The sequence below is a fragment of the Phascolarctos cinereus genome, unplaced genomic scaffold, assembly GCF_003287225.1.
Source record: "Phascolarctos cinereus isolate Bilbo 61053 unplaced genomic scaffold, phaCin_HiC Scaffold_726;HRSCAF=1367, whole genome shotgun sequence".
In the NCBI taxonomy this organism is placed as follows: domain Eukaryota; kingdom Metazoa; phylum Chordata; class Mammalia; order Diprotodontia; family Phascolarctidae; genus Phascolarctos; species Phascolarctos cinereus.
In genome coordinates, this window is record NW_027556098.1 from 343989621 (window position 1) to 344053706 (window position 64086).

The following is a 64086-nucleotide window of genomic DNA, read 5'->3' on the forward strand; positions in this document are numbered from 1 at the left end:
ATTTGCTGTCCTGGATCTCAGCTTTTGCATATGGAAAATGAGGGTGTTGGGCTAACTGTTCTCAAAGGTCCCTTTCAACTCCAAATACCTCTGACCTCTGACCCATTGTTTATTCATCATAGCTGTTGGCATGAGGCTCTTTTCAGGCCTGTGATTGGTAAAAATGTTTATAGTTTCAGCCTTATGTGGCTGTCATTATTGTATCAATTTGGGAATCTACTATTTAACACGACTTTCTGACTGGCCACTCACTCCAGCACCTTGCCTCAAAGGAAGAGGAAATAGAAGCAAAACATTTGTCTAGTACTACCTTCTTACCATTGTCTATTATCACTAAGCCATATACTCAGAATAGCAAAACCCATTTCTTTGATCTTCCTTTTGCCCCTCAAAAAGCTTTTATTTTTTTAAATCACAATTTTTCCATTGTCTTAGTATTTGCAACTAATTTTAAATTATTCTGAACTTTAATATTCCTACCACAACTTTGACAGAACTCTGCTATTCTTTTGTATTTTTCCTTGGCTATATGCCTGTACTATGATCTGTACAAATATTTAAAAATATTAGTTGATGAAATCACTAAGAAGCCACTTACTCTCTTTAGACAAGTCCTGCGTTCCCTCCTCTTCAGAACCACTTCTGAACCATACCCTTGATCTGATCATGATCAGTAAGTACTCACTACCCTTTTTTGAGAACAGCTTCAAATCCTTTCATCTGTCCCTGTGTCTCACTCGCTTCTCTTAAACCTGTTCTTCACGTTCATTTTAACTTCTGGTCACTCTATCCCTCCCTACTCTGCTACCCCATTGCTTTACTTTTTCTCTTACAAGGTCATAATCTTGACTTCATAGTTGACCAGTTCAACTCTTGAAACCCTTGTCTCTTTTGTCCTATCTTCATTTATGCCTGGCCAAACCCCAACCCTGTGTTACTCCCTCCATCTACCTTCTCAATTCCTATGTACTTGCTGCTGAACAATACTGGAGTATATCAGAAAACGTGCTTCACACATCTGCTACAAATTTCTGTGTAGCTTTCCGTGACTCCAACCACACAAGGCACCAGAAAGGGATGGCAGGTTTGAGGTACTGTTAGTCAGCACCCATTGAAAGCCACTTATCAGTCCTCACTGATGTATTTATTTCTATTGAACCAACCAGAAAGGACACGTCACTTCGAAATAAAAGGCATTTTTCCAAACAGCATAGCAAGTTAAATGACAAGAAAAGATTGCCCCCATGCCCATACTGAGAACATTCTCCCCAGCTGTCATACTATCAGTAAAATATACAGCAAATATGTGATCGAGGACCATGCATAGAGGGACATATAAAAGATCCTGGGCTCAGAGAATCATAGATTTAGAGCTGGAAGGGACCTTAGATATTATTAACTCAAACTTCATTTTACAGGTGAGGAAACTGAGGCTGAGAGAAATTCATGATTTATCCATATCACACACTATGCAGGAAGATTCAAATCCAGGTCTCCTTGATTCCAAGTCCAGAACGCTACCCATGCCACCAAGTAGCCAGGGAGCAAGGGTGTAGAAGCACACACACAGGGATAAATGTGGCCACAGACACGTCATATGAACGGGAGGTGCAACTCACCCCTGAGATACTGCATTGCTCCTTATATCCTCTGGCAATGTCACTTGTTCTGATAATCACATAGCACATGTTGCTTTTGGAAATGTAGACTGTGGTCTCTAATAGGCATTCCATTATTTTCTGAGCACTGAGTTGCCATCTGCTTAGAGCCTTAAAGACCTGAGTTCAAATCTCACATTCTGAATTCTGAGACTTACAAGTTATGTGACCTTGGGCAAATTACTTATTGATATCAGTTTCTTGATCTGTAAAATGGGAATAATAATAGTGGCTACCTCACACATTCTTGTGAGGATCACATCAAATACACACACACACACACACACACACACACACACACATACATGAAAAGTATTTTACACAGCTTAATGTTAGCTAGTAGTGACTCCCTAAGTTCCTTTTAAATCCCAACTAAAATCTCTTCTTTTACTAGAAATCTTTCCCATCCCCTCTTAATTCTAGTGCCTTCCCTTTGTTAATTATTTTCTATTTGCCCTGTATATAGTTTACTTTGTATTCGTATGCATGTTCTCTCTCCCATTAGATTGTGAGCTCCTTTATGGCAGAGATTAGTAATAGTGGCAGTGGTGGTGGTGGTATGTAGTTTACTATCAGGGATTAGTAACAGTGGCAGTGGTGATGGTGGTGGTAGTAGTGGTAGTAGTAGTAGTAGTAGTAGTAGTAGTAGTAGTAGTAGTAGTAGTAGTAGTAGTAGTAACCAAGTTGCCCTTTCTTCTGTTGGTCTTAGTTCTTCAGCTTTTTCAGTAAGATGTTGCATTCTAACACCACCCTCTTGTATGTAGCTACCGGTAAGCCCCTCCTTTGCTAGAGATATCAAGGGAACTTTAATGCAAAAAAAATGGGCATGATAAAAGACAAAAATGGTAAGGACTTAACAGAAGCAGAAGACATGAAGAAGAGGTGGCAAGAATACACAAAATGACTATATAAGAAATATCTTAACATCACCGATAACCGCAATGGTATGGTTACTGATCTAGAGAAAGACATGCTGGAGAATGAAGTCAAGTGGGCCTCAGGAAGCATTGTTAACAATAAGTTAGTGATGGAATGGAAGTGATGGAATTCCAGCTGAGTTATTTAAAATCCTAAAAGATGGTGTTAAAGAGCCACACTCAATATGCCAGCAAATTTGGAAAACACTACAGGGGCTGTTGGATTGAAACAGTCAGTTTATGTAACCAACCCAAAGAAGGGCAATGGTAAGGAATGTTCAATAGGTGAACCAAGAATTACCAGAAGATCAGGTTGGTTTTCAAAGAAGCAGAGGGACTAGAGACCAAATTGCCAATATTTGCTGGACTATGGAGTAAGCAAGGAAGTTCCAGAAAAAAAAAAATTGACTTCTGCTGCACTGATTACATTGACTGTGTGGATCACAACAAAATGTGGCAAGTCCCCAAAGAGATGGGAGTACCTGATTATCTTACTTAGTTCTTGGGGAGCCTGTACAATGTTCAAGAAGCAATAGTTAGAACTGACCATTGAACAACTTACTGGCTTAAGGTTGGAAAAGAAGTACGACAAAGCTGTATGTTGTCACCTTATTTATTTAACTTATATCCAGAGTACATTATGTAAAATGCCAGGCTGGGTGAAACAAAAGCCAGGATTAAAGTTGCTGGGAAAAATATAAACAATCTCAGATATGCATACAATACCACTCTCATAGCAGAAAGTAAAGAAGAATTAAGAAGCCTCTTGATGAGAGTGAAAGAGGAAAGTGTAAAAGCTGGGTTGAAGCTTAACATTAAAACACACACACACACACACACACACACACACAATCTTGGCAACTGAGCCCATAACTTCTTGGCAAATAGAAAGAGAAAAAATGGAAACAGCATCAGATTTTATATTCCTGGGCTAGAAGGCCACTGCTGATGGTGACTGCAGCCATGAAATTAAAAGATGCTTGTTCCTTGGAAGGAAAGCTATGGCAAATCTGTATGGCATACCAAAAAGCAGAGACATCACCTTGCCAACAAAGATCTATATAGTCAAAGCTATGGTTTTCCAGCAGCAACTGTATGGCTGTGAAAGCTGAGCACTGAAGAATCAACACTTTCAAATTGTGGTATTGAAGAAGACTTTTGAGAGTCCCTTGGACAGTAAGTAGATGAAATGAGTCAGTACTTAAAGAACTTAAGAGTTGTTCAGTTGTTTCAGTGGTGTCTGACTCTTTGTGACACCATTTGGGGTTTTATTGGCAAAGAGACTGAAGTGGTTTGCCATTTTCTTCCCCAGCTCATTTAATAGATGAGGAAACTAAGGCAAATACAGCTAAGTGATTTGCCCGGGATCACACAGCTAGTAAGTGTCTAAGGCCAGATGTGAACTCCAGAAGAGGAGTCTTCCTGACTCTATGTACCACTTACCTGCCCCAACGATTTCAGGGACCTACCCTGAAATCTCAAAGCAATTGCATGGAGTTGGTAGCCCCCTAAAGCTTCTAGTTGCTGTACAAATCAATGTGGGGAAAAGAATCAAGAGAAATTGATACATAGATCTAAGTAGCCTACAGATCCTTTTTTGTAAATCCCTGACTTCATTGTGAACATCTGTCAGCCACAAAATCTCTGGTCTAATATCAACGTTCTTCTCAGTAACAAACCTTGGTAAGAGGCCAACATATGTAATCTCAATTTGGCCCTCACAGCTGCACAGCAATCCTTTTATTCTTCCCTCTACAGAGGATACAGAGAACAAAGCATTAATTCTGCTGGAAGGATGAGGCAGCCCTGTAGTCCAGCCTCAGGGTTTTCTGCCCACCAGATAAGGCAGGGAAGAAAAGTTGCAAAGGTGGGGAGTGAAAGGGGAGTGAAGGAAAAATGTAGACACACCAAAAATAATGAGAAAAAGAAGCCTCATTAAAAGCTCAGTACAAGAACAAAACAAAACAAAAACAGATAATACAACAAAAAGGATCTTAAAAACAGAAAGGAGTAAAACCATGATAAGCAAAGAAAACTTAGTAAATATATAAAGTAAAAATATAAAAATACATTAGTAAATATTAGTAAAAATATGAAGGATATGTGAACCAGTAGTTCCTGATAAAAGACAGCAATGCTGTGGACTTCTCAGAAATGAAGGAACAATAAGAAACTTCAGAATGGTTCAAAAAGAATATATATTTTATGAAATAAGAAATTAGGGATGAATTTAGGTAAAAAATTAAAGCTCTCAATAAACCAATTTAAAAAAATTAAGGTACTCTGTGATCCAGTGACATCAGCCTGCATTCTATTTCTTGCATAAGAACTTTCATCTCCCAAATCTGTGCATTTTAACTGGCTCTCCTCCATACCTAGAATTCTCTCCCTCCTTATCACCATCCAGCTTCTTTCAAGTCCCAGCTAAAATCCACCTTTGACAAGAAGTATTTCTTTATTCCCTTTAATGTTAGAGCCTTTTCTCTGTTAATTATTTCAAATTTATTATGCATTTGTATATACATACATACACATAGATACATACATATATGCACACCCACATGTATGTGTAATATAGTTTGTGAGGTATATGGGGTGTTCAGGGAGGGCTAGTATCCCTGGTATGATGGCTTTTCATCCACCTTTGGTGTCCACCTGGCATTCAAGTCTCACCTGTGGCTCCAAGAAGCTGTAGCATATGCGGTGACTGCACCCTGCTAAAACCATCTTAGCAGATCAGATAAACCAGGCCAAGGATAACTGATGGGGCTCAAACCTATCAGTGAGGTAGGGGGGTGTCTACCCCAAGCATGTGAAGACTTCCTTGGCAGAACAGGCGGTTGTGAACAATTTGTTTCAATGGGTCATGAAGACAGCAGAAGCAGGTGCTATGGAGTGCTTAGAACTTGGTCACGCATCAGATGCCAAGCTCATGCACTACATCTCAAGCCATCCCCAGCTGTCTTGATTTTGGTCTTACCACTGGACTCTGACAACCCTGGAAAAGAGAATGAGGCTGACAGCTTCATACAAACTCTGCCTTATTTAAATCCAATTTATGCTCAAGTCAAAAGATATCACCCATGCCATTTTCCTATGTTGCTACTTCATTATTTACCATTTTACTATTCAACTATTTTGCTATTTTATTATGTTACTATTTTATCTACCTTGAAATTGGCTAGCAACAAAGCAGCAAATATAGATACACTGGGAACTGTAGTCACAACACTGAACACAGGCGGCCCAGGGCACAGGGTCATCTTATCACTGGATTGAAGCAGAAGTGGGATTCGGCAGCCCCCTGCGTGTCTGAGTAGCCTTTTTAAGTACCACACTGCTCATCTCCTGGCATGAGGAAGGGGCTAGAAAAGGTCCCCTAAAATTGTCAGTTTTACCTAACTCTGGCCTGCTTACTGTAGCAGGCAGGGATCCCACCCTGTAGTAGAAACAAACAAAAAAAGTACAAAAAATTTTCAGATGATTCCACTAACCACTGATACAAGGAACGTATGCACGCTTACGAACAACAAGAAATCCAGAAGAACTGAAAGACGAACAGCTCTTGTTGCAGGTATCACATCCAAATAGCAGCTTTCAGTGAAATAGGGCTGGCAAATGAAGGCCAGATTACCAAAGTCAGAGCTGGACACACATTTTTCTGGAGTAACCACCATGATGAGGAGCACCCTGAAGCTGGTGTAAGATTCGCAATCAAATCTAATCTAGTCAATATGCCTGTATGCCTCCCAAAAGGAGTGAATAACAGACTGATGATAATGTGATTGCCACTTGCAAGAAAGCGCCACTCCACCATATCAGTGCACATGCTTCCAACATAACAAACCCTGATGAGGCCAAAGAAAAATGTTGTGAAGACCTGGAGACCCTCATTATCAACTTGGCAAAAGAGGACAAGCTTGTAATTCTGGATTACTTTAATGGCAGAGGAGGCACACACTATCAGACACGGCAGAGTCCTTGTGAGGAATGGAGTCAGAAACAGCAACAGCAATGGTCTCTTACTACTGAAGACTTGCGCATCTCATGACCTTCTTATCACCAACACTACCTAATCACAATAAAACTTCACGGATGCACCCTCACAGTAAACATTGGCATTTAATAGACGATGTCATTGTAAGGAGAATAGACTAAGTGAGAGTGACTAAGGGGATGTGTGGCACAGAATGCTGGACCGACTACAGACTTATCCCAGCTGAGCTAAATATTCATATTCAACAAATGGGACAGCCTCAAGGCAAGACAGCTATTAGAAGATTCAATGTCAAAAGATGAGAGTGCTTCTCCGTGCAGAATGTTTGTTGCTGACTTGGAGGGAAAGCTGAGCCATGGGCTGGCAACAGTGGAGCAGAAGAGGAGCGGGCAACTGTCAGAGATGTGGTGTATGGCACCACATTTACTCATCCGGGCCAGAGCACTCACAAACATCAGGATTGGTTTGATGAAAATGACAGGGAAATTAGAAGCTACTAAACGAATAACAAGAATGCCAGTGTTGAGCAGCAAAATAGTTAATCTATCTCTAAGAAGGTAGTGTTTAACTCCTTCAAAAGTAAAGTACAAGGAAAGACTAGAGAGATGCAGGATTTTTGACTCAGTGGGAAGGTAGTTGAGATTCAGTTTCATGCTGTGAGCAACAGTCCAAAGTCTATAGTCTATAGTCTATCATCTAAAGTGTTGCAAAGTAGCCTCTAAGGCTACTGCTGGGCCAAAAACCTGTGGTGAACCTCAACTCCTCAGCACTGATAGAACCATACTGATCAGTGATAAAGACGTGTTGCTGGAGAGATGGGCTGAACACTTCCATAGTGTTCTCAACAGACCATCATCAATCAATGCTGAAGCCACTGACTGTACACTCAGGTTGAAGTCAACCCTCCTCTGGCTGAACTTCCAGCTGAAGAAGAGGTTTGGAATGCCATTAGGCTTCTCTCGTGTGGCAAAGCATCTGCTGCTGATTCCATTTCAGCAGACATTTACGAGGCAGGGCGTCCACTGCTCATACGAACACTGACTGAAATCTTCTGGGTTATTTGACAAAAGGAGATATCCCCCAGGAGATCAAGGATGCCTCCACTGTCCATCTCTATAAAGTAAAAGGAAATAGGTTATCCTGTGACAATCACAGGGGGATCTCTCTCTTAGTCATTGCTGGCAAGATTCTTGCTAGAGTCTTCCATAATAGGCTGATCCTTCAGCTGAAAGATCATCATCTGTCTGAGAGCCAGTGTGGCTTCAGAAAGAGATGAGGAAAGGTTGACATGGTGTTTGTTGACCGACAACTCCAGGAGAAATGCCAGGAGCAGGAGAGAGGTCTGTCCACATTTGTTGATCTAACCAAGGCCTTTGACACTGTCAGTCGTGAGGGATTGTGGAAGATTATGGCAAAATTTGGTTGCCAAGAGAAGTTCATCAGTGTTGTATGCCAGTTCCACCATGGCTTGTCTGCAAGGGTTCTGGATATTTATGATTCTCTGGCCTTTTCCAGATACCAATGGAGTAAAACAAGGCTGTGTGCCTGCTTGCTCCCCTGCTTTTTAGCATGATGTTTTCAGAGACGTTATAAGATGCCTTCAGCAAGGACAAAAACGGCATCAAGGTCAGCTGCTGCACTGATGGTAAAGTTGTTAACTTGAAAAGGTTACAAGCCAAGGTTAAAGTGGAGGGAAAGTTGTTGCTTGACCTTTTTGTTCACCAATGATTGTGTACTAAATGCAGTCTCTGAGGCTGAGATGCATTAGAGTATAGATCTATGCTACTTGTGCTTATTTTGGCCAACAAAGGTTCTCCATCAGCAAGTACCACACCATCCATGTGTGGAACCACTGGTTACAGCAAATGGAGAAATTTCGAATGCTATGGATAAGTTCACTGACCTTGGCAGTGTACTTTCCAGGGATGTACACATAGGTGATGAGGTTGGTGTATACATAGGAACTAATTCAGTATTTGGGAGATCTGAAGGAAAATGTGGGAGAGATTTAGGCTACCTACCAAACTGAAGGTCTACAGAGCTGTTGTGTTGACCTCATTGTTGTATGCCTGTGAAACCTGGCAAGTGCCATGCCAGAAAACTGAACTGCTTCCATTTGAATCATCTTAGGAAAATTCTGAGATCACCTGGAAAGATAAGGTACCATACACTGAGGTCCTTTCTTGAGCTGAACTGCCAGGCATTATAACTCCAATGGGCTGGCCATGCTGTTCAAATACCAAACATATGATTGTCTAAAGGACTACTTTACCCAGAACTCCCACAAGGCACGCAGTCTCATGGAGGTCAGAAGAAGTGATATAAGTATACTCTCAAGGTCTCTGTAAAGAACTTCAGAATTGTGAGACATGAGAGACATCGGAAGAGGACTGCCCAGCATGGTGCGCCTGCATCAAAGAAGGTACTGTGCTCTATGAATGAAGCAGAATTGCAATAGCTCAAGAGAAACATGGGATGTGCCAATTTTGAGACATCTCTATTCCAAATGTTCATACACACTATTTGTGCCTGACTTATGGTTGAACCTTCTGAGCTTGTATTGGTCTGATCAGTCATAGACACATTGTACATCAACCCTGACAGTGATGCCATTTTGGTCCTCTTCAAGTATGAAGGACTACTACATTCCACGGCTATCTTTGGTCATTTTCCTCTCTCATTTTCTTCATTCTTTTTCTAAACTTTTCCACATACTGTTTTTCTATATGTTCATATTTTACAGGAAGGATAACAATGATATAATAGTTTATAAATAGTTATTTGCATTTTGCATTTCGTCTTCTCCATTTGACTGGGAGCTTCTTTGAGAACAGAGGCTATTTTTTGCTTTTGCATCCCCAGCACTCAGCACAGTGGCTAATGCATGATAGGTATTGAATAAATGATTGTTGATTTGAATTAGCAGAGTAGGAAATTTTTGACTCCATGATGTCAAATATTGTCAAAGCTGTGATTAACAGATTCGGAACACGAAAATCCTGAAGTGAAGGACATCCTGGCAGAAGAGAAGCAAAAGGTAACATTAAAAGAACACAGGAATTCTATGCAAACCAAAGAGGCTGACCTCGATAAAGGCAACAGCAACACCACACTCAGAAACAAAATCGACTCTTCAATTGTAAACAGCTACTATGAGAAGGAAGCCAGGGAGCGACATAAACAGACTGATGTTGCTTCACAGGTTGCTCAGTGACAAGCTTACCTTTTAAAAGGATATACCCAACAAATGAAAATGAGGGCAGGTGAATGCCTAAGAGAGAGAATTTTGTGAGAACAGAATCAAGAAGACAGTTGCAGGGCTTCAGAGTGAGAAAATAACTTGGAGCAAGGGAATCCAGAAATGCACCCCTCTGGCGAGAGCCAACTTCCCCAGGGCTGCTTTTCCAGATTTATAATGCTACTCTGCAATTGACAACTCTTTCTTCTCTGCTCCTCCCTCCCCCAGCAACACTTTATACATACCTAGAAGGAGACAGAAGGAGAAAGCACTTAATTAGCCTCTGTCATTTATCATTTGGTTCCACTTTATTCAATGCTAAGAGTATCATCTAAGATTTTACTTCCAATTTTACATTATTTGTTTTTATTGACAGTTATCGAATGCATAGTAAAAAGAAAGAAGAAAATGTGTTTATATTCTAAATTAATGTTGTCCTTGGCTCCCATCTGATTTGGTAAAATCAATTGTTTGCTTTCTGAAGCAGTCTCTTTTTTGCCCTCCTCATGGCTGCTTTACCTCTGTTAAATCTTAGTAGAAAATAGTGACTATTTTTGCCTTTTTCCAGTTTCCCATTTTTGGTACTGATGGTTTATTGGAATAGATCAGCTTAAAGTTGTATTCATCTTCCGCTCTTCAATATCTTGTATTCTAATGTGATATTGACTTTAACCTTTGTCCTAATTCAGTGGATTCCACTTAGTTAGTGTTTTGTGAATCCCTTGGGGATTCATGACTATGGTCCAAAAGGCTCATACTAAAAATTCTTTAAGGTACCTTAAGCAATAACCACCCAATTATGTTACAGATCTATTTTTCCTCTGTGAGAACAAGTATGTGCATGTCTGAAACATTACAGGGTTTTTTTCCTGCAATTTTAAAACCATCATGATCATGTGCACAATTTTTGGTGTTCATGCACTGTTTCTATCAAACTCTGACTGCTTTTGACCAAGTGCAACACATTACTGAAATTTCTTAACCTGTCATCAAATTGTTTCCAAACCTTCAAAAGGGTTCAACATTCAAAAGCAAATCTATTCCATATGGATGACCAGGTGCATATGCTCATTATCACGTGCATTCTGTACATTGCACCAAAGCAGTCCTTTCATCCCATTACCTTGTAATCCTGTCTCAGCAGCTATATAATCACATCATCAAGATGTTAACAGATGTTTGCATTCTTGAAGTACAAATGTCAGGCTATTTGAAAGCCATGATTGCTAGGTAGGAGCATTAGAAGTCATCTTAAAACTCTCACGGTTCACCATAAATGTTCTAAGGAAACAAACCTTATATTGCTTCTCATTACAGCATTAAGGCTGTTTTCTAATTTAAACTTATGCCCCACTTATATTACTATTTTTCTATCTGGCAGATTTTCAAATGAATGAGGCAACATTGGTCAGTCATTCAGTAGGGTTACTGTGAGAGGGTAGCTGGTATGTCTAGTGGTAGACATCAATCTAAAGTACAAAGATTAGTTTATATATAAAATTTATTAGAAATGAAGCAACATATGCAACTGATTTTTAAATATGCTTATCATTTAATAATGTACTTTTCATTAGCCAGTAGAAAAATATTTTTAAAATCACATTTAGCTACTCATTTTCACCAATTGGTTAGGAGGCTAAATTATTTTTAAATGAATTTCCATCTCTCAGATGAGATTGTATTCTGCAAGACGGAAAAAAAAAATTTAAAAATTGTAAATTTCTCCTACCATTCTCCACCATAAATTTGTGTGAGCATATTTACTTTATTGAAACAGGTAAGACTGTTCTTTTGGTGGTTAGCCAAATATTGCAAAACTTTTTCAAATATAATTCCAACACTGAAATTAAATTCGTACTTGATTATTAAACACCTTCCAAGTTGTAACTTATTCCACCAAAAATGTCACATTGAATAAAATTTGTGAAATAAATTTAATGTGAAATCTTGCTGGATTACTTCAATTCTTAAAGAATGTCCCAGACAAAAGCATTTGTAATTTTAAAAATAATTATAATTTCATAATTTTATATTCTTTTTGTAATTATGGGCAAAATAACAGTGTATAATTATATAATTTAAATGGGAACTTTTGGAGGACAAAAATAATTATTGTAGTTATTGTAAGCAGCTAATGAATAAATCTAAAAGAATATTGAGTAGCATATTAAAATACCTTGGGGATTCACAACACATCTCGTTGTTGCTGAAAGGGACTGAAGAATAAATGATGTTGGAATCAGTGCTCTAACTTTTCATTGTCTGCACAAACCACTTAATTCTAGCATAATTCCCATGAGTGGTCATTTCCTGCCTATTAAGATACAACTTCATATTTTGTGATTTTATTTGGTGCTCACCGATGTATTCATTCATTAACAAGCATGCATCTAGTACTGACTACACACAAATTGGAAGAGATAGTGCAGTGTGATGGCTAGAAAGCAGGTCTCAGAGTCAGGAAACCCTGTGTTCATCGCTATCGCTATACGTTGTTATACCAAACTTACAACAGCAAGGTGTACTAACACATCTGCCTAATGCCAAGATTTCAGCCTCTGGCCAACAGACTAAATTATGGAAGGCATTATCTTTGTTTTAACTAAGAGATCTAATGGGAAAATGCCTTCCAATCATCCTTTAAACACGCTAAATCAACTGAAATAATGATTTTCACTGTTAGACTGAGAAAAAGGGGGAAAATTAAAAGTACGTTTTAATGGGACCGTAACATTTTAATTTTTAATGTACCTAAGTTGCTTTTTATCTTGAACAGAACTCCACTGCCCTCTTCTGTTTTTGAACAGGAAGCACACTGATATCTTATTTTGGCAATTCTAATCATTAATCTTTAAAAACAATTAGGTAGTAATTTTCTCCAGTTTGCTTATCAACTATCAATACACTATACAAGAGAACAATAAAATAAAAACACAGAAGCCTGCTCATGTTACTAAGTTATCTCTGATGAATCCAAGAAAGCAAAAAAAATGAGTGCCATTATATTTAATGTTGATTATTTAGAGTTTCTATCTGTTTTGCTTAACTTCAGGAAGGCCTAACATTTATATTTATCTAGTCATTCACTCTCTGAAGATAAAATGTAAAATAATATGCCTGCCAAAACACTGATTAAAAAAAGTTTTATTAGCAAGTTATCTGCAGAAATCTGGTTTACAATATCAAATGTGAAAACTACAAAATGAGTAGTTAACCAATCCCCCCCCCGTGACAAAAGCCCAAACTAACCCCTCCAAAATCAATCAACAAGCATTGATCTGTATATAGATTTCAAAATGAGGTAACTGGCATTTATTATTTCATTTGATCCTCAACAACCCTGTGAAAGAAATAATAAAGCATTCTTATCACCCCCATTTTACAGATAACGATACTGAGGCTGAGAGAGAGGGGCTCTATTTTGATGAAAGCAATAAAAATACTCAGAAATTATTAGATAGCAAGACATGGCATTAATGTTATCTATTCATGTACTAACAATATCTTTGTGTTTGCATAGGTGCACATGTGCTTTAAAACTTTTCAAAGTGCTTTTATTATCTACATGGTATCATTTGGCCCAGACAACATTCTTCCAAAGTAGGAGGGCAGATATTACTTCTTCCCTTCCAGCTTGACAGCCATAATCCTATGACTCATTTGACAGAGGAGGAAAAGATGTGAAGAAGTAACTTGCTCAAAGTCACAAAAGCTAGTTAAAATGATAATCAGGACTAAATTTAGATATCCAAAATCCTGAATTCTTCCACTAGGTCTTGTGTTTATATAAAGTTCTAATTTGCCCATGGCACTAAAGAATAACATGACTCACAAAAATAACCCATACTTTTACTCTCTCAAAAATCATGTATCTGTACTACAATAACGGAGCCAATTTACGGGTTATTAACCCTGGCCAAGACAATTTCCTAAGATAATCTAGGAATAATTTACTAAAATTTATATAGGGTTTTAAGGTTTACAAAACACTTTATTCACAACAACCCTGTGAGGTAGGTAGTACAAGTATCATTATTTCCATTTTCTTTTATGAGGAAATTGAGGCTGAGTAAGGGTAAGTGAATTGCTCATAGCCATACTACTACTGTGAGTCTGTGCCTTTAGTCACATGGTTAGTATGTCACCATGGGTTCAGCTAGTCAAGAGTCCACACTCAATTTCAGCCTTCTAACTCCAACATTCTTGTCATCATACAATGCTGCCTCCCATATATAGAAAAGGAATCGGCAAAATTGTGGGAAAGCTGCAATTTCAAAATCATTAAGCTAACTACCAGGTTAGTCTGGTAGCTAGAAGTTATACAGCACCACTTCCTACTTACTGATATTGTTTCTAGGTAATCAAGGAAGCTACATTAAATTTAACTATCCCAGTAGCACCCAGGATACCCTTAAGCTGATTGGAAATAAAACCAACCCTTACGTGATTTTATGCCAGATTGTTATACAGAAGGAAAAAAATCACCTGTGCACAAAGATGATTGTGGTGACAGTGGGGCTGATGACTATCCAAAGTTCAACTACCAAAGTTATAAGGTAATTATAAAGAGAGTTGTTGTACCAAGTCCTAAATAACAGAAATGAGCTTCCAAATCATCTAGTTCCTGGCTTTGTACAAATTAAATTCCAAAGAATATACCAAAATAAAGTACAGTCAAAGCAAAAACACAACATGCTGACTCATAAACTCTTAACTCCAGATTACTAGAGTTGCATGGATAACCACAAAATCATCTGTATTTGCCTTTCAAACACATTATGTGATTTCTGCAGAGACACTTCACTTAGTAATTTTATTTTACTTAGGCCAACATTGAAATGAACCAGAATTATGAAAAACTAACACAGGTCTCAGAGGGTGGCTGGCTGGGGTATCTGCTGACTTGTGAGGGAAAACACGCTAAGAGTAAACATGTGCTATAACTAATTCAGGTACATAATACTATCAAGTGATGTAGGGAGTACATGATAATAACAGGAAAAGGTAGTTAGCCAAGAAATATGCCAACGTAAGCATCAAGTACTGGAATAGAAAAGAACAAACTGAAAATTGGTTATAATTAAGCTGGTATATCACATGAAAGAATGGTACAGGAACAGAAACATAGAAAGAGAAAAAACATTGATCTCAGCACCTCAACATTTTTGGCAAACACCAGCATGTTAATTCTCCCAATACCTCCCTGAGGTAGATGTATTAATTCTTTTTTACCTTCTATGTTTACTAAGGGAACAGGCTTAAGAAGCAAAAGCTCACAACGTTTTATTTTTTAAATCTTTTGTGGTAAAGTGCATAGGTACTACTATATTATTAAATTAAAAGAATTAAACGATATGCTTCAAAGCCATAGAAACAAAATGAGTTCAATGGCATGCTTCTGATGTCCTAAAATCCATGTCTGCTGCCTAACAATCTCACTTGCCATTCACTATATGGATCATAACAGTTTGAGACTTGCAGACTGTTTCTGGAAAAGCATTAAAAAATATCCTTCAAGTCTTGTATCTATAACATTACTCCCCACCCCAAAGGCAACCTTCCATGGGAAAGTTACTTGGTTCAATATCAAAATGATGTACCTTTTATTCCAATTCTTTGGAATCACATTTTCTCTCTTAAATTGCCCTTTAATCTAAAACAAAAGAAGCTAAGATGTGATGGTACCAACAAAATATCTGGATTCAATGATTATTAATTAAAAAAAAAACAGCTTCCTGAAGCGTTTTTTAAAAAGAATATACCAGAACACTAAATTCTTACATGAGTATTTAGTCATTAGTGAGAAAATCACAAAAGCTTTCCACTGAAATATCTGTAATGGTCATGCATTGGGAAAAGTAAATTTATGAATATCTAAGTGAAGGAAGATAGTTATTTATTTTAATGGGACATATTTCTGAACCTGTTCTGCCCCAAGTTCTGCCACATAGATCGCTCCAGTCTTCCTATCAACGTCCACAAGATGGGGTGACACTTGGCTGGCTAGCTGGACTGTGCTTACCACAACACAGTCTCCAATGTTCCCTATAGGCGGTGCAGATAATAGAATGAGTCTGTTGATATTCAACTGGGCAACAATGAGGTATTTCTCATCAGGAGTAAACCTACAAAAGAACAATACAAGAAATGTATCCTAAATGTATGTGAAATGTTCTAAATGTGACAACCATTTTAACAAGACTGTAACTTCAGAACAAAGGTTATTTACACATTGGTACCCCCAACAGCACTCAGCCCAGTGACAAGTACACACCAGACACATCCATGAAGATACACAGGTTAATTTACTATTTAAAGGAAGAGAATGAAAAGCTAATTTGGCAACACTCAATAGACAAAGTCTTAGAATTAGTCCTTTACAAGTGAGTGAAACTGGAGGTGTCAGTCAGTGGTCCAAACATCTCAGCCTACAGATCCTGCCTCCAGAGACCTAGAAGAAAGCTGACGAGGCATCTCTTCTCACACCAGTGTTTACTGGCTGCACATTTAGGAGCCTGATGCTTGTCTTTGCCTTGGGTTTGATATGCCATGCCATGGCTAGTCCTCTGACTGTTCTTTTCTCTCTCATCCTTCATAATCTTCATTTTTTCTGCTTTTTTTCTTTGCTTGCAAATTTTAACATTAAACAGATTCTTAACAGTGTACACAGCTCTTCCAGAGGAATGGCACTACAAATCTAATAGCTTTAAAAATCTCTCTTTGAATATTACCTGACAGAATAAGGACTATCTTCTTTGAAACAATCACTCCATGATCCCAACCACTCCCCTGTATTTTTATCAAATACTTGGATTCTTTTGTTTCCTCTGTCAGCAACCCATACCTAGGAATCAATTAAATGGTTATTAGTAAGGATCTACATTGAAAACATTTTTTTCAAACACATGGTTTATTGTATACAACTGAACTACTATATAATAACATAAAACATTAAGTATTTCACTAAAAAAAAGTAGCTCATTTTTCTACTAAAAGGTCAGTTAGAAAAAAAAAGTCAATGAGACAAGTAGCCCCACATTGGACCCATTATTTCACAGATAACTCTATATGCTTGGCAGCTAAATCATTTTGATTATAATTTGTGACAATCCGCCAGCTGGTACAGTCCAGTCTCTATAAAGAATAAATGTCAGAGACTCAGAAGAAAGTTACTTTAATTGCAGCACTGTGATAATATACTGTGGTTGACTCATTTGCTTGGAAAACCCATATTTATTCAATGTCAACAGATATTTAAAAAAAAACACATGGTGAGCATAAGTAGGCACAGAATATTACCAACTCCAAAGTGTGCTTATAAAGTGACATAAAAGGCAGCAACAAAGACTTACAACTGGGAAGTGGGGGAGCAAGCTAACATGCATAAAAACAAAACAAAACACAATGCTATATTACACTGACCTCCATAGCCTCCATGGGTATTTATTTGTAGAAGATGAAAAGGAATTTTTCAGAGAATAGGTAGCCATGGATGGGCTGGGACTCATTCTGGTGGTGAGAATGGCCAGATGGCTGAGCTCACCTATCTAGTATTAGAGTGAATCCCTGACAATTCCTATGTCAAGAGATTCAGCTTGGCCAGTCAAGTGAGCTTCCAGGGCTGGATGAGTGACCACCATTACCAATCTTGTCTAGAACGAGTAACAAAACTGCACACTACAGAAGAGAGGATATTAAGGCTCAGGCTTGAAATCTCTCAATCTCCTTTAATCATGAGGGATTCTAAATTGAGAACACATTTTCTTCAAGTCTATCTGTGACAAAGATCATAATCACTTACAGACCTAAAGCTTAATAGCACTTTTCAGTTTGCCAAGTGCTTTACAAAACACATCTCATTTGAGCCTCGAAATGATCCTGAGGTAGTGATTAGTGACACTATACAGAAGAGGACACTGAGGTTCACAAAGAGGAAACTGATTTGTCCATGGTGGCACACCTAGTATTAGAGAGGTATTCAAAGCCAAGTCTCACATGACTTCAAAACCAGCATTTTTTTCTGCTACAAAAATGAATTAATCTTTGAATTGTTGAAAAGTTTTTCAACTACATTTTAGAATACTTAAAGTATGGGTAATATGATTTTTTAAAACAATGAAGTATTTTCTTATCTCTTAAGTCCTTACATATTTAACGTTTCAAGTAAATGTGTACTTAGATATAGGCAGAAAAATGTTTTTACCCGACCAGTTGAATCAACTGTTATACTATGTGGAATGTTGAATTGACCTGGACCTGTTCCATTTTCCCCACGAATCCACTGCATCACAAAATCTAGATAAAAGAAAATATTAGATCACATATAGTCAAATTTATAGAACAACGAAAGAAGTATCCCTTCAAATAATCACAACACAGAATCTCTCATGTAAAAGGTCTATGGTTACACAGTTGAGTCAAAAAATATCATACGAAAGGCATATGGCTATATAGTTAAGAGTCAAAAAAACTACATCAAAGCCTCAAGTCTGAAGGAATTATTTATTATACTCTTTCTTTTCCTAAATCATCTGCTCTCCCATACCCCCCCCCAAGCTGACTTAATTTTCCATCCTCCTTCTTATACTTCCTCTTTCATTAAGCACCAATTATCAGCACAGGGAATAAAAAACACAAACAAAACAACTGCCCTCCTCAAGGAGGGCATACTGGTGGCATAAGAGATAAGGAGACACAAAATGTTCCCTAGAAAACTGAGGTAACCTATCAGGGAAAACTTAACAGATCAAGGGACACCTGCCATGGGGAAGGAGTTCATTCCAAGAACGGGATATAACTTATATAAAACACACAATGATGGGAGTGGTAAGTTTGAAGAATCACTAGCCCAGTTTGGCTCAAAAGCAGAGTTCGTGAAACATGGCTATAAACGTAGGTGGGAGCCAGATACCAAAAGGCCTTAATGCCAGACTAATGCCTATACGAAACATCACCAATAGCATCACTCTTCTAGTCTGCCCTGCTAGCTTTGAAATCACCTGTAACACTCTTCTCTCCTTGAGCTCTCATATTTGATTTGTCTTCATATTTTGTTATGGATTAAATGATCTCCTCTTCGACAGATCTCCAAGCCTCTCCCCTGTGTTTCACTCCTACTTTACCAACTCCCTATAGGACATTTCAAAAACTTTCCCCCCAAACAATCCCTCTTCCTAATTTTCCACAATCTGCTGGTCACTGAGATGGACGACCTTAGAGTGATCCTCAAATGTTTACTCTCCTTCACTAAACAACTAGTCAAGTCCTCCCTTCTACTAACCACCTATCCAAACCCTCCCCACTTTTTCAAGGCTCAGTTCCAGTCCCGCTTTCTTTATGAAGTCTTCCTTACTGAGCCTGCCTACACTTAATCTAATCTTTCCCTTCTTTACTCTCCTACACAGAGTAATCCCAAAGTCTTAGTGGAGTTTTAAGCGCTAAGATTTTGGAATACCCTGCATTATTTAAGTCGGTACCATAGTTTAGTACTTAAATAGTTCTCCAATTGTTTGAGTATTAGCCATACCTTCCCACCTGCATTATAATTGTTTACTCCTATTAGAATCAAATAAATGATTAATTCTTAGACTCAAATTTAAGCCTCTTTATCCTTATTTTTTTTTCTTATGGTCACCCAGTCACTTTTTCAGCTCCCTAAACTCACTGTGACTCCTATACAAACTTCACTTTACTGACCTACTCTTCTGAGGTTAAGGAATGACTCATTAACAAAATCATACCATATGCCAGCATTTTCCATACAATATATCCAAATGCCATGTGCATAGCCTCCTAGAATAGTGGTCTCCTAACTTTTTTGATCATATAGACCTTTATCAGTAAAGTTTTTTTGACCATGCACCCCAATATATGAATATTTACTTATTTTCGTGTGTGAGAGAGTGAGAGAGAGAGAGAGAGAGAGAGAGAGAGAAGAGAGAGAGAGAAGGAGGAGGAGGAGGAGGAGAGAGAGAGAGAGAGGGGGGGGGGAGGGAGATTAGCTGTGCTAAGGCAAAGATGAACTACTTCTCTCTAACGTCAACAGGGAGCCACTGGAGACACGGTCAGGAATATCAATGTGGCAGCTGTATATGGGTGTAGTACAGGCAAGAGGAGATGAGGGCCCAAATGAATATGATAGCTATGAGTGAAGAGGAGTGGATATATTTGAGATGCTGAGATGATCGCCTGTAAGGAGTGTAGGAAGGTAAGGAATAGAAGATGACCCATTAAGTTGAGAACTTGAGTGAATGAATAGAAACAGAGAAGTTCCAAAAAGGGGTAGATTTTTTGGGGAAAATAATGCAACAAGATGTGTGATGTGGATCACAGTCCAGCCACTCCTAGCCATCCTATGCACAATGCACTCTGTCCCACTAATACCACCACTAGAAATGGTAAGACAGGATTCATCAGCCTCTGAGCACGCTTTGTCACAGTTCCAAGAAGACTGAGGTGGGCTGGGGTACTGAACATGTAAGTCCAGAAGGGTCAATTCCACCTGTGCAGTTGCCGGTACAGTGGTCCCAGGTAGGTTATGTGTCCTGAAGAGTATGTGCCCTGAGCAGAAGGGTAGAGTTTGGGAATCCGTATAATCACTGGAGTGTGTATGGCGGACAAGGGGAAATACTGCAGTGTTAGAAACAAGTCACCTGGCCAGCACAGCAAGTATTTTCTGTGATCCATCTTCCCGTAAACTAATTGGTCACCTTTGGATCACACCATGGCTCCCTATGGTTATAAGCCTTAACTTAAGACCACTCTTCTAGATGACTCTAACACCAAAATGAGGTGTTATACCTTGGGTCAATTTAAGCAGCCTGTTATTCAGTCCTCCATCTCCATCCACAAGGTAAATTTCTCCAGTGTCTTCCACATATATCTCTGCTGGGTTATCAAACTGGATTGGATTTATACTACTCCCTTTTTTGCCTGGGGTACCCAGAACTTGAATGAGGTCACCAAAGGAGTTGTATTTTTTCACTGTATGTCCGTAGGATCCTGCATTTAAAATAAGTACTTTTCACAAATAAAACTCTTAGACAAATGTTTAAATAGATTGTGCATTAAATTAAAAAAAAAAACTGAGGAAAAAAATCACAAAAGACTGGGAAGGGATGGATAATGAGGTACTGTATTCTGATATGCACTATTATCTAAATTGTTACTATATAAAATCTCAATTGTTTGAGGTTGATTTGGACTCTCCGATTTTTTAAAATGACATTTCTTTCTATACTGGACCTTCTAGACTGACTTGATTAATGTTGATTATTTTAGAATAGAGATTTTCTGTTAGTAATGCTACTAAATTACTGGAACCAAATAAATGTGATCTTTTGGACCTATTCTGACATCACATAACCATTTATAATTAAGGGATTTAAGTACTGATGGAGGGATAACTTTGGAAAGACCATTAGTTTGTAACTTCAACTTCTTTTTAATATCCAAGTTTTTGTAGGCCCCTAGAGGGCTATAATTTCTATAATACAAATATACTATTTTTTCTTTTAGTACTCATAATTCAACTCTTTTTAAAGCAAGAATAAATGTTCTAAAATTACCAGTGTCTTAACTTTTTATTTAGACAGTTGTTTCCATGTAAGATTTTCTTGAAAGCAAAGGCATGAAACTTATCTCTTTTGAAGAATTATCCTAGAGAAAACTAATGGAAAGCAATATGGAGGTTCAAAACTAACTAAATTTATAATATGAAATGTCACAAAAGTAACAAATTACATAACATGAATTTAAAGTAACCTGAATCAATGTCTAGGTGTCTTCTAAAAAATAACTAAAAGTTAAGCACAGTATGGTAGAGTGGAAAGGGCATGGTTCTCTTGGACTCAAGTCAGTCCAAATCCTGCCTTGGACACTAAAAGGGCATGTGGCTTTTGGGCAAGTCACTCATCATCCTGTGGTTTCAGCTTCCTAATCTGTAAAACGGGGAGGCTGGACCAGTTGGGCTCTAAAAGTCAGTCCCTTCAACCTCCAGATGCTATTGTTTGGAGTCTTGATTAGTGAGAATAATTCCAAAGGCTGAACCACAAGATGTTTGGACAGGGCAAGAAGAATTACTATAAAGTACTGAGTACATTATTATAAAGAAATACAAAAAGGGAAAGAATCTCATTTTAAAAAATAAAATAATGCTGATTAATAGCCAGCTTTCTGACTACTGCACTGATTTTCTTTCAGGTTGAGGAAACTAGGAAAAACTTTAACACATCTGTGGTTAGGGAAAAAAAAACACAATGAAAGAAGAAAGAAAATTTGTCTTGTTTCCATATGTGGGATTTAGTGGAATGTTATAAAACAGAATCAGAGGATGAACCGTGTTGAAAGTACAAGTTCTTTATCAATGAGAGCTTGAAGAAGAGGGACAGGTCAAATCTCCCTACAATTAACTCAGAGACAGTATTGGTTTTACAACTGTCCTAGGGTGCCCTCATAGCAAACGGTCAAAAAAAAAAAAAAGAGTCCTCAATTGAAACTTTGAGATCTTCTGGTGCAACAATATTTACTGTATGTAGGACTTGTTTTTAAGGTTTTATCAATTCTAAAATTATTAGGTCTAAAAAAAAAATCCCAAAACCTTTAATAAGTGACATTTTCATTAAAGGACACAGAAACTAGATATCTCATTAAAGAGACAAGTAGGTAATAAAGTTAAGAGGCTGAACCTGAAAGTTGGGAAGGTCTGAGTCCAAACCTAGCATCAGATACTTACTGGCCATGTATGACCCCAGGCAATCCTTAACCTCTACCTCAGTTTCCTTAACTGTAAAATGGGGATAACAGTATCTGCCTCTAAGGGTTGTTGTGAAGACTGAATGAGTTAATATTTGTAAAGTGCTTCTCACAGTGCCTGGCTCATGGTAGATCCCTAAATGCTATCATTACTAATGGTGTTGTTACTGTTATTAAGATCCAGTCAAGCAGAGAGCAGAATATGATTCAAATTATATACTAACAAGTATTATGCTACAAGGTTTTTACTCTACTAGTATAAAATAAAATCTAGATTTACAAATCAGATAAGTTAGGGGAGAATTCATTTTTAAAAAGGAAACTTTCCTCAGTTTTCCTAAGGCATTTAACATTTTACTTGATAAATAACTCTTTAATTCAAAATTCAAATTAAAACTTAAAAATTGTGCAAGTATACACAAGTCATAAATCAGGTAAATGTCACCACCTAAAATAGGAGAATTTTTAATTTGTTATGTTTAAAAATGTCAAATAAATTCAATGGAATGTGATATGTACAAACAAGCTAAAATCATAACTCATTCTACAAGAATGAATTTGGAAGATGGATTTGGAAAAAGGGGCATATCTGATACAATACTGACTAGAAATTGTCACTTTCATTTTAATTTAAACTGAGGAAACTAGTTTATGAATTTCTGGACCACAGAAACTATGCATCTCTCAAATATATATCTCCTTTGTAAAGTTTTTAATAAATTCAAGGCCACTGCTATTCCCCAAGTCCTGGGTCACCAATTCAAATGTCTTTTTCCCCCTCCGTATCTGAATCTGAACATGTTGCTGATAAACCTAGTTTTCCCATTTTGTTGGTATACTTGGTAGAAACAAATGTATAGAATCACTAACGATGCCACTGGGGTTACAGAAATTTTTACACCAATTATTATATTACATCTCCTTTTTTGAGTAAGCATGTTAACAAAAAAAATTTAATTTTGCTAGTGGTAGTCTTAGTACAAACTGTCTTGAAAAAATAGCTATTTGGGGTCAATTAGAGAAGAGAGAAAACCACATTCCACTTGTGTTTCCTGTTCTTTCTTAATAAAGGGGCCCAGATTTCTGCAGTGTATGTGTATATACCTAGATAGATAGATATAATCTATATCTGTCTATATTTTTTCCCAACACAGAAAAACAAATTACAATTTAAAAATTCATGCACACATTTAGTAACCAGAATTGTCTTTTAAAACAATAACATTCTAGCATTAAATGCAAAAGAATGATATCATAGGCTGAAAAAAACTGAAGCAAGTTGGGAACACAAAATGTAACCAAACTAGGTTATCTTTTCCCTCTCTGGCTCATTTTAAAGAATTCTTTGTCGTATTAATAGCAAGCTTGGGAATCACACTAGTAATTACAATTACTCAATCTGCACATGCTGTAGTATAACCAAATATGTTTCACTGCCTCTTCCTGTAGGCAAATGACAGGGACAAGCCCAAAGTTCAAATACCCTACAAAGAAGAAAACTAGGCCTTCTACCATAAATAGATCTCCTCCATGGTACTGACCAAAATGGAGACAGATTCAGTCTATCTGGGCTACTCAGTCATCAAAGCCAAAGTTATCCTGACCCAGCCCAGTTCAGTGATTCTCTGTGCTGGGCCACCAAGGACGATGGGTAATTGCTGGCTTCAGTATGTTAAGAGTGACCAATAAGCCTACAGATGTTGCCATTGCTTATATCCTGTACTGGATTTTGAAGACGGAAAGAAATTTCTAAGTTTTCTTAGACTTGAAAAATCGACCATTTGAGGAAATCAGCTTTCAAAAAATGAAGCACAACAAAGAAAATAATGGGAGAAGACATTAAGTTCTTCCATCATAATTTATTAGATGTTACTACACATACCACTTCCTACATCCGTGATCCAGACTGATTGTTCATATTGGGTACTGGCTGCAAAGATACCATGAGGTGTGTCAACAGTGTCATTCCAGGCTCGTAGGAAATATCCATCCTCTGTGAACACTAATACCTTTGGTATGTTATCCCCTCTCTAAAGGTATACAAAAACATCTGCTTAGACAAGACCAGGTTTAAGCAAATACAATCCTTACTGTGGTAGAGTAAAATAAAATGTAAGCTTAACTGGGAAACCTACAAAAAGCTTAAACAAAACACCACCCCCAAACCTAACATAGTTGTTAACCTGTAAACTCACACCCAAAATAAAATCTTTGGCACTTTCATACTGGTTTAATGCTATGTAATTAAAGCAATATACAATTTAAACTCCAATAAGATCTTAAAGAAACATTATAAATATATCATAAGTGTTACTGGTTAAGAACTGTAGAGAGAAAACATGGCATTGTAGTCAGAGGAACAGATAGTCTTAGAAGTAGAAAACAGTTCCAGTCCAGCCACTGATATATACTGGCTGTGTAACCAAGGGAATATCACTTAACATCTCAGTTCTTCCAGTCAACCCTTTCCATCATCATATCTTACTCCCTGCCACATATTGTTTGATCCAGGGATATTAGTCTTCTTACTATTCCAAACAATCAACATTTATTAAGCACTTATGTGTTAGGTACTGTTCCACAAACAAGACATGCTCTCAGATCTGAGCATTTTCTCTTGCTATTTCCCAGGCCCCGAATGCTCTTCCTCATCTCCACTTCCTGGCTTCCCTCAAGTTCCAACTAAAATCCCACCTACTATAGGAACTTTTCCAACCCCTGTTAATTCCAATATCTTCCCCGTTAGCTATTTTCTAATTATCTTGTGTGCAGTTTATTTGCACATATTTGTTTGCTTATTGCCTCCCCCACTTAATCATGACCTTCTCAAGGGCAATAGCTGTCTTTAGCTTCTTTTTGTATTCGCAGCTCTTAATATAGCGCCTGATACATAGCAGCCACTTAGATGCCTATAGACTGACAATAAAGAATCCCAAAACTCAAAGATTTATAAAGATGTTATCAGTTTTCAAAGATAAAGAAAATTTCCTCATCGTATGTTCTCTACACTGCTGAAAACATAAATTTAAAAAACAAAACAAAACACTGACAGTTAAAAAAATCATATTATTCCCTATGGAGGGAAAAAGTCCCATTTTTTACTTACCTGTGCTACATAAACCAATCCGTGAAGGGAGTCTACTGCAACACAAAATGTTGTACCAGTGAAGTACTCTGGATACTTAGGCCAGCCTACATCTAAACGGTAAAGAGGTTTCTCTGTTCTCCAGGAAACAACAAAAGCAAAGCTTCCTAAGCCCTTAAACAAAAACATGAAAAACAGAATTAATTCCATTCTAAAGTAAAAGAAGTTGTTTTAAGAATAACTAGATTCTCCAAGGTTTTAGCGAGCTTCATTTTTCTCCATAGGCATTCATACAGAATAGCAGTCAGTAAATTATAAGGAATCACTTCATCAGGTTAAAGTAGTTGTTCTTAACCTGGAGACTGCGGAACAGGACATCTTATTTTATTTTTAAATTATTTTTAGTTATCAATATTCACTTCCTTAAGATTTTGAGTTTTAGAAATACAGGAAATGGGGTACAGAAGTCTATCCTCTACAGGAAAACAGAAGGGGAAGGGATTAAGAGAAGGGAGGGGGGAGAGATAGAAGAGAAGGCAGAACAGGGGAAGGGGTATTCAGAATGCATGCCATCTTGGGGTGGGGGGAGGGGTGAGAAATTTGGAACTCAAAAACTTGTGGAAGTGAATATTGAAAACTAAAAATAAATAAATTTATATTAAAAAAAAAGATTTTGAGTTTTAAATTTTCTCCCCCTACTACCTCTTCCCCTTCCTCCTCTTCAAGGCGGCATGCAATTTGATATAGGCTCTACATATACATTCACATTAAACATATTTTCACATTAGTCATGGTGTAAAGAATTAGAAGTCAGCCTGTTCATCATTTCTTACAGCACAATAGTATTCCATTACATTCATATGCCACAACTTGTTCAGTTATTCCCCAATTGATGGGCATCCTCTTAATTTCCACTTCTTTGCCACCACAAAAAGAGCTGCTATGAATATTTTTGTACATGTGGGTCCTTTTCCCATCTGTATGATCTCTTTGGGATATAGCCCTAGAAGTGCTATTGCTGGGTCAAAGGGTATGCACATTTTTATGGCCCTTTGGGCATAGTTCCAAATTGCTCTCCAAAATGGTTGGATCATTTCACAACTCCAACAATGCATTAGTGTTCCAATTTTCCCACATCTTCTCTGACATTTATCATTTTCCTGTTTTGTAGCGTTGGCCAATCTGATAGGTGTGATGCGGTACCTCAGAGTTGTTTTGATTTGTATTTCTCTAATCCACAGTGATTTAAAGTATTTTTTCATATGACTATAGATGGCTTTAATTTCATTTGAGAACTGCCTGTTCATATCCTTTGACCATTTATCAATCGGGGAATGATTTATGTTCTTATAAATTTGGCTTAATTCTCTAAATATTTTAGAAATAAGGCCCTTATTGGACAGCCTGGTTGTAAAAATTCTTTCCCAATTTTCTACTTTCCTTCTAATCTTGGTTACATTGGCTTTGTTTGTGCAAAAACTTTTCAATTTCATGTAATCAAAGTTATCCATTTTGCATTTTGTAATGTTCTCTATCTCCTGTTTGGTCATGAATTCTTCTGTTCTCCACAAATCTGATAGGTAACTATTCCTTGCTCTCCCAATCTGCTTACAGTATCAGCCTTTATATCTAAATTATAAACCCATTTTGACTTTACTTTGTTGTATGGTGTGAGATTTTGATCTATGCCTAGTTTCTGCCATACTCTTTTCCAGTTTTCCCAGCAGTTTTTTTCAAAGAGTGAGTTCTTATCCCAGAAGCTGGAGTCTTTGGGTTTATCAAATAATAGATTACTATAGTCACTGACTACTGTGTCTTGCATACTTAATCTATTCCACTGATCCACCATTCTATTTCTTAGCCAGTACCAAGCAGCTTTGATGATTGCTGCTTTATTACATAATTTAAGTTCTGGAATAGCTAGGCCACCTTCCCCTGCATTTCTTTTCATTAGTTCCCTTGATATTCTAGACCCTTTGTTACTCCAAATGAATCTTGTTAATATTTTTTCTAACTCTATAAAACAAGTTTTTGGTAGTTTGATTGGTATGGCACTTAATAGAATTGTCATTGTTATTATATTAGCTTGGCCTACCCATGAGCAACTGATGTTTTTCCACCTGTTTAGATCTGACTTTATTTGTGTGAAAAGTGTTTTGTAATTGTGTTCGTATAGTTCCTGGCTTTGTTGGTAATACATAGGAATGCCCATGATTTATGTGGGTTTATTTTATATCCTGCAACTAGCCTAAAGTTGTTTATTATTTCAAGTAGTTTTTTACTTGATTCTCTAAGTACACCATCACATCATCTGCAAAGAATGACAGTTTTATTTCTTCTTTGCTCATTCTAATTCCTTCAATTTCTTTTTCTTCTCTTACTGCTAAAGTTAACATTTCTAGTACAATATTGAATTAACAGTGGTGATAATGGATCTTACTGGAAATGCTTCTAGCTTGTCCCCATTACATATAAAGCTTGCTGAAGGTTTTAGGTAGATGCTACTTATCATTTTAAGGAAGACTCCATTTACACCTATGCTTTCTAGTATTTTTAATAGGAATGGGTGATGTATTTTTTCAAAAGCTTCTCCTGCATCTATTGAGATAATCAGATTATTTGTTAGTTTTGTTTTTGATATGGTCAATTACGCTGACAGTTTTCCTAATACTGAACCAGAAATGCATTCCCAGGGAACCTTAAATAGATTTTAGAGGCTTTGTAAATTTGGATGGGGGGGGAGGGTACAAAGTTCTACCTTTACTTTCACTAGCCTGTAACTGAAGTTTATTTCAATTATTCATTTATTAGTGTAGGCAATAAACCACAGTAGCATTAGTGGTCATTTTAGCAGTTGTTCATTATTCAGTCATTTCAGTCACATCCTACACTTTGTGACCCCATTTCGGGTTTTCTTGGCAAAGACACCTGAGTGCTTTGCCATTTCCTTCTCCAACTCATTTTATAGATGAGGGAGCTGGGAAAAATAGGGTTAAGTGACTTGCGCAGAGTGCCTAGGGCCAAATCTGAATTCTGGAAGATGTCTTTCTGACTCCAGGCCCAGCACTCTATTCACTGCACCATCGAGAAATAAGTGATTTTCTCATTCTAGTATTGCAGGTAAGTAAAAATACGGTAAATTTTCACTACCGTTTTGAAATAGCTGTACCACACATTATTCTCTAATAGTCTGATAACTGTATTTGTAATTCTGTGTATTTGTCTATGCATTTAAAAACCTTACTGTAGGACTTCCAGAGAGGTCCACGACACAAATATGATTACAAACTCCCAAGTTAAAGAACAAGAATCCAGAACTTGGGGAGCAGTACAGCTATGCTTACTTTATTTGACCTGAGGAGCACAAAAGGACCTTTATTGGCTTCATGTGTAAAACGGAGCTTATTTTGGGGGAGGGGGTGCTGTGGTGTTCTGAAGGACCTAATCCCCGCTGGTTCCTATTAGGTGCCAGCCACCCATTCACATACCTCCCTAAAGGTGAATCCTCCCTCCCCACCAGACTCACCGGCGACCTGCAGAAGCGGGAATGGAAAACCAGAAAGGCCAGGAAAAAGGTGGCGGTCCCCACGCAGATCCAGAGCCTGGCCATGAGCGCAGCTCGGTGGGGGAAGGAACAGGAACGCGGTTACGATAACGGGTAGTCGCAACGGATGACAACTGAGTGGGAGGCGGCTCCAAAGGACTTCAGCGGGTCAAGAAAGAGAGGCTCCTCGCACCCCCGTGACAGGAAGGGAAGGAAGCGGAGGAAACTTTTGAGCCGCAAGGAGGCAGAGAACACCTCACCATCAGCCTCTCCACTTAACCACGGCTCCAAACTGCCTTCCAAACAAGCAAGTCACGCGACCCAGCAGGTGGTGGGATCAGGTGACTATCCGGCTCCACCCCTTCTTGCTGTTCCGAGCAGGGGCTTTCCCGGGTCCTCGCTGGGGGTGCCCTGGATTCTGCCTTCACTGCGCTCTCCTTCTATACTGCTCAGCTTGTAGTGGAAAATCAGGCAGATCACTAGCAAATCTGGACGATAAAGCGGGCAACGCCTAGAATTCACGTAGGCAGACGCAAGGGAAAAATTAAAATCCCGACCTAATTCTTTGTGAATTCTGGCATTCTTAGAAGACAGCCCAGCCCAGCTTAGGGCCCCACGAAAGGGGAGTGGGGGGGCGGCTGTGTTTTGTTCCTCGCGTGTAGGAGACGCGGAGAGTTGAGTTTCTTGGCCGCGACGCACGGCTTTGAAGGTCCCTCCCCCCATCCTCCCCCAGAGGTGGGGCTTCGGCCTCCGATCCCCGGCTGCTTCGCGCGGCCTCGCTGCTCGGTGCTCGCGATCCCCCCTGCCCTAGAAGGTTTCCCCCTCCATCCGGCTCTCCGGGCGCTCGGCAGCCTTGCCCGCTCCCGGAAGCCGCGGGTTCTGGTAACAAAGAGAGCCCCAGCGCTGCCGCCGTCGCGGTCCGGAGCGTGGGGAGCCGAGGGCGCCGGCCGGGAGGGGACGAGAGCGAGCGAGCGCGGAGGGTGCGCGGCCGGCCATGGGGCCGGGCTGGCGGTGACGGGCGCACGGACCGGCGGCGGCGGAGGCGGGGACAGGTGCAGGGCGCCTCGCCTCCTCTCGGGCTGCAGCCCTGGCGCAGGTGCTGCCGCCGCTGCTGCCGCCCCCCTCCCCCTCCGGGCTCGACTTCTCTTCTACCCCGGGCCCCGAGCGCCCCTCTCCACCGAATGAGTCCCGCTCTCTGCTCGTCACTCACCGGGTACCGCCGCGTCCACTTCGTGTCTGCACGTCACTGGAACTGGGGGAAACTTTGCAGGGAATTGTCGTTTTGTTTTCCTTCTCCCAAGTTTCTGCTTTTTAAGGCAGCTTTTATTTTTTAAAGGCTTCTTTGACTGATCCTCTAGTTCCGTCTTACCTTCGGGGTCATTTACCGATACCTCAACCCTAGCTACTTTATAAAACAAAACGGAGCGGCGCGAGGACGAATGCTTTTGTTGCAAACCTGACCGCGTCTAGACCCCAGTCAAGATGGATAAAAAGTCCTTTGAAACGGTGCTGGATGAAATCAGAAAGGTAAAAAGCGTTCTTCCTTGGTGATCTGAAGTCGTGCATTGAATAGCCACTTTTTTTTTTTTGATTGATTGTCCTTTGAAGCAGTCGGGAAAGGGGTTGGATCCAGCTGGAGGGAGATAGGACGCTCGGGTACCAAGCATTTGGGACTGCTGAATCAGGGAGGTGGGGCAGGGGTTCCAGGGTTCTTCTGATGTGTTTCAGTTCTTTAAAAGAAAAAGTGTGTGTGTGTGTGTTCATGTGTATACATTGCATCCATGTGTGTACACAAGCTTACATATATACATATGCACTTGTACGCAGACTTGCATATATACACAGTATATGTTATTGATATGTTCTGATTTTACGTCACCAGTATCCCTCCCCCACTCCGAGAACCATCCCATTTAACAAATATCTCAAGAGCTTACAGACATCTAAAGTTTAATAGTACTTTTCAGTTTGAAAGGAAAGGAAGTGGAGTAGGAGTCCGACTTATCTCCTTTCCAATGAGGCTCTCAAACTTTGGGGAGACAGTGTCTCCAAAACTAATAGTTACCTAGTGTCAGGGAGTTCTTAAATGTAATTATCTAACAAAGTGTGATGCCCAAAGTCCTCGTGCAACGAAACTATTTAATACCATTTGTCATCCAGGCAGCTTTCTTCCCATTTCCAAGATTAAGCCAAGTTTGCTTATTAAACCAGAAAAAAAAAAGCCAACAAATTGTTTCTTGTTTAATGGGAAAAGTTAGTATCCCAGGTTAGCTTATTGGAACAATGCATATTTCAGCAGTATGTTTACTTTTGCTTACTGAAACATTGGAATAATGATTATAAATTCCAGAAATTTACTTCTCTAGGGCATTTTACCTGACAATTTGTCACAAACCGGAAGGAACTACGATTTTTTTTGTACGACAAAACATTGAAAGATATAATTTTAAAACATAATACAGTACTTCCTTAGGAAAAAAATAGGTGAATTAATTGAAATTATCCCAATTTGTTACAAAAAGAACTTCTATAATATTTTCCGTAGCTGGTACAAGGTAAATTTGCTGAAATTGACTGTTTAGAATTATGCCTAACTTTAGTGAGGTGTTATTATTGTCCTCATTTTACAGATGAGGAAACTAAGGCTTGCAGAGTTCCAGTGACTTGCCTGGGGATAACCCGGCTACTAAGTGCTAGAGGGAGAATTTGACCAGGGCTTCTTGCCTCCAGAGGTCCAGCTATGCTCCAGCTAGCTGCCTCCTTAGAGTAGCTTATGAGACATTTGGGCCTGAAAGATTTAAAGTGAAGAGAGCTTAATTGGTAAGTATGATTTTGGCTTTAAATTCCTTGACCACTATAAAGTGCTAACTTTATGATGATCCTTTGATCTGCCTTCTGTTTTCATGTTCATTTCAAACTAATTTGTACTTAAAATATAGTTCTTATGCAAGTCTGTCACACTGAATTTGCAGAGTAGATTATTTTATGAGATAAAATTTTTGTTTGAAACCAATTAAAATAAGTTTACAGTAAAAAGGTTATTGACTTCAATTCCACCTAATGTGGAATCCATGATAATTTTGATGTTGATTAGACCTAAGGTTGCCTCTTTCTCAGTGTCCATGAAAAAAGAATTTGTAATTCAAATAAGTTGGTTAAGTAAATGTTTAGCTAGAACTCACTGTCTTAAGAAGTTCTTTGGAAGTACTCCTTTATGAACAATTGATATGCTAATTGCCAATCAGTTTTGTTCTTTGAAGCATGGATGTTTGGACTACCTTTAAGTTTATGTATTGGAAAGTTCCGATTTTTTTTAAAGAAAGAATTGTATGTATTTTAAGTGTTCTATAATCAAAATATTTTTGGGTGCCTGAGGTTTTGGGGGGTTAGAAAATATTATTGGGTAGAGGGTCCCCAAAGAGTTTAACCTGACTGGAGAGGAGTGACTTTGCACAAATGCATAGTTTAAGTAACACAAGAGTTTAAAATATGAGCAGGCATCTGGTGGGTAGATTTGATATCTTGAGACTAAGTGACTTGCCCATGGTCACACAAGTCCTGTCTGTTTTTTTTATCTGTAAAATAGGAATAATAACTTCACAGGAGAGATGTGAGAAGCTCTTAGCAAATCCTAAAGCATTGTACGCGTTTGTTGTTTTACAAATAATTCGTTTATGTTAAGGTTTCATTCTTATCTATCCTTATTCTTCCTCCCCTCTTCGTTGCTGAAGCTCCTAACTGTTGCTGAAGTAGGATCTGTGAGGAAAAATCTTGGGTTTTTAGATAGAATCGTGAGTTTTCAAAGTAGAAGTATTATTCAACAAATTCAATGCAAGAGACACTTATATACCTACTATCTTTAAGACCAGTGTAGGTGCTGAAACCTAAAAAAATGATAGACCTTGTCCTTAAGGTGCTTAAGCTCTTACAAGGGATAGGATTTGTGGTAAAGGCAGTGAAAAATTGGAGCTATCAGCTTGAACCACTCTGGCAAATGAAAGCAAGCAACAGGCTATCAGATAATCAAACTATATTCATTTAGATTTTACAGCTGATTTTTGCTAAGGATTTCAAGGGAATCTAAAGAAAATGGGAGTTTTGTTTGCGGTATTTGGTTTGAAAAGCACTTTGGGGGAATCAGGCTGGTGGAATGAGGGATTTAAGTAAAGAGGGACTTAGAAGTAGTAAGGAGTCAGAAGATCTACCTTCAAATCCCTTTTCTGAAGCTTACTGTTTGAATTTGGAGAAGCTGCTTTACCAGCCTGGAGTTTAGTGTCCTTTCTAAATGAGGAGCTTGGGGTAAAATGGACTCTGATTTCCCTTCTCACTCCAGATCTGTAAATCTCTTAAGGCTCTGGGAACCTGGGGCAACAACAGAGGGTATACAGTCAGGGAGATGAAAACAAATCAAGACAAATTTTTCCGTGTTTTTTGTTGCTAAGGAGCCAGAAGGCAGGCTAGTACCCAACTTCAACATCATCGTGGCTTTCATAGACTTTTGTAAGGTAGCCTAACATTATTCAACAGTGAAACAGGTCTGGGATTTTGAGTTGAACACCTGAGTTTGAATCCTGCTTCATACACCTAGTCGCAGTGAGTATGGGCACCTCACTTAAGCACACTTGAGTCTCAGTTTCTTCATATGTAAAATAGGGATTGTAAATACTTTATAGGGTTGTTAAGATAAAAATGAGATAAGGTATGTAAAATACTTAAAGCCTTTAAAGAGTTTTCAAACCATTTAAAACCATGGATGTCAGTTGCTATTTTGATATAACATTGGTACAGTGGGGAAATTCTGAATTTCGAACAGATGTTTTACAAAATAACTTCAGGAACATTGAGAACTGTTAGAAACTTAGTATAATAAGTAGATTTAGAGGGACTTTTGTGGTTTAGTCGTTTAAATCATGTTCAACTCTTCATGACCCTATTTTGGATTTTCTTGGCAGAGATACTAGAAGTGGTTTGCCGTTTTCTTCTCCAGCTCGTTTTACAGATGAGGAAACTGAGGCAAACAGGGTTAAGTGACTTGTCCAGAGACACAGCTGACAAATAAGTATCTGAGGCCAGATTTGAACTCATGAAGAAGAGCTTTCTGCCCAGTGCTCTATTCACTGTACCACCTCTACACCCTGTAGTGGGACTGCACCAGGGGTGAGCAGCCTGTGGCATTGAGGCCACATGTGGCCCTCCAGGTCCTCAAGTGCCGGTGGCCCTTTGACTCAATCCAAACTTCACAGAACAAATCCCCTTATTGAAAGGATTTGTTCTGTAAAACTTAGACTCAGTCAAAAGGCCCTACCCAAGGATCTAGCAGGCCACAGGTTCCCCACCCCTGGGCTATATAATTGGAAAATGACATAGACTCCCATGCTATGGGCTCAGAAGGAGATAAAATCAAGTGGCCTTAGTGAAGTCTTGTTACTCACTAGTGAGATGTTCCTGTATTTCTTTCTAGATGAGGCAAGTTAGTGATTATGTATTATGTTTTCAGCTTCCCCATGAAATTAAATAACTGAAAAGTATCTCTTTGGAAAAATCACTCGAAGAAGGAATGAGGATTCTTGGCCCCCAACAGTGAATGTAAACCTTGTTCTGCTTTCCTATCCAACCTTACTACTAATGTACCTTGAACTCTTCAGTGGGCAGTGATACTTTGAGCGACAGAGACACACAGATTAACCCACCTTAACATTACTATATACTTTATGTTTTATAGTTTAAATATTTTAACTACCAAATATATTAAGGAAATATGAACTTAAATGAAAATTCCTGTCTGTATAACTCTACCCTTTACTAGTAGAGCACTAAATTTTTAGATGTTTTCCCAATATAGGTTATTCTTCCCCCGTACAAAATCTGAACATAATACTTAGAATGGATTTCCATTTAAATATGAGAAATTGGAAAAAATTAGCTCTTGAAGGTATGGAATGGTGATGGTAGAAAGAAACTGGACTAGAAGTTTGTAGGTGTGGATTCTAGTCTTGGACAGCAGCTAAAGATGTCACTTCACTATTCTGGTACTTTTCTTATCTCTAAAATGAAAGACTAGGCAAAGATAGACTCTAAGATACCTAGATTTTGATGGGAAGTTTTTCTGGGAAGTTTAAGGTCTTTCAGTGTCTGTCATCAGGACATTATTCTATTGTGTGTAAAGATGAGGACTTAGAGTTTATACTGCAGTTCCTTCTTTTGAAAAGTCAGCAGCAGGAAAGTCCTAAGCTGGTCAAACATCATGAAATCTTATGGTAAAATCTTCACTTGGCAAATAATGAAGGACATTTCATAGTCAAAAGTAACTATAGAATTTTAGAACTGGAAGGGACCTGAGTGTCTACTCCAAGTCCATCATTTTGCAGCTGAGGAAATTAAAGCGTAGAGAAGGTAAGGATTACACAGTTAATAACTCCTGGAACTAGAACCCAGCTAGAAGATTTGTTTCTCTTCCCTCCAAAAGAAGGTAATAATACCAGTTTCTCAAGTCCTGTCATACTTTGGTGGTAATGTTCTGTTAACACATCCATCTCCTATAATAACTCAGTGGATAACAGTTATTTTCTGCCCACATACTCCTGTGGACGCTTCTGATACTAGTTCTCCCTTACAATGGCTCAGAACTATTTCACAACCTTCAGAAGGTGGGGGTGGGGGTCAGGGTCAGGGATAGGAGAGAAACTCTGAGATAACTGTAATGAAAGTAATAAAAACTAAATGAAACAAATTTCGTAGCTAGGTTCTAGCAGAATTATGATGTCTCTACCTCCATGTTGCCCTTTTTTTTTCTCATTGCCCTTCCCTCTACCCCTTCTCTTGTATGTCTATCTAAACCCTACCCATCCATCACTACTGTCTTCGCCAGTCATGCCATCCTCTGTAGATTTTACTCTTTGAACTCCAGTAGTAGTTAGTAGTTGTAGTCCTGTGAAATTTTTTTATCTTGAACTGTTTAAATCTTGTGTTAATAAACGTGTCTTAAGGAAGCTACTTGAAGATAATGATTTGGGCTATATTCCTTCACATTTAATAGGGAGGGCGGCTGAAACAGTCCTGACAGTAACTAAATATTTGTGAAATTAAAATGAGCGGTTTTAGGAGGTATTGAGTTCCCTATCCGTATTGGAGTGGAGTCTGGATGACCATTTGTTAGAAATGTTTGAAGGATTCCTGTTTAAGTACAGATTGGACCAGATGATCTTTGATCTCTCTCTTCCAGCTCTTTTAGGCTAAAGGCATGAGAAGTAAAGTAGCTATGAACTCTTGTTTTTGTGTCTAAAATGTTTAGGGAGTTAATTACCTTTTTTTGCATATGATTCAAATTTTTAAAACTGGATCATAAACAATAAAAAAGATGTGAATTCCTAAGTGTACTTATCTTAGAAACAAAGTAATCATAGTTCTTCTTTGGCTAGTGATTTAAGTTCTTTTAATTCCTGGGGCCAGTGTTTGTAATTAATGATTCAGGTCTGGGTTCAGCCAATACTTTTGCTATAAGTGATGATCATATCACCTCTACCTCTTACTGTCACCTAGAAAATCTTAACAGGCTCTTACATATCCCTGATACAGGTTTCTACAATCTTCTGTATCATCCAGTTTGTCATTTTTATTTCCTCCTCCTTTTTCTCTATAGCTCTCTTTATAGGAAACCACCTTAATAAAATTATTATGATTTACCCCAGAAAATTTATTCAGACTCCTACTTCCTCGAAAAAGAATGGCTTTCTTAATTTTACTAACTGATATCTTCAAGTTCTTCCTACTCCTAACGATATTTTGGGTTGTTGGACACTGAGCAGAGACATTAAAGAAAACCTAGTCTAGTGTCTTTGTTTTACAGGTAAAGAAACTACAGTGATGTGATTAATTTTATCACAGGTCACAAATAAAAGTAGCAAGCTAGGATTCAAACCCAATCACTAACTCCAATTTCCACTATACCATGCTGTCTTAAAACATGAAAACCCAAGCCTATAGTAATTTTTAAAAGATTTTTTTCATAGTATGGTATGTGCTTTTAAAAAAATACATATTTGTGTGTGTTTTGTATAGCATTCCTGCTTATAACTTGTTGATCTATCATAGATACCCATTCAGGATCTCAAAATCACATAATATTACATATGCTCTATTTAATGTTGCTTGGGCATGGAATAATTCTGTTATATGTTGAGGAAGGCTTTTTTGTAAAAAAAATGTAACATGCTTTTTTGAGGAGGGAAGTGTTCAATGAAAATGATAAAGATTTTGTAGGGAATATGGCCTCCTCAGAAGACATTGACTCAAATTCTTGAAATTGAAATGGATGCTGTCTTCCACATCTGATTAATAAACTTAATTTAAAGTTGAATAGAAAAGTGGATTGAAACTGGCCAAGTAGTAGATTGGTGTGAGTGCTTGAATGAGTGTGCAGTGTAGAAAAATCCATGTTTGGAATGCTACTGTTGACTGACAGGATACTGAAGAATGCAGAATAATCGTTTAATTAAATTATCCTCAGAACTACTCTAGTTTCCTGCCTCTCCCCCCCCCATTCTTTTTAATGCTTCCCTTCGGTGACTGAGAATATGTGACCCATCTCTTTGCCCAAGCTGATACCTCTATTTATGTCCATAATTCTGCCCCTTCCTAGAGCTTCCATCTGTATTTCTAGGAAACTTCTAATGGCGCAATTGTTTGTAGTTAGAAATAAATATTTACTAATAGTATTTATGCTATTTGCTAAGGTAGGATAGACTGGTTTTCTAAAAGGTACAAAACACTCTCACAAACAAAACATTTTGACATTTTAGTGATTGTTAATTCAAAGTTCATTTTACCATAACCATTTAAAACATGATTTCTGGTTTCCTAGGCTAGTCAGTAGAAGCCTTTTAAAACTCTGTAACATCCACCCCCTACTATTTTAAAGTGGGAATTTGCATTCCAAGCTTCAGACAAATGTTTTACAGATCTTCATTGTTAATCAGAGGCTATTTGTATTCAAATTCTTAGAATATGCATAAACTCAGATGGTTCTGTTTTGATTTGTAAAGGTCATATCAGAATTTGAGAGAGATCCTGGGTTCTAATGGGCAATCCTGGCAAGCCTAGGGAATAGGTATAGAAATAAGAAGGGGCTTTTGTGGTGGAATAAGAAGTGGGTAGAAGTGTCAGCAAGGTGATTTCAGCTAGATATAATTATATGTTTCCTGTCACAGCTATCAAAAAGCAAAAAGGTCTGCTGCAGGAGGTGGTGGGTTCCGTGCCACTAAATGTTTTCAGACTGAGGCTGTTGAACCACACCTGTCAGGGTGGTCGTACGTGGGGGATTCTTGTACAGGTACAAATCAGGCTGCCAGCTGGTGCAGTACTTAGAGCACTAGAACTGGTGTCAGGAAAATTTCGGCACAAATCTTTCTTGCTCTGATACTCACTAGTTGTGTGACCCTGGCAAATAATTTCATAACTCTGTTTGCCTCAGTTTCCTCAATTGTAAAATGGGGGTGACAACAGCACTTACTTTGCAGGGTCATTGTGAAGATTAAATGAGAAATATTTGTGAAGTACTTTGCAAACTTTAAAAGCACTATATACATGCTAGTTGTTATTGTTATTATTGTTATTGTTACTGTTATATGACCTACCAACTCTAGAGTTTCTATCCTGCTGCTTAGTGATACCAAGGAGTACTTGATGGTGTTTTACAGGACAATTTTCATGGATGCTTATAATTATTTGTGCTATTTACGTATTTAACAGAACTCTGTGTGTGTGTGTGTGTTTTTTTTTTAGGCTGTTTTGACAGAATACAAACTAAAAGCAATTGAATATGTGCATGGATACTTCTCTAGTGAACAGGTAGCGTTCAGTTTTTTTGTTTGTTTTTAGCATTGAAACTGTTTTCATGACAGTATTATGTAAAAGATCTTAATGCCTCAGATTACTTGAGCCCCTGGTTCATTTACTGCTGTGTTTATTTAAGACCTTTAAAATTCTTTCCATCTTGTTGGGAGGTGCCATAATAGATGTAGCATAATTTCTGATATTGAAACTGACTTCTAGAATAGACACAATAAGAGAGATGACTTCTATGAATTCCCAGGGTTAATCTAATATTTTTAAGCCTAATAACATAATTTAATCACAGACATCAGGTTTATTACTTGAGGGAGGTGCACAGGTGGCAGAAATTATCTGGAAATACCTAGGGGTTATGTTGGTCAATTAGAAAGTATTTGTTAGAGTAATCATGCCTAGGACACTAATAGAAATACAAATCTGAAATAGCCTCTGATTTGCTTAGCAAAGGAACATCTCTGGGAAGCAGTAGAGAAGTATAGATTGAGTTCAGAAAAGGTATTCCAGGGGTAGCAAATGTTAAAACTTAACTTGTTTTTCTAGCATTTCTCAAGAATTTTTAATATTTTCTGCTCCTTACCTTTGAACTTTAAACCTATGAGAACTTCAGTTTAGGGATTTGGGGGGGGGGGTAGGGATGTGTGGGAAGTTAGAGGAAAAGAACTGATTTCAATTTCAAGATTTATTCTCTTTAGTAATTCTGGGTCAACCTTAGATTGGTAATTCTTCAATTTCGTAGCCAAACCTTATTGCTTTAATAGGTTGTCCAGTTTCTTCTTAGCAGAATGTCCTTTACAAACTTCTTTCTTTTCTAACAAGACTTTATTTTTTAAAGTCTTTCAGAAAAGCTTTCTACTTTTTATAGATGTAGAGTTTTTTAAAGTTCTCTGTTTTCCCATATAGGTGTATTCTGTTTAGCTGTCATCAAAAGACAATTGACTATTATCTGACTTTTTTCAAAGTGTGCTAACACTAGCTGAGTAGTTTACAAGATAGAAGATTTTTATTAAGATGCTAGGTTATATAGTGTTCTGATTAGTCAGGTTCCAGATGATGGCTTTTACTGTACTGACAACGTGACCTTTTAAAAAGGTGTATGTATGCATTCTTACCATCCAAGTACCTAGAAGAATGCATGTTTATAATCTCATTTATAGAGTGCCTTCTTCCAAGGAGCAAAAAATGCTTCACTAATTTGATTTGTTCAAGGTCTTTCCCCAAGTGGCTGATAAGAGTAGGATAATACTGTACAAGAAAATGAGATGCAGAGAAACCAGATTGTGTTGTGAAGTCATACAAATAGTCAGTTGTCAAATTAAGATTAGGATCCAGATTTTTGACCGTTTCAGCATTGTTCCAGTTGAACTAGTTATCAACATAGTTGTTGGCTACAGAGAAGTAAAAGGGGAAGGGGAGTCTGGATTAGGTAATGTGATGAGCGAAGGGAAGAGAACAACCATTTACTGAGCGCCTACTATGCAAGGCACTGTGCCAAGTGCTTTACAACCCTGGGAGGTAGGTGCTATTATTATCCTTATCTTACAGTTGAGGAAACTAATGTAGATAACTTGCCCAAGGTCACATAGGCTAGTGAGTGTCTGAGGTTGTATTTGACCTCAGGTCTTCCTGACTCCAGGTCTAGCTCTAGCACTCTTATCTGCCCTGTGCCACCTAGCACTGCCTCAGTGACAGTAATGATATTGCACTGGTCTCTATTGATTTAAATTTATTTAAACTATCCTGATTTGATAATGAACCCATTTTCAACATTGGTATCACAAAGAGCTTTTTCCCCTCTTTCTGCTCCAAGTGGTATGTATAATCCCACCCTTCCTCCCCCCCCCAAAAATAATCTGTGGTGCTTTTCTCCCCCCCAACCCTTTTTTTTTTTGAGAAATAACCTGTTGCTTGTGCTTTTGGGGAAATAGACCTTAGTATTATGCCATATAGTTTATTTCATTAGTTCGAATTGTGGCTCTTGAACCAGACCATTGATTCCAGTGTCTTTTTTTCCAAAGTCTCTTTATCTTTAGTCTTTGACTAAAACTTTTTTTAACCAGTATTTAATGTTTATATGCAGTTTTCCTATTAAATCATTATCAACTAAAATGTCTTTGCATTCATATGGCTAATATTGCATCATAGTAATAACCATTTTTCTTTTGGAATTAAGAACTTTCTGATATATCCTATACTTTATTTATACCTTAATTGAACTCTGGAACCTTGACCATGATTCTAGTCTGACTCTGGGGCAAACAGTAGAAATGGTGTAGAAATAGTCATAAAACTCACCCAGAAAATACTTTCAAAGATAGTTGATTTGCTTCAGACCCATATGAGTAAAATTATCCTTTTTTTCAGGTAGTTGAATTACTGAGATACTTTTCTTGGGCTGAACCCCAGCTGAAGGCAGTGAAAGCATTGCAACATGTAAGTGTGCACTTTGCCCTCTTTTCTTTTCTTTTCTTAGAACATATGACTCAGATTTCTTCTTTGTTATACTATCTTGTCCAGTTATTTCATTGGTTTTTGTATTCCAGCCAGTTTGAAAATTTGTGTATCAGGCAAGATAACTTTAAATTTGTTTGATTCCTATTTTGAAAAAGCTGGCAATTATTCAGAAGGACACAGATTTGATAGATAGATAGATAGATAGATAGATAGATAGATAGATAGATAGATAGATAGATAGATAGATGTTATATAAACTACATATAATATTATTATATAAACTTATATATAAACTACATGAAATCTTAGAATCATATCACTAGACTTGAAAAGTATGTTAACGGCCATCTGGTCCAGTACCCTCATTATATGGATGAGGAAACTGAAGCTCCAAAAAGTATGGTAAATTCCCTGAGACTCCATAGCTAACAGTGGAACAGTCTCTACTTAAATTTTGCCCTCTGACTTCAAGTCCACCATTGCCTTCTCTCATGTCACATTCAAGAGCAGGAAAGGAACCTGACCATCATCTCGTTTAGCTGCCTGTGGGAGGCGGTGTTGCCACTGTACTGATTTGGATTCTGTCTCACAGCTTACAGTCTAGGGTTGACAGATTTCTAGCAAAGAATGGAGCACCCCTAACAAAGACTAAGCAGAGTGTATATGACAGCTATGTTGCTAATTTAATCAAAAGAGCTGTAAACTGAAAAGGACAAGGGCATGAGAAGAATGCCTATGTATGCCCCCACTGATGGATACTAGAGAGCAGATCACAAAGAAGTGAAAAAAATAGCAACTAAAACACCCAGAAGTAAAACCAATCCAAGCGAGGAGCCAGTGGTAAAACCTGCACAGCCCAGGATTAAACAAGAGGACAGCTAGTGCCAGCGAACACGTTTGGCCTTTGAGTATCATTGCATTTTGGTGGCATGAGGCCCATGACTGGACTGTGGCTCTAGATGGACGTTCCTCAAAAAGAAATGGGTTGGGTAAAAGAAACTGATAGGTGGAATAGAATGGTATAGTAATAAGGGATATTCATGTGAGAATTCAAAAAAGAGAGAGAGAGAGTGATGGGAAGTATTAGGGTACAGGTCAGAGCAGAGAGATATCAAAATGATGTGGTCACTGGAGTGTACTACAGACTAAGGCAGGTCACTGGACCACTTGGACTGAAGGAGAATAGATGAGGAGTTTAGGAAATGGATCACAAGCCTGGCCCTGAGGCATGATATGGTAGTTCTAGACATCTTCTGGAATTCTCCGTGAAAAGCATAACATCTCATAACTTCTTGATTTACCCTTAGGGATAATTTCATGCTTCAAAACGTTACAGAACTAACAAGGGGAAATTCTATTCTGGACCTTACTTAACTGGGGCAGAAATGATGGAAATTCCATCTACAGTTTATTCTATCAAAAGGTTCTGAGAGGGGCAGCTAGGTGGCACAGTGGGTAAAGCACTGGTCCTGGAGTCAGGAGGTCCTGAGTTCAAATTTCAGATCCAGACTCAGACACATAACACTCACTAGCTGTGTGACCCTGGGCAAGTCACTTAACCCCAGTTGCCTCACCAAAAAAAAAAAGTTCTGAGGAAAGAAGTGGCATCCTTTTGCATTAAAATGTATCAAGGCGATTCAGAATGTATAAGGAGAGATTGAAGATGCTCAAAGATGTTCTGAATATGACAATTCCAGTAGGGTTAAAAATTGGATTTATCTTGAGACCTATGTGAATACACAGTAAAGTTACCAACCAACTTAGATTTTTAAAAGAAATGTATAGAAGATGGAAGGAAGGTTAAGTAAAAAATAAATATAAGGGCGTAGTATGGTCCTATAAAAAGAGTCAAGAGTGCTCTATCCTCAAATGAGCTGAGGCTGGCAAGGGAAACTAAGGACAACATACAGATATGTGGGTGTTATTGGTAGTGCAGGGAGGATCTGAGAAGGAATAGGACATTTGCTTGGAGTGGGTGGGATAAATAATAACAGAGAGATGGAAGAACTGCACAATACCTATTTTGTTTACATTTTCTCTGCAGAGGGGAATGTCTTTTACAGTGGAAATTAGAGAACAAAAATGGCTAACCATCAGTTGATACCTAAAATAAGTAAAAGCACACTTTGCTCCCCTTGATGAAATATAAGTCATTTGACCCAGGTGAACTGTGTGTTCAGATCCTGAAAGAACTGGCAGAAGTGACAGTGATATTTGAAAGATCATAGAAGATGGAGAGGTACCACAAGACTGGTGAATCCCAGGTTAAGAACTCTTGCTCTAAAGAAATCTTTTGCAGAGTGACTCAAATGACTTCCTGTAGGGCTGTTTCTTGGGGTTTTCCCCTATTATTAAATAGTCAGGTGGTAGGCCTATGGAGATACTCAATTCTTAAACTTATATTTATTGATGTATATAACACATAATATAATGTTACATAAGATAATGTGTTAATTATGTTATGTATTAATTATAGCACATCATTATAATGATATATTTAAAGTTGACAACCTGCAGTGGTTCTTGATTTCTTTCTTCTTTTTTTTTTTTTTTTTTTTTGGCAAGACAGTTGGGGTTAAGTGACTTGCCCAGAGTCACACAGCTAATAAGTGTTATGTGTCTAAGGCCAGATTTGAACTCAGGTCTTCCTGACTCCTGGGGTAGTGCTTTATGCACAGCACCACCTGGCTGCCCCCCCCCTTTTTTTTGTTTTAGATTTCTTTTATGTATATAGAACTGTATTTTCAGAGCTGCAAGAAATCTTAGGGAGTTAATGAAGTCATTTTCACTTGACAGTTTAAAATGCTGAGTGTCAGAGAATAGATAGCTTTCCTAGATAACACAGTTTGTTGATTACAAAGCTCATACGCTAAAACAGAAGACAATCTATTCCCTTCGCCCTCTCACCCCCCTCCTCATCTTATGTATAGAAACCAGCGTCCCTTAGTAGTGAAACGACTTGCCTGCTCTCATACAGCTACTTAGTTAGACTGACACTGAAAACCTAGGTGTCTTGACCCCTTAATGCAATGACTTTCTCTTTAACCCTGAGGGAAATGTAGGTAAGTTTATCGGTTAAAATGGAGACAGGGAACCAACAGTGGAGCTGGTACTAGAGTCATGCAAGTGGTTGAAGTTTCTGTGTTAGTCTGATTTAGCTCTTCAGCTTCTGACATAAAGGACTTGCAACTTTAGATTTTTTTAAACCTTTATTTTGACCTTCTGGTGTTACATTAATATGCCCAACCAAGTCTGGTTTGTTTTTCACAGGAATGGCATTTTGATTAAGTTGATATTGACTTTAACCATAACAAAAGTAATAACATGGGATGGTAAGGCGACATCATAGTATCAAAGAGCCAGGGATGGAAAGAAGTTTAGAAGTTGTCTGGTCCAACTCCTTATTTTACAGATGAGGAAACTGAAACACTCAGAGGCAGACGTGATTTGCCCAGAGTCACAGTTAGTACCTGTGCCACTCTGAAGGGACCAGAGGCAGGGGAATAAATGCCATGACTTGTCTGTTACCTATTTTCTTATTTCTGTTACTAGAAAATGGTGGCTCTCCCTGCAGTGAAAGTGGTCAACATCCTCAACTGCTTTACCTTCAGCAAAGATAAGCTGGTTGCTCTTGAACTGTTGGCTTCGTGAGTAATTCTTTGTGTCCTTTTTTTGTTTCAGATGAAAAGATTTCAACAGCCTATTAAGGAAGTTAGTAAATGTTTCTTTTAATGTTCATGAATTTTAAATAGTACTAAATGATGTTTGGTAAGAAAGAATCATGATTTTATTTTACTTCCTTCTGAGAAAAGCCATTGTACTTATTATAGAACCCTTTCCATGTTAAATCCCCAAGTTGAGACCACAAAGCTGGATTGTGAAATTGACATTGTTCTTGTCTACATTTTATCAGTCTTTCCTTTTGAATTCTTATTACTGCATGCTACTACTTCCCCGAATACTGTGCTAAAAGAATATGACTGCTTCATTCTATTACATATTGAGTTCATAGGATAATAAAGAGTTTGCCATCTGATTCAGCCCCCTCATTTTAGAGAAGAGGAAACTGAAGACCAGAAAAATTAAGTGATTTGCTCAAAGTCACTCAGGTAGTATAGTGCAGAGCCAAGATTCCAGCTTTGGTCACCTGACCCCCAGTACCACTTTGTCTGGACCGTTTCATTTTACCATCTTAAAAATAAGGTTTTCTGTCAAAGAAGAAAGAATGCAAAACTCAATTTTTTGGATTTATGATTTCTTTAAGGTCCTAGACACTTGCCAATTTTAGGTCTGCCCCTTCACTGAGGAAATAATAAAGAACTTTAAGAGTTCTTTTAAGCTGAGATGTAGGAAAAGCACTTTGTAAACCATGGACATGGAATGCCATAGAAGAGATAGGAATTGATAGAAATGCAGCATCACCTGTTACTACATCTTAAAAATAAAATTTTATTGTTATCTTTTGTTTTTACATTGCTAAATTTCCCCCTGTAGACTTCTCCCTTCTCTAATCCAGAAAACCATCTCCAATTAAAAAAAAAATTAAAAGAAGGGAAAAAAATCAGTAAAACTAAGCAATACATTTAAAAAAAAACTTGACAGTATATAGTGTTCACATCTGTGCACCCCCCACACACACCTCTGTGAAAGAGTGGAGAGTAGTTACTCTACTTTTTTCATTCAGTTGGTTATATCTATGCAAACCTACATTTTGTAGTCATCATAAAATAAAGCTTTTTAAGTTGGATCGCTTGCTCTCTCTCTCTCACTCTAACATACACACACATGTATATGTGTGTGTATATATATATATATATATATATTTGTATATAATATATACATATTCAATCGTATTTCTCCCCAATGGCATATAAAAAAGAGTTTTACCTCTCTGAAGAAAGATTGTTAATTCCCATAGTATGGTATATTTAGAGCTTCAAATAACATAAATGAATTAATTTTATTTTCTTGGTAGGAACATTATTGATGCACAGAATTATCGCCTTATTGAAGATCTTTTTAGGATCAACATGTCTGAAAAGAAGCGGTGTAGGAGAATTCTTGAGCAGGTAATTTTATAGAGGATTTTATTTAAACAAGTGCACATCTTTTTGGATTTAACTTAGAGTTCTGAGAAGCAATATAATAGAGTCCTAGAATTTCAGGCCTAAAAGGGATCTGAGAGATCATCTACTCTCCCAGTCCCCCGATCTTATGGGTGACTGAGGCTCACAAAGAAGGATCCTTCCCAATGTTACCATGCTGTCACTTTGTCATTTCTTAGTGATTATGAAAAAACAATTTAATAATCAAATAAGTAGATGTTTCTTCAGCAGAATCCCAAATGTCATCATGCAGCTTATGTTTGGTGCTCTGTTCTCTTAATTATGAGACATCAGTGTCTTATCTCCTTCCATTCTTTTAGGAAGTTGGACTATTATGCCATTTATTAGTAAGTTTATTTAAATGTTGGTGTATCCCATATTCAGGTACTAATTGTTTCATAAGAAGGTGGGGGTTTCCAGAGTTTCATTTTTATTTTCCTTTTGATTTTATTGCAGGCTTTAAAGGGAGGTTGTAAAGCTCCTCATGCCATGATATCTTCTTGTGGAATGATTCCTGGCAACCCATATCCTAAAGGGAAACCCAGTCAGATAAATGGAACTTTCCCAGTAAGCAAACTATGAGTACATGATGCTCTTGTGGATAAATAACAAGTTTAAAATAATTATAATTTGTAAAGAAAATGTGTGGTGGAAAAATGTGTATACGAAGGAGATTCTATTGTCATCAGAATTGCAAGTTCATTATTAACGTGCATCCTAGTACAGAATTTGTGGTAATTCAGACCTGGAATTAACTGATTTCCCTCTGCTAACCTACCACTGTCTTCTCTCAATCTCCTGTTTTTCATAGATCTTAGAAACTAATTGTTGTTGTTCAGTCATTTCAGTCGTGTCCAACTTTTTATGACTCCATTTGGGGTTTTCTTGGCAGAGATACTGGAGTAGTTTGCCAGTTCCTTCTCTAACTCATTTTACAGATGAGGAAACTGAAGCAAGCAGTTAAGTGACTTGTCCAGAGTCACACAGCTAGTAAGAGTCTGAGGCCAGATGACTAATAGTATTTTTAAGAAATATATTTGAGAGGCCATTTTCTGATACATAAAGTAATTTTAAGTTTCAGAGAGCACTGATAGTGAGGGGAATTAGGGAAAGCTTCTTGAAGGAGGTGAGATACAAGCAGAGCCATGAAGGACTGGCTGTAATTCAGAACACTGTTGATAACTCATATTGGCTAACAGGGTATTGAATTTTTCTGCTACAACAGCTGTTGAAAATCCTTTCCTAGAGGAGCTGTGTATAGTCTGTTGGTTGAAAGAAGACGTACAGCTAAACAAGAAATCCTGAAGTATTTCAGAAAAAAGAATTATTTCTTTTTGTTGAATGAAGCTGTATTCAGAAACCATAGTGACTTATAGTTGATAAAATGGATATGTGACCCTCAGTTTATAGAAAAAAGTGAGCTCCCAAGAACTTAAAGGAGACGTGCTGATGATCACATAGTTAGTCAGATCCAGCTCCTTGACTCTAAATCTAATATTATTTTGTAGATAAGCCAAAAAAAGTTCTTTGCATGTAATCGCACCAGGCTTGTGATTTCTAGGTCAGTGTCAGAGATAAGACTTGAACTCAGATTTTCTGACTCCCAGGCCAATATTGTTTTTCTTTTACTATACCACCATTACCATATACTATACTTTTCATTTTACTACTATACGACCTTCTATGTATAGAATATTATAATCTGGAATAACTAATTTTCCTTTTTATAGGGATTCCCTGTCAGAAAGGATGGTGAAGATTGTACAAATGAAGGCAAAGGAATAGCTGCACGGATACTTGGCCCATGTAAACCAGTATGTATGGAATGGAAAATATAGTTATATTCTTAGGATTCTTGAGATACAAGAATACTATTGTCAAATAATCATTAATTAGCTGTGAAAAATCTGTCATTAGTGTTGGATATCAATTTCATTTTTTGCATCTGAGTATTAGATTGTCATTGTTTATTATTTCTTTTTTAAAAAGAGTTGATAGAATTTGTTTTTTGTCATCTTCCTTTCCAAATATGTCCCTCCTCTTCCTGTCCCCAGGAAGTGTTCCTTTCTAGCAGTTAATGAAAAGGGGGACGTAAACAGGCCATTCCATTCACCTGCACTAACCAACACATAACCAAGTCAGACGTTGTGTGCTGTGTTGCATACCAAAAGCCTCCTCTGCAAAGAAAAAGAGGAAGATGCATCTTCTCTTTGGGGGGAGAGAAGGGGGGGAGGAAATAAGGTTTGAACAGTATAATTACAGTTTTTTTCCTTTTTCTTCCTATTTACATTGTTGTAATCATCGTATATATTGTCTTCCTGGTTCTGTCATAGGACTTTTTCAAAGAACTATAAAAAGCATTATGGAGCTATCAATGTCTTCAATGACTTAATGGTTAGGAGGTTGACATGTGGTATTTCACTTTTTAAGAATCACTAAGTTAAATGACTTGTTTGAGGATATGTGAATTAAGTGACTGCAATTTAGGATTAAAACTGAAATCTACACCATTGATACTGAATAGGCATCACTACCACTGGGTAGATGGATAGGGAAAAGTGCCATGTGGGATCTGGTATGCAAGCTGGGAGACTTTTAAGTTTATTTGAACAGATTTTTAGCTGTAGTGCATATTCGATTTTCTGTTACTATTGTTGCTGAAATTATTTTATTTTTATCCAGGCTCCTGCAACGTACAATCCACATAAACCTGTTCCATATCCTATACCCCCCTGCCGACCTCATGCAACTATTGCACCAAGTAAGATGTTTGATTCTAATTTGATTTTGTGTGCATATACTGTTTCATTTGTTAAATGTTTAATTTATTGAGTTTACTGGAAGTATGTACTCTTGAAGATTAGGAAAAATTGAAAATCTGGTATGTACTCTTGAAAATTACCATAAGTGTCTTAATGAGTTTTTTTTCTCACATCAGCTACTGTATTTTACCATACCAACTGGAAGCAGTTGTTGTTTATTTTAGAGTGTTCATATTTTTTCCATTATATAAAATGTCCTGTCAGCTCTGACCATAACACTATTGGAAGCAAGTCAGGTAATATTGTGAGTGAAATTAAATAACACCAAGTTATGTACTTTGAAACAAAATCTATTTCCTCATGTATTTATGTTTTAGGTGCTTACAACAATGCAGGTTTGGTACCACTGGCTAATGTCATAGCTCCAGGAGTCCCACCTCCACCTCCATATACTCCTAATCCAGTAGCAACAGGTAAAGGAGTCTTATTTAGATCTTAACCTTAGATCATTTCTTTTATCCACAAAATTATTTTTGATTTATACAGTTAAATAGTGTAGCCTTATGATTTGAAGTACTTTAAAACAGTTCATTTTTGAATATCTTTGAAACAGAGTTTATTCCCCCACAGTAATTCTTTTGGGAAGTCAGGAGATTGGTGACAATATTATAGTACTAAGATGGAAACATAAGAGGCCAGAAGATAATGTGAAGAATAAAAAAGTGACACAGAAAGGTGGTCACTAAGTTTCAGCATGGCTTTATCAAGAACAGATGATACCAGACTAATCCCATTTCCAGATTGGGCAGAGTTATCAGTCTGGTGGATGAGGCATGCTGGAGAGAGAGAATGTGCTGAGAATTTCTCTAGAGCATCTGATGCTTCTAATGCTGTCCTTGTGGATGAGGTGCAGTGACAGAGGGTAGAGCAGAGGTGTTACACTCATTGCCTGGTACCTGGCAGCAATACTTTAAATGTCATGGGGAAATGTTGAATAACATAAATTAAAATATAGGACAACATAGATAAGGTGAATTGGTGGCATATTGACATAGAAAACTACAGTTTTCCATAATGCCACACTATGGGGACTATTGGAGCAGTCACTAGAAAGATTCAGTTGTGGTAGGCAGCAGGGCTACAGCTGGATGAATGCTGAGAAATGCTCAGGTATGAGACTGTGCAGAGTCACAGGAGCCAGAGCAGAGGGGCCCTTCCCTCAGTCCTGGGTCACTGAGACCAAAAACAGTGGTTGATGATCTAAATCAAACTGAGCTCACCAAGCAAGCTTTAACCTGCATTGCCATCTGCTGGGCATGGGTGAGATCTGAAAAGGTCCCAGAGACCATCAATCAGTCCAGCCCTGTTATTTTATAGATAAGGAAGCTGAGGCACTGAAGAGTTCAGTTACTTAACCAGGGTAACACAGCTGTTAAGTGTCTGAAGTGGATGTGAATGAATGTATGAATGGAAAAGCATATATTCATTAAATTCTTATTATATGTAAAGCACTGTGTGAAGTGCCAGGGATACAAATTCCTACTGTCAAGGAACTCACATTCTTGTGGGGAGACAACACATATGGAAAGTGTCAGCTGCAAATCAAATGGAAAGGTCCCATGATCCTTAGGGTTCAACAGTAAAGCAAATGGGAATGCCTCTTCTTCTATTGTCATTTCCATTCATAAAATTATATCAGTTTCTAATGTTAAATAATTTGACAGTGCTGAGGACTTTGATGGCAAGAACTTTCTTTTCTGGGTCTTCAGTTTGAACCCAGTTCTTCCTGACTCCTCCACACAAAACTGCCTTCAGAGTCACTTTTCCCATGTTTTTGTTTTGTTTCATTTTGTTTTAACAGTTGTGAATAATTTGGACACATGGTATTTGTGATAGGAATCTTGGGTTTTCAAAAGTTAACTTTCATAAGTTAATTGGCTCAGCATCAAGAAAAGGAAATGGTCCAGGGAAAGGGAGCCTCCCTAAGCTCCTAAGAAATTAGATCATAGATTTAGAGCTACAGGAGAAATTAGCCTGTCCCAGCAAACTTTCCTAAGTCCTTTCCATCTGGATTTTTAGGGCCCTGTACAATTTTGGCAGTGAAGAATAAAGATGTGGTGTTGAACAGTGGATCTCAAATATAATTCTGTTTCTACCATTTTGTTATTAATACCTGAAGCATATCCTTCTGTGGATTGAGAAAACTCTGGTTATGTTATAGTGAGTTTAACAGCAGTGGAGAACAGTGCAGACTAGATGACCCTTGTCCTCACTTCTTACTCTGAGAATCTGAAGTTCCCTTACTATGAGATAGCTGAATGACTTCCCTAAGGAACAATCCATAGACCTTATTATACACTCATGTGACTCTCATCTCTAATCGATTGGGAAAAACAGTTCTGTGGGACCTTAAAATCATTTTATATTTTTTTTTCTCTGCAGAAAATGAAGAGCTTTCTAATCCATCAAAACCCCAAAATCCAAGTAAGTGTCAGATTTACTGAGAGGATAACAACTATGTTTCTTCCTATTGTATCCTGCTAATTTTTATTCACTGACTCTAAAGAGAAGCAGTATGATATAGTGGCCAGAGCCCTGACCTTGAAACAGGAAGACCTGAGTTCAAGGCCTGCCTAGGTGACTGTGGACAAGTGACTTAATCTCTTAGTGCCCCCAAGCAATTCTAAGACAGATGAATTATTGGTCGTATTAGTGGAGGTAGTTTCTACTCTGTTAGAGTTTCTTATTTAAATGGAATCACAGCTCCAGGACCTACTCATCAAGGATGCCTACCCCCACCAAACAAAATTAATAAATTTGCTGTCTTTTTCTCACAGGGACTCTGAAATAAGTAGTACAGGAGTCATTTTTTTTTACAGTCATTGATGTGAAGTGCTCAGGGAGATGAAGTGATTTGAGCAGGGTCCCATGCTCTGACTTGAGCCCAAAAGTTCCTACTCCAGGAGTTCAGTGTATTTCCAACTGTATTATATTGCCTCTCTGTGATCATAGTATATTAAAGACTGTGTGTGTGTAAGAGAGAGATTTTTGTGTTCATGTGCAAAAAAAAAATCTCACCAGTTCTAGATTTTAAGTTGTCATTTATTTCTTTAAAAAAATGCATCTTAAATTTCACTGTGATGCTAATGCTCGTCCTTTATTTCTTTACAGCATTTTCTTCCCACTCAAGTCAGCTTTTTTCTCCTCATTGTTCTAATCCTTCAACACCTGTTGCTACTCCAGTCCCTACCCCATCTCCAGGAAGGCAGTAAATCATCCATCAGCACCAGCAACTCCAGTCATTTCTGGAATGAACTCGTCCACTCCTGTCCTTCCTGTGTTCCCAGGGCAAGCCTCTTCATCGAACCATACACCTCAGTCATCAATCCCAACATCAACTGTCATCAAAACCCTTTCACTGCCAACAGTTCCTGTTACATCTGTACATAGTACAACTTCAGCTACTATCCCCACAGTTTTTTCTGGCCTGACTCCCATGTCAGGTCTTACAGCTGCTGCTCTTCCTGCCCCACAGGGTTCTGCTGCACCCTGTGCTCCTCCTGTTCCCAGTGAAGCATTTGCTTCTGCTCCTGCTCCTGCTCCTTTTAACAGCCTCCCTTTTCCTGCTACTTCTACAGCTGTTTCTGCTAATAACCTTAATCCTGCTCCATTGTCATCAGTTTTTGCAGGGCTTCCTTTGTCCTTAACACCTACTCCCCAAGTGGTATCTAGCCCAGCCCCCTCTGTAATTGCTGGTGGGCCTGCTACCAGTCTTCCTGGGTTGAATAATCCTATTCTGTCGGTCTTGAAAGGATTTCTGACATCAAATGATACAACTTCACTCAACTCTTCTGCTTTGGCATCATTGTCTTCTCTCACTAATCAAAACTCTGATTCTCCTGCTTCATCCATTAACAAGTGCTATACGCCATCAGCTCCACCTACACCCCAAAGGTCTGCCACTCCAGGCATGGCCATGTTCCCGGGTCTTTCATCACCTTCTGTGGCCAATCCAACTTCCACTCCCCCTTCCTTGCCAGCACAGTCTCCTTTAGCCATACCTGCATCATCGTCAATAGCACTACCAGTTAGCTGTGGTTCCTCAGCTTCTCTTTTGCATGGCTCCCACCCAGGTAATACAGAACTGCAGATTCCAGCTACCCCTGTTGTTACAAGTATTCCTATCATGGTAAAAACTGAGCCCACAAGCCCCACACCTTCAGCTTTCAAAGGCCCACCCCATCCTGCTACTCCGTCTCATAGCACTTTAGGCCTGTCAGCAGCTTTAGGTCGTGCATTTACTTCAGCAGCAGCTTCAGTGCCGGTTAGTTTATCCACTTGCCTTAATCCAACATTATCAGGCCTCTCCTCCTTGAGTACTCCCCTAAATGGTTCTGCGCCTCTCTCCTTGACCCCTCATGGTTCTTCCACACCAATTGCTCCTGTGTTTACTGCTCTTCCTCCTTTCACTTCTCTGACCAATAACTTTCCTCTAGCTGGTAACCCCGCACTTAATCCTTCTGTATCTCTTCCGGGGTCATTAATAGCCACTCCTCCTACTACTGCTTCCTCCACATCAGTCCCTCATCCCAGTTCTACTGCAGCTGTGATCGCAGGGCTTACAGCCTCAGCCCCTGTCTCGGCAGCACCATTTCCCCTCAACTTGTCTGCTGCTGTCCCGTCCCTTTTCTCTGTTCCTCAAGGACCTCTACCGTCTTCAAACCCATCCTACCACGGCTTCCCTGTCTCCAGCACTCCAACAGTTACTCCTGCACTCCCTTCTTTCCCGGGGTTCCAGGCGTCATCTACAGTAGCAGCAGTTGCACCGTTGCCAGCGACTGCTACAGCTCCCTCACCAGCTCCAGTCTTGCCAGGATTTGCATCCGCATTTAGTTCCAATTTCAACTCAGCACTTGTTGCACAAGCTGGGTATGTTTTCTTTCTGAAATGGAGTAGAAGTCTTCATTTTTAACCTAGTGTACCTTAAAAAAAAGTAATTTTCAATAACCTCTGTTGGGTGGAAGTTAAAGTAAAATACCCAGTGGTATTCATTTTTTGTGAGCTTACTATGTACCGTATATAATCAGAAATGGTTTCTGAACAGCCTTCTTGAAGCACACTTGGCATGGTAAACGTAGGAGAAAATAAGTGCATTCGTAATTTCACATTTGAAAACTTGCTAATTAGATCTCAGTGTTGTGGTTTGTTGAATTCAGGAAAATCAGAAAGTATGATAAAGTTTAATATTTATATGAAATACATTTGACAACTGTAGGAAGTCCAGCGTGTAGACATTTACTCTACTCTTGTGCATGAACTTTTCCTAATTGACTTGTTACAGATTGTCGTCTGGACTTCAAGCAGCTGGAAATTCTGTTTTTCCTGGACTTTTGTCACTCCCAGGAATACCTGGCTTTTCTCAGAACCCCTCACAGTCTTCCTTGCAGGAACTGCAGCACAATGCAGCTGCCCAGTCAGTCCTCTTACAGCAGGTAAACCAGTCATAGCTGTGAATACCTCAGAATGGTGACAGTTTAGTGCCAAGTATGAAGTCCTGACATTTGGCAGTAAAAGCTATTTTCCTGTGTTTTATTATCACTGTTCTTCTACCGAAATTGTAGTTGATCTCATTCCTCAAACTTTAAAATCATACTGCCCTCCCTAAAATGGTGACATGGTGTTGACGATGTTAACTTGATTATTTTTCCTGTTCTGTGTTGGTTTTTTTTTAAAGAACATTTGGATCAATAAACTAGATTTTTGTTTTTTGTGGAGCTGACACATTCTTTAAAAGATTTTAAGTAGTTAAAGTTTGTCTTAGCTGAACGTTTTTCTGTTTTATTGTTTTTTCCTCACTATAGTTTTTGTATATTTGCTAAAAACTGCTGTTAGCAGTTAGCTGGAATGGCTTCTTAAATGAATTCTTACCCTTTGTTTTAGGTACATTCAGCTTCAGCTTTGGAGAGCTATCCGACGCAGCCTGATGGATTTCCTAGTTATCCGTCAGCACCAGGAACCCCCTTTTCATTGCAGACTGGACTTTCCCAAAGTGGGTGGCAGTGAATATAGATTTTAAGTGTTTTTTTTTTTCCTCCTTTGGAACAAGACCAAAATTGTTTAAGAACTGTGGTGAACACCCTGGCAGAAGAGAAAGTTAAGAAGAAGTCAGAAAATGAAAATAAGGATTACTCTGGGGAAATTATAGTCCCTCAGAGTTAAATTGTGGCTGCAGTTTTTCTTTATAGCAGTTTTAAGCGCCGATACTTTCCCATGTAAATAGGACTGACAAACCATATGGGAAACAATATTACAAAAATGTTCTGCATTTATCAGCTTCCATCCTGTGAAATTTTGGTATGTGTGGTCTGTATAGAAAGAATGGTAAAGAGGAGATTGGATTCTTTACAACCGAATACAGCCTTAAATCTGCCTGTGATTTCTCTTGACATCAGTAATAGTAGTGCCTAGGGATTAAAGGTTGCATGTGGCCCTTAGGGTTTTCCCCCTTAGTATGCATGAGTAGTTCCTATTAGCAGCAATAGGAACTCAGAATGTATACACAAAGGGGACTTGAGACTCCTTCCTGACACCTTTCCCTCCCCATTCTTATCCCTGCCCCCAATAGTTTTAAAATACTAATATGAAATGTCTTGCACATACTGCTGAACTAAACTGAAAAATATATTTTGGGCAAGGAGTAACTAGAAAAATGGTGCTTATTCTGGTCATTAGACTGACTATTTCAGGTATTTTGAGTAAAATTATACTTCCAGGCATGCTTTCTTACAGAAATACAGCTGAATCTGTAATAATTTGCCTTCAGGATATGTTTCTTAACAATAGTGGTGACAGCATTTGTACACATAGGAACAATTGACTGGCATCCAAGCCATCTCTGTTGTTCATTGTACTGGAAATCTTTGGTGAATGTTTACAGTTGTGGGATTTAGTATTTCTCTTTGGAAGACATTGTGCTTAAATACCGAAAAAAATGGTATAGCAACCTATAGAAAAGATTTCCTTTGTTAGTGAAATGCAGTGTACACTCTATTTTAAAAATAAAGTACCTGTGGTAGTGTAACACATGATTGAAAGTCATTTGTTTAAGATAGCCGTCTCTCTACCAGATTTTAAAGAAAAACAGTAGAGAGAATGGTCTCCAATCCTGTGATTTACAAGTGTGAACTGTAGAAAATCTACTGTAGAACATTTCAGCACCTAGAGGTTTTACTTTTTTAAAGATGGTCTCTGATGGAAGATGTTGCTAATGTATTTTCCTTTAATGGGGGAACAGACTTTTTAAGCCTATTAATAAAAATATTCCTGTATGATTAGTTTTTAACACAGTTTTTAAAATAAAGTTTACAGACATGGCACAAAATTTTTAGTGATTACTTTTTTTCTAGTTTAAAAAAATACTTGAATAAATGTTTGGATACTTAAATGGATTGGGTAAGTGAAACACTTTGTTTTATGCTGCATGTTAGATGGTCTATAAAAAATTACTATGTAATGTTCTGAATAATGTATTGCCTATCTGAATTGAATTAATACTTTTAAGTTCATACTGTTGAGCATAAATTTAAGTAATCACTTCAGTATAAAAATGAAATTATTAAATTTTGAACAGTTAAAAGAGGGGTGTGCTTATATCATAAGTTATTCACCTTTTAGACACCAGAATATGAAACTATAGTTATATAACTATTTAACAAGACAAGAGTAAGGGGTGGAGAACTGCTTTTGAATCCCATCTTTTCTCAATTACTTTAACTCCATAATTATTTCATTTAAAATACATATTGCTAAGCACATAATAGTAGCAGCATACATTTGTACAACATTTTAGAGAATTATTTAATGCCCTCTTTCAAACACCCTAGTGAGGTAGGCAGGCCAGGTTTTATAGTCATTTGATCAATTTTGGAAATTGAGGCACATAGAAGTTTTACTTTGGCTAAAAATCATACTACTCACAATCTATTTTGGCATATATTTGGACAAAAGTCTTATGTCTGGCAAATATATCTTGGTATTTATTAGTTCTCCTCTTTCACTGGCTTGAGGTGTTTAGGAGTAGGTATGGGAAATTTGTCTGTTGTGAGCGATTCTCTTCTTTACATGTTTGTTCGTTTTTCTGCTGAAGTTTCTGTGGGTTACTTGCTGAAAACTTTCTTCTTAATCATCTTGCTTTTCCCTTCTAAAGCCCTAGAGTTGTTGTGTCTCCTTTCTCAGCTCTTAGTCTCTTTTACTAAGAAACCACAAGAGTTGGATAAGGTCTATGTGCCTCAGAGAGTTAAGAGGGACCATTTGGAGCATGGCTGTAGCTGTCCTCCAAGATTGCCTTTAGGGGTCGACTTAAGTCATCTTTGTGACTGCTCCTCATTCTCCTTTATAGGATCATTTTAGTATGTGTTGCAGCACTGTCTAGGGCCCTTTTCTGTATTCTCTCATGGTAATTTCCTCAGTTCCTGTGGGTTCAATTATCTTTATACAAATGACTCCAAATCTATCCATCCAGTCCTAGTCTGCTGCACTTCTGTTCTTCATCCCCAACTGACTGAGGATTAGAAATTCCCAACTGGATATCCTGTAGGCATTTTAAAATCAACTTGTCAAAAACAGTCCATTATTTCTGTAGAGGATACCACCATCCTCCTATGTTTACAACTTTAGTCATCCTCAACTCTTCCCTCTTGCTTATACTTTGTGTTCTGTCAGTTGCCAAGTTTTGTCAAATCTACCTCCATAACATGTTGCATCCTTTCTCTTTTCTCCACTCACAATAAACACCACCTCTCAGTGCCCTCATCACCTTTCACCTAGACTCTTGGCCTCAAGTCTCCAGTCTGTCCTTCCAAGACCGCTGTCAGATTGATATTCCTGAAGCCTAGGTCTGAAATATTGATCAAAAAGTTCAAGTAACTCCCAGTGGTCTCTAGCATCAAATGTCTTTCATTTAACATCATTTGCTAATTAGCTAGCTCTGGCCTGTTTTCTAGGCTCACTCATCTCTGTAATTTTGGACTGCCTATCCCTCATGGCTAGAATGCACTCCCTCCTCACCATCATCTTAAAAAAAAAAGTGTCTTTTAAAGATCAGTTTTAGTATCACCTCCTCCACAAGGCTTGTCCTGATCTTGGTTGTTAGAGGCAGCTAGGCGGTGCAATGAAGGGAGTGCTGGGCCTGGAGTCGGGAAGACCCAAGCTCAAATCCAGCTTCAGACACTTCCTAGCTGTGTGACCCTGAGTAAGTCACTTAACCATGGTCTGCTTCAGTTTCCTCAGCTGTAAAATTGGAGATAATAATAACACCTACCTCAAAGGGTTATTGAAAGGATAGGATATTTGTAAAGTGCTTAGCTCAGTGCCTGACAAGTAGTAGGTGCTATATAAGTGTTAGCTAATTTTAGTGCTTCACTTCTACTCCTCCCCACCCCCATGCTTTATGGTTATTTTATATTTCTCCATATTCCTCTTGTTTCCCCTGAATAGATTCTAAACTTGAGAGCAGACACTTTCTTTATCTTTGTAACCCTAGTCCCCTCTGAGGTGCTTAATGAGTGAATGGATTAGAATTGTCCCTGTGATTTTTAGTAGTTCCTTATACTTTAGATGTCATTTTTAATCTGCTGTGTTAGCCATACTTTCCTAATCTATTATTTTATGTTGTGCAGGATGTTTAATATTCATATAGTCAAGCACATCACATTCCCAATAATTCTGTATCCTGAAAGAAAAAAAATTAACTCTCCTGCAAAATTGTGGTACTTTGTGTTTTCTTCCATTTAAAAAAAATAGTTCTTAAGAAATGTTTCTTTCCATCTGGAATTTACCAGGGGTGTGTGGAGAGGCATAGGTATAAAAATTAGATCTAAATCTTTAGGGAAGATGGAGGACTAGATGTTTCTTCCGATACTTATTACCTTCCAGACTTCTCCTAAATAAGAATTATGCATAAGAGATAAAAGCAATTATAACTTTCTACAGAAGCTAAGACAATAATGAGGTAACCTGATGAACTAAAACAGCAAAGTCCAATCCACCACCTGCCCAATGAAACTTTCTTCCCCACCAGCCCTTGCACAAAGGGCAATTTATTTTCTGGGAATCACTTAGCATTTCCCTTGCTCACCTCCTTTAATCTGCCGGGATCCTTCCCCGCCTTCCTTCAATCCCCTATTCTCTGCTAACAAGCAACAAAACTCAACTCTGCCCACTCCCATTCTGTGAAGAGGAGGTAGAGGCGGAGGAGAGCAAGCATGCTTTTCTTTGGGAGGCAGGAGTGGGTGGGGAGGAGAATGGTGCACATTGCATGCTGATTGGCTTCAGTATTTATCCAGGTAACGAAGTGAAAAAGGGAACTGGGAAAAGCACCAAAGTGCGTTAGGCTCTGCCAGGCCAGAAGGAAAGGGGATAGGCATCCAGTTGAGATCAGTTCTACCTTCTCCCTCTTCGCCCCATGTCCCTTGGGGTAGAGACATGCCACTGACAAGTGAATTCTCTCATACGAGAAGAAGGTAGGGCAGCTCTGAGATCTAGCCTTCTGAGAGACTGCCATCAAAAGAGGAGTCAAAAATTAAGATAGATAAATATAAAAGGGGGGAAAAGTAATTGAAATTGCTGAAGATCTCAGTAGGAAGAAAATTCTGTTAACCTTGAACACAAGCAGATAAACCAACAAGGACAATATTAAAAAGAATGGGATATTGCCTCCAGGACATCTAAATGATTGCAAATGTCTCTGAATAAATACTTCAAGGCAGAAGAAAATGAATCAACATCTGATGAAGCGGAGGACCTTGTGGATTCCTAAGAGAATATGGAAACACGACAAGTTGTTCCTGAATAATTCAAGACAGAAATAAGAATCATGTGAGCAAAACTTATGGCTTGCACAGAGGAAATCATTGCTAAAAACAGGAAAACCTGAATTTCCATTGGTAATTCTCACCAAAGAAACAGCAGCTGATTGGGAAATGCAAATGTACATGTGAAAAACAATGTGGGTCCAGCTAGGTGGCATAGAGCTCTGGGCTTGGAGTCAGGAGGACCTGAGTTCTAATGTGACCTCAGACACTTGACATGTACTAGCTAGGTGATTCTGGGCAAGTCACTTAACTCCAATTGCCTCACCAAAAAAAGCAAAAAAAAAAAAAAGATCATTAAAGCGTCTCAATATGAGCAAAACAGTGAACTTCGTGATAGGATTCTCTGGAATCATAATGTTTAAGACAAGTAGATAAAGTTATAGTAGCCTGCAAAGCATGTGCACAAAGTCCATTTGCTTTGCTGTGTGTCTTGTACAATATATGCATTCAGGGGACGTGAAAAACCATCAGAAATTGGTCAAAATAGATAACAAAAAAATTGGCTTTTTTTTAAATATTGGCTTCTTATTTTTAAAAAAATCACTGAACACATGCAATAAACTATGCAAAGTAGTTGATGGTCTGTTACAACAGCAGGTGTAAAACTTATTGTCCATTTATATTGTGTTTTTAACTTAAGTGAAAATTGATTAAAATCTGGAAGGTTTAAAACACAAAGCAAACCTTTTAACAATACGGGTTTTGATAATCAGAAAATATTTCAGTAAGCACCTCCTATGTGCCAGGCTCTGTGCTGAGTACTAGAAATTTAAATACAAATGAAACAAGATGCTTACCTTCTAACAATCATGGTACAAACATCCACGAGCTGATGTAGTCTTGGCCTACCTCAGGCTCAGCTCCTTTGGGGCCAGCATTTGCCCAAAATTGTAGTGCACAAATCCGTACTAGTATTTCTTTTACCAGCCCAGAGGACACATAAATTGCATATCAAAGTAAATAACAGTAAGTAACAAGGGAAACTCACCCTTGCACAGAATATACTCTCCCAAAGTTTGCCATTCCATCCAGTAAGAGGGCTGGTAACATAAAACTTATTATAGCCATGGCAACACATGATATATTCTATGTGTGGGATCTTTCAAAGTTCATGTCACAGGGATACCTTAAACTCCACATATCCAAATAGAGCCTATCATCTTCTTCCCCCTACTTGAAACCCATCACTCTTCTAAACTTCACTTTTTCTGTTGGAGGAACTTCCATATTTCTGTTAAGGCAATCATCATCCTTCTCTTCTCCTAGGTTCATAATATTGCTGTTACCTTCTACTCTTCATTCTCCCTCATCCCACATATCCACCCATTTGCCAGATTTTGACATTTCTACCTGTTCATCACTCACATCGAGTCCCTTTACTCTCACATGGAACCTCAATTCAGGTCTCAATTCATCACCTCTCCTTTAGATTATTGCAACAGACCCCTAATTGGTTTTCATACCTCTAGTTTGTCCCCACTTCACTCCATCCTTTCCACTGCTGAGGTGATTTTCCTTAAGCACAGATCTGACAATGTCACTCCCCTACTCAAGCAGCTCCAGTGCCTTTTATTGCCTCTAGAATCAAATATAAACCATCCTTGTTAGCTTTGAAAGCACTTTACAACTTTTCTCCAACCTGTTTTTCTAGCTTCATTGTATATTCTTCTCCCTCCCAAGGTCTGAATCAGCCAAACTGGCCTATCTTCCCATGACAGATGCTTCATCTAGGGTCTCCATGGCTTTGTACTGGCTGTCCCCCAGCCTAGGAATGTACTGGCTCCTGACACCCCCTCCTAGAATCCCTCTCTTCTGTCAAAACACAGCCGAAGTACCACTTTTTAAGACGTGAGATGTTTCTGGATCCCTTCAGTTTCTTACGTCCTCTCATTCAAACATCCTTTATTTAGCTTCTCTGTGTTCATTCTATAGAAACTTGTTCTGTAAATGTAAAGTTATATAGATATGTAATACACACTTGTCCAGTGTCTCTCCTCTATTGCTTCTTCTCGCAAGTAGAGATTGTTTCATTTATTGTATTTGAATCCCCACAGCCTGGCACAGTGCCTGGCGCCTTGCAGGCACTTAATAAATGCTTGTTGATTCATTGATAGTCCCTTTATGTGCTATGTGAGAAATCAGAAATGGCATTAAATAAAACAGGGGAACAGGAGTTGGATAAGACCAATCAGATAGAAAGGAACTCTAGGCTGGAGGCCACATTATTTTGAAGGTCTTGAAAAAAGTATTTACACAATATCTGAAAGGGGAAAATTTAGTCACAAGGGTTATTCCTGCCCCCCCTCCCAAAAAAGAACAAAAAAAAAAAACCTGATCAAGAAATATCAATTATTACTAATCCAGCTAGGTGGCACAGTAGAAAGCACATTGGGCTTGCAATCAGGAAAACTCATCTTCCTGAGTTCAAATCCAGCCTCACTTACTAACTGTGTGACCCTGGGCAAGTCACTTAAGTCTATTTGCCTCAGTTTCCTTATCTGTAAAACGAGCGCGGGAAGGAAATGGCAAACCACTCCAGTATCTTTGCCAAGAAAACACCAAAGGGGGTCCTGAAGTGACTGAACAACAAAGCAATCCACATGCCTCTTTCCCCCTCTCTACAAAATCTTTGAAAGCAATCTACACACATCAAAGAAATCTTGATGGAAGATATGAGGAGGGAACAGGCACATTTTCATGAGTGGTAGTTGTTGTCAGACCACATTGTAACAGTCACAGAATTGACTGAAGGGCCAAAGATAAGTAGGCATAGACGAAAGGAGACTGGCTTCATTGGTGGGAGTGCCACTATCCATGATGTTATGATCAAAGTAGTTGAGGAAAAACTTTTAAACAAAAGGATAGTGGAATTCTGTGGGAGGTTTTGGGATGTTTTCAATAGAAGTTTTCAATTATAGACGGGAAAATCATTTGTTGAGGAGGTTTAGTGAGAATTCTTGCTCAGTATTTGTTAGGCTAGGTGACAGGTGACCTCCAAGGTTCTTGCCAACTCAGAGATTGTGTGATTCTATGAAAGTCTTTTTCTTCCTTCCTTCCTTCCTTCCTTCCTTCCTTCCTTCCTTCCTTCCTTCCTTCCTTCCTTCCTTCCTTCCTTCCTTCCTTCCTTTCTTCCTTCCTTTCTTTCTTTCTTTCTTTCTTTCTTTCTTTCTTTCTTTCTTTCTTTCTTTCTTTCTTTCTTTCTTTCTTTCTTTCTTTCTTTCTTTCTTTCTTTCTTTCTTCCTTCTGCAAACAAAGATGCCAACTTAGAGGGGTAAAGTGACTTTTCTTAAGGGTACAACTAATTTGTATTAGAGTTGTCAGAATAATCATATTCTTTAGACACTGTTGCCAGTTCTCTTTCCACCACACTATGGCAACTCAGTGTGTGTGTGTGTGTGTGTGTGTGTGTGTGTGTGAGAGAGAGAGAGAGAGAGAGAGAGAGAGAGAGAGACAAGGAGAATATGTTCTCAAACAAATTTCCCTCTTGCTACAATAGTTATCTTTTTTGTCCATCACAATAGAAAAAATTACTTCATTAGTATTTTGGAACACAGATAATGAGAATGAGGAACTACTCTGATACAAACAAATGCATAAGTATCTAAATATTTCATAAAGGACTTGAACATTACTTTAAGTTGGTATTTACAAACAATGAGGAATACTCTCTGTCTCTCTCTTTTTAATGGCTGATCTTAATTTCCTAGCATGGTTGGCTTGCTACTAAAGACACAATAGGTGTTTACTCTTTGTTGAAATAAATCTTGTTTTTTAATGTGGGACAATAGGAACATTTTGAAGACAAAGAAAAACAGACGATTAGTCATCTTCCAAGGGGACATATTTGCACTCATTC

The 64086-nt window shown here is 38.3% G+C and overlaps 2 protein-coding genes across 3 annotated transcripts; one reads left to right on the plus strand and one right to left on the minus strand.

Annotated features, from left to right (window-relative positions):
• Positions 1–12936: 12936 nt before the first annotated feature.
• On the minus strand, positions 12937–29540 carry NHLRC3 (NHL repeat containing 3). 2 transcript variants are annotated; one of them, XM_020969946.2, is made up of 7 exons: positions 29175–29538; positions 25670–25822; positions 24446–24593; positions 20611–20811; positions 18014–18105; positions 16542–16654; positions 12937–15935 (listed from the first exon to the last, which is right to left on the minus strand). In XM_020969946.2, the coding sequence occupies exons 1-7, from the start codon at positions 29256–29258 to the stop codon at positions 15707–15709; spliced, it is 1020 nt and encodes a 339-aa protein (XP_020825605.1). In that variant the 5' UTR covers positions 29259–29538; the 3' UTR covers positions 12937–15706. The 2 variants fall into 2 exon arrangements, with proteins under 2 accessions (XP_020825605.1, XP_020825606.1); XM_020969947.2 differs by lacking the exon at positions 20611–20811 and having other exon boundaries at positions 29175–29540.
• Positions 29541–29868: 328 nt separating this feature from the next.
• Positions 29869–56740, plus strand: PROSER1 (proline and serine rich 1). The gene is given in 14 exon segments (XM_020969945.2): positions 29869–30719; positions 38973–39038; positions 41403–41471; positions 45045–45139; positions 46468–46561; positions 47054–47164; positions 48328–48411; positions 49280–49358; positions 49737–49832; positions 51802–51843; positions 52531–52617; positions 52620–54288; positions 54701–54851; positions 55300–56740. Coding segments are annotated over 14 exon segments (2811 nt in total). The 5' UTR covers positions 29869–30674; the 3' UTR covers positions 55423–56740.
• The last annotated feature ends 7346 nt before the right edge of the window (positions 56741–64086 follow it).

What these genes read in the sequence shown, in the direction of transcription:
- NHLRC3 (XM_020969946.2), bottom strand. Translation starts at nt 29,258, where the DNA reads ATGGCCAGGCTCTGGATCTGCGTGGGGACCGCCACCTTTTTCCTGGCC. An exon ending in GATTGGTTTATGTAGCACAG is followed by an intron (nt 24,594 to 25,669) that starts GTAAGTAAAAAA and finishes GTATACCTTTAG; the next exon opens with AGAGGGGATAACATACCAAA. An exon ending in GCTGCTTAAATTGACCCAAG is followed by an intron (nt 18,106 to 20,610) that starts GTATAACACCTC and finishes TCTTTTATCTAG; the next exon opens with ATTTTGTGATGCAGTGGATT.